Source organism: Homalodisca vitripennis, chromosome 2 (assembly GCF_021130785.1).
Source record: "Homalodisca vitripennis isolate AUS2020 chromosome 2, UT_GWSS_2.1, whole genome shotgun sequence".
Taxonomy (NCBI): Eukaryota; Metazoa; Arthropoda; class Insecta; order Hemiptera; family Cicadellidae; genus Homalodisca; species Homalodisca vitripennis.
Genome location: NC_060208.1, coordinates 149,997,686 through 150,069,774, shown reverse-complemented (window position 1 = coordinate 150,069,774; position 72,089 = coordinate 149,997,686). Strand labels below are relative to the sequence as shown.

At 31.4% G+C, this 72,089-nt stretch overlaps 1 protein-coding gene across 3 annotated transcripts; it reads left to right on the top strand.

Moving 5' to 3' along the window:
* The first annotated feature begins 15,932 nt into the window (after positions 1-15,932).
* LOC124354885 (leucine-rich repeat-containing protein 49-like) lies at positions 15,933-43,119 on the top strand. Of its 3 annotated transcripts, none has more exons than XM_046805657.1 (11): positions 15,935-16,364; positions 18,145-18,317; positions 19,455-19,526; positions 20,370-20,579; positions 20,916-21,194; positions 21,544-21,685; positions 26,086-26,421; positions 33,123-33,438; positions 34,679-35,052; positions 40,060-40,281; positions 40,395-43,119. In XM_046805657.1, exons 1-11 carry the CDS (start codon positions 16,338-16,340, stop codon positions 40,590-40,592), a joined length of 2,349 nt encoding a protein of 782 aa, XP_046661613.1. In that variant the 5' UTR covers positions 15,935-16,337; the 3' UTR covers positions 40,593-43,119. The 3 variants fall into 3 exon arrangements, with proteins under 3 accessions (XP_046661615.1, XP_046661613.1, XP_046661614.1); XM_046805658.1 differs by lacking the exon at positions 15,935-16,364 and adding an exon at positions 16,372-16,459; XM_046805659.1 differs by lacking the exon at positions 40,395-43,119 and having other exon boundaries at positions 15,933-16,364; positions 40,047-40,178.
* The last annotated feature ends 28,970 nt before the right edge of the window (positions 43,120-72,089 follow it).

Here is a 72,089-nt window from a genome sequence, read left to right as displayed (position 1 = left end):
ATGCGTAATGATATTTTACCTACAAACAATAAAAAATATTTTTTTTGTTTTTGTTGGGTTATAGATTTTGTTACATTAGTATATTCTACTTACTAATATACTTCATATCAGTCATTCATTTGGCTAATTAAATTGAATTGTCTCAAATGTACTACTACTAAAATATTAGAGAACTTATAACAAAATACATATATTTAAAAACTTTTACATAGTTTAAAAATATTTAGAATATGCATCATGGCAGTTAAATATTTGTTCGAATAGGAGCTTCTCGTAATCCTGTTGATATTTTCACGATTAAGAGCCAGCCGCCTGTAGTGAAACGACCTTAAACTTTGTCCAATAAAACCAATACTTTTCAACCTCAGTCATTTTAGGATCATATTTATGATCTGTGATATTGAATATGTGTAATTTTAAACATATAATTCATACACATCCAAACACTTTTTAGTTTTGGATACTTTTTGTTTGTTTTTCTTTTAAAGTGTATATTTATTGGGTATTCAAACAATAAAGTCCAGACAACTTTGGACTACTTTTCTAAACAACCGATAAAAATATTTCAAAAACGTTTGAATATGTAGATCCTTTAAACGAGACATCTGTCGTAATTCTATGACCAAAATTAAAGAGTGTAAAGTGTGTAAGGTTTAACAGTGTCCTTATAAGGCTAAAACCAAATGGCCGCCAATACCTACAGCCAGCTCTTAAGTCTTTCACTGCCATCATACAGTAACATGCTGTATGGTGCCATAAGTCTTGAGCCAATTGCCATAAGCTTGCAACTTTTGAGGTTGTTTTATGGTTGCGGTTAGTTTCAAGCGAAAAACTTTTACTTTTAAAAGTTTTGAGATTTTATATTTTGAATATTGATGTACCCTCGCTTGATTATTATCTAATTTGCGAAGAAATGTATTTATAGGGGGAATTCCCATAATTCGCAAAAGTCTGGATTGTTTCCTCATCGAGGTAAATTTGGCTTCTGGTTCCTTGACTACAAATGATCACCACTTGTAGAAAAATGTTCACCATGAATAAGGAACCTTGGCTCGACTTTTCGTTTCAGAGTAAGGGTCGCGGTTCTGGTGCGGTTCAATTTGCGGTCTTTGTCACTGATGACATGCGTGTGGGCAGTTTTTGTAGTTTTGTTGAAGTATAAGTTCACTGAGTGGATAAATATATGATTTATATTAAACATCGTGTAACTAAACAATGTGTTGTCCTTTTAATCTACGTTTACAGTTTACAATGTGATTTACTGTTGTTTACACAGGTTGTTAACATGTAGTTTTAGTACTCCATTCTTTGCTAGTTCTAATTTTTTACTTAAAATGCTACACATAGGAATTGAGTGAAGGATAGGACTTGCACCCATAAATTCACTTCCAAATAAAAAGTTTTTAATTTCGTTGTTTTGCTGTTCTGGGCTTGTTTGATATCTTCCAAACCAAAGTATATTTTAGATTCAGAAAATAACTTTAGTTTCATAACTTATTTATGCATATTGTAACTTATTCCTCCACTGTTCAAAAACAATTTGAGCTTTGGTATAGGGTTTTTGGAGAGCGGTTATTCTAACACTTACTTTTTGACACAAGTTTTTCGAAATTCTGTGTAGCTGTTTCTTTAATTTACCTCGAAATATGATAAACGTTTATTTCACATGTTTCGCTCTGGTAAATATAAACTTAAATTGGATATCCCATTTAGTACATGCTAAAACATCTATACCCATAACAAATCTAGAAATACTGTTTTTAGACGTGGTAACAACAATCATTCTGGCATTATTAAAAACTTTCATTTAGGTTTATTCAAGTATTATTGAAACATCTCACTATTCAAACATAAGTGAGAAACAAATTTTTTTATAGTATTATACATAAGTCGAAAATCAAGTCAATAACATAGTATTTTCTATAATACAACTTAGCTGAAGTAATACAAAAATTTGTATGGTTAAGTAAGAATAGGCTTGTTAGTATGTATAATCAAATTTTAAACAACAACGCAACTTAGGTAAGGTTTTTTATCTCTTGCTTTCTAGAATTCTTCATATAAACTATAAAGTAATATTTTTACTGTGTGAATTTAATATTTTACAGCAGGTTTATAGTAATCTCACAATCTGTTATTCTGTTTTATTATTCAATACATTCTCGCTAAGACTAGGTGGTATTTTATGAACTCTATTTAAACTATAATTTAAAAAATTAAAATCTTTTCTAGGAATGAATAAAATATGAACAATCACCATATGCAATATCCGACACATATTTACTGGATTGCTAAATCATATGACGGGAGTCCACACGGTCAGCACACTGTGGTTTACAGATGATTGGTGTGGTCTATAATTAGAGGTTTAATGCACCTAATGTGTTCACTCTAACGTCTCCAATATTAGCGGGTGGCTAGTTTTCTATCAGCTCCTCTACAGCACAACATAACCAACATGGCAGCCTTCACGGTATGGTATACACTACATGACTACAATATGATATGCAGGAATGGTGATATTTCATTTAGTATGAAATCCATTCCCTTTTGAATAATAATAGCTGCAAATTATATTTTAGCTTCATCCGTTAATAAACGTTTAAATTGTGGATATAAATTATTTTTAAACCATCTAGTTATTTTGAATTTAGATTAGTGATAAAATATTACGTATTATATATGCATTTTATTTGTTTTGCGATATAAGATAACACGGAATTATGATTTGACTCTAAATTACTTAATCTTTTTGAGTTATGTTGTTGTATGAATGTTTCATAATTTTATTGAATAAAATTAAACCGAATCATCACTCTGGTTAATAATTGTTATTGTAAAGGTTGTTTAAACATAACTCCTGTACTTTCAAGTACTGGGTAAACTGTTGCGGTAGCTTATCTTTGATCGTTAGTCATGGCCGTGTAACAAGCTCTAAACAATGCGTTAAAGACGCGGTGTAGAAACAGCTTTTTAATTGCCGCAAACAGTGGTTAATTTACAATAGTGACATCAGTGCCGCTCTTCAAAAGAAAATTACAATTAGGTCCGCCATATAATACAATTTTTCTAATTATGTATAGTACTTATATATTAAAAATAATAATATCCACACAATAATGGTAGAAATCTCTAAATCCAAATGAAACAGACTATTATTAATAATAATAAACTAATAAATGCTAAGTAGTGCGATGAAGTTTCGCATAATTTGTCCAACCAAATTCTCTGATATGCAAAATTCCTCAACACCTGTGTAGAAAAATAGTCACCATAAAAGCTTTCCCCTCAAAAGCTAGAAATAGTAATACATATTTTCATGAACTGCTGCGCTCCAGTAAAATTATATAATTTACTACTTACGATACTGTAGGTAATGCCTGCACGAGTATAGCTATTCTGGAACAGCTGTACATAGCTCTTGCGTCATTCTTAATGTATCTTAATCGAGGTCACTACTGGTGTTCCACAAACAAATAGCAAGTTCAAGTTCACTTTTGAGGCTAACTAAACCCAATTAGAGGAGGCTCTAGAGCCATTGTTTATCCTACTCAACAATAGTACAGGTCTTGTGAATGCATGGATAAACCAAAATTGGGATCGAATTCTGTGGAACATATATCAACAAATATAAAACACCACGTGTCACAACAGGCTTCGCTGATATTGCATGCAAACTTTCAAATGTATGGCTAATTTCATTAGGCTACATGTGTTACTATGTAACGTTTAAAAATGTAATATTATTGTACTTAGTTTGTTTACAAATTTATTTATTCTGTTATTTTCTCGGTTTCCCATAAGACCAATGTAAAATTGTTCGGCAACGTTCAGCTAATCCCGATGGAGTAACATTTAACATCATTAAACTTAAAACTATCGCCATCGCTCAGCCAATAACCGACGGTAGCTCTTCAGTACTTTCAAGTAATTCAAAGACCGACTGAGAACATAAACACACTGCAAAACAGTCAAAGGCCAAAGTAACATTGAGAATACACCTTGAGTTGTAATAACGAAGATAATTAATAATCATAGTATTCTAGCCATGGTGGTTAATGCGGTGGTAATGCAAACGATAAACACAGAACAAGTTTGGCAGAGTGGCAATCAGGTGATAGTTGCCCGTCACGGTGGCGTGATGGCGTCTGGTGTTGTGCCAGGCCGACAACACAGCTACATTATCTTACCAGCTTCAGTCAACACTTAATATTGGCGACGAGGAGGTAAAATCTAACAATATATAGAGTATATAATGTATACCAGTAAAAATATCAAATTATATGTTGAAGATTCATGTATATGATTGATAACTCGTTTACATGACGCATGACGCTCAGCAACGGGTCAATTAGCTTTGCCCAATCTTGGGATAGATATATAACTATCTAATAATATTGAGGCTCTAACTAACTAAAATACCGTTTAATAAAGTCCATATCTGACAATTTTGTATTAAGTTGCATAGCCTACGATTTAACCCTTTTAATTCCTACAAATTGAGTGCATATTTTGCTCTGTGATAAATTGCGTTCATACCGTTTCCAACAGTTTGGCCCTAACAGTTTCACTAAATTGACAGCAGATCACATTTAGAGATTATTGTGTTTAATAGTTTAAGCTTAATAAGCAAATAATTATAGATATACTCGTATCACTTCATCATACTATCTATAGTTCCGTACTGTACAAACTTAATAAAACAATCGGCTAGGAAAAATGGACCAAAAGTTTCTCTAAATATTGCACTCTTGCGACCTATTTCAATGTAAATAAAATAAAATCTATTAAAAGTAAAAATTCTTTTAGTAAATTATTAAAAACGTTAAGAAATCTATGCCACGCTAGCAAATCATATTTCTTTTTAATTAATCCGATCATCCCTGTATCAATTTAACCTCTGGATCAACATAAAACTCTTATAAACACGATCACTTGAGAAAATTTCTCCTAGGTTAGCCCTCTGGTCAACTTAATCCTTCGATCAAAATTGTATTATGCTCCAGTTAAGCTTCTGGTCAGTTCATTCCCTGGATCAATTTAAAGTCTGGGTTAATATAACACCTTGGTACGCACGATCACTTATGAAACGTTCTCCTATATTAGTCCCCTTGTCAACTTAATTCTTCGATCAACATTGTGTTAGCTCGTTGGTCCCCTTGGCTTACTAGTAGATATAACTCCCCCGCCCCCCAAGTCAAGGCAAGTCATCATAAAATTAAGTCCGATTATTAAAATCCTTTATTTTACCTAATGGGACAATCGGTAATCGAGTAGGAACAAAAATACTTTTATTTTTAGTTATTAAAGTACTGATGTTAAATAAAAGGCAGTGATGTTTAGTTCCTCCCTAAATTGATGGTTTTAAACTGAATGACTACATATTACATTTCAAAGTTATTTTATTTATTACTTTAAACTGAATAGGTAAAAAGCTTAAAGCTTAAAATTATTGTATATAGCTTTTAACTTTCTGCTTTTATATGTGTCGTTTTGTAATATTAACTGCTTAAAGAACTATACAGATTCAAGCTATTATAATTATTTTAAGACATTCATATAATATAAGGGTGTACTGAATCAATCAGCTTTGAATTTCACATACAATCTGATATACTTCCATACGTTCCTGAGGTAATAGTACGATATTATTGATAATTATGGTTGATGTCGAGAAACAAATACGTATAAATAAATATTTAAATGTCAATCATGTAGAGTTGGTTTAGTATGAAGCTTGCCTTACCTCCATCATCTGTAAAGTGCGTATGTATAAAGGATAAAAACTTATGGAAAAACTTTACGAATTTTCAGTCAATTTATTATAATCAAATATGTTAGGACAAAATATTTTTTCTGAAATAAATGAAACTAAAATTAACCACATCCTAGGAAATTAGATTCAACACAAACCATACGAGAGTAAAATGGTGCTATAGACCCAGATCGATGCAAATCGTAGCAATATATTTCTCGTGAGAGAAGACATCGATAAGGGGCTTGGTAAAGCGGGTGTCCCACTTTTTGCGCTCGACGGTCCCAGCTTTTGTATCTTCTTGAATTTTGAGCTATTTAAAAATAACCCATTACTGAAAAAAGACGTTTTTAGCACATATAAATTTTGATAAACAACATCATTCATTTGGCTTTACTTTTTAATTACGTTTTTAATTATGGACCTGTTCCTGTAAAAGAAAACTTACATGGTTAATTGGAATGATTAAATTATATTTGAGAATAATATTAAACAATTGATAATACCTACTAACTCAATCAAATAAGGCAAAAAGGGACAAACCTCAGAATGAAATATAATAATCAATATCAGATTCATTATCATCATTATCATTTTCTAAAGTATCAGAATAGAAAGGTTAAGGAATATCAGGTGCATATTCCCTTTATGCATTGCAATTATCTGAAGTTAATCAAGCGTTCAGACATGCTTGTCCATTACACTGCCTACATTTTAAAGAGCATCAAAATCCGGATTTTCTGGATCCGCAATTAGAACCACAACCTTTCTGGCAATTGCAAAATATTGTATCAGCAGTTTTTCTGGTTTATTCCGTAATAATGTTGTTGTTAGTTCCAGGAGTTAATTTTGCAGTTCTCAGCCAAACTCCTAAATCATCTCTCAACCAAACTTGGGTCTGATAGTACAGATGAATGATATGCTGACGATCGGCTGCACTTGAAGGCAGAAGACTTTGATAACTGCACTGCTTTGTTGAGTCTTGTTGATTTGATAAACTGTTTGTATCGAAAAGAGTCCATATCGGGTTCTGATTTTGGAGTATTAAACGTTGCTAAGAAAACACGTTACACCATTTTCTAATCATTTTGTCATTCGGTATATATTCTGTAGAAATATATTTCAGCTCTCTCAATGTAATTTGTTAATTATTATTATTTTCTATGTAAAAAAATCTCTTTCATGGCCTGTGTGATGTTATCATCTGTGTGATGCATTTTATTTGTAGGTATTTGATTTAAAAAATGACAGTAGCAAACTATGATATTTAGCCTCAGCATCCATCAAGTCATGCTTAAAAAGTATACGATTTTTGACTAATTTTTCTAACAAATTACTTATTTCTTCTGCTTCTTCAAAAACGTGATTTTTTACTTAAGAGTACTTACTTGACTGATGATGCGTTTATATTTTTCCTTTTTCTCTTTGACTTCCTTAGCTATTTGACCACAAAACAAGCCAGATGTTTGAAAATCAAATATTTCTTCTCGTTTCTTACGAGGTGGACTAGATGCAGTTGAAGTTTCATCCTCTTCTGCACGTCGCTTCGACGATGCAGTAATTGTATTTTACTTATATACACTTTTAGAAAATCGACAAGCACTGTCACAGAATTCAAAGTATTTAAATCATTTATATGACCGTCATTTCTTTCTATAATTTCAGTTTTAAGTCACGCAGAACACTGATAGAGGCACTTTCTGATGTTAACTTATTAAAACTAAAACACAAATCAGCCATTGCAATTAAAAATATACACTCCAAATCGTATATCTGTCAATGCTAAGATGTTGTTTTTAACTAAATATTTCTAACGGTATACAAATACTAACACAGAGCTACCTAATAGCTCTACCTTAACATTCCCATCATCAGGTGAAATATCTCTCAACCACTATTGGGCTTATACATAAAAGTCCCAAACTCATTCGTCACGGTGTGTAGAAAGTCACATTTCAATGAGTCACAACAATGGAACATCTGATCCAACTTCGCAGTACAGAAACAGCAAACGTCTTACAAGAGATTTGTATTACGAGACATAATATTGAAAGTAATATGAATGAAGTATTTCATTTAGTATTGTATGATTGGTAAAAATAAGTATTTTTTATAGAATATTTAATTTATGATTAATATCTATAAAAATAGTATATAAAATAAAATAATAATAGTAGTAAAAATAATACATAATAAAAGTTTAATAATAATAATAGTATTATAAGTGAACTATTAACTATACAACTCATTTGTATACGGTATTCTATTAGGTGATCTCACGTTATCGTATATGAAGTTGAGCTCTTTACTCTCTATCTCATAAAGGATTGAACGTACATAGAATTACTCGACAAAACGTTGAAGAGAATTTTCCGTTCTAAAATGTTTCTAATCAACTTAAATGCCATTAAAACGCAAGGGAAACGAGATATTTGGAGAAAACTGATGTTCGTGACATTTGACCCTAAATATCTTAAGCCTCGGACATTTGACTATATGAGATTTTTGATCGATTTGACTTTGATAATGATCGTACCTTTCGATGACAGTAATTTGAGAATACCAAATTAAAATGAAGTAGGATAATTAAGATGAAACTATTCTTTTAGTGATGTAATACGTATTTCTAAACTCGTTCAACCAGAGAAACGTCTCTGTTAAGCTTTGAAACTATTTTATTAGTGGATTGAATGTTCCATGAGAAGAAAGTAACATAACATCTCTTCCTCTCCTCCTTTTTTTACTACCCTTTACCACTCTCTATTCTTCTCTGTCACTCTCTCATCTTTATTTCTCCTCTTTCCATATTGTCCGTATTATTAACAACGCTATTACTTCACAACAAATAACTTATATCGAAATAACATCAGATATATATATATATATATATATATATATATATATATATATATAGAGCACCAGACAGACAGAAGAGACGTGTTTCCAGTCGTTATTCAAATACATTTTCAGTTTTGCCTTACCGACGCGATGTTTCTTTTTCTACTGCTTACTTGTAAATAACTTTAATTCGACGAATTATCACTCATGTTGATTATGAGATAAAATTGTTAATTTTTTTCTATACAATTTTAGTAGATTAATAACACTTGCTTCATATGACGGGTTCTCCGATAATTTTTCTAACGAAGTTCACAAACTAAACGATGTCTTCCGTAAACATCTTGTCAAATAAAAATTCTATCATGTTAATTGTACGCATGTTCACTCGACTAAAATTGGATGGAAAAGTACAGTTTCTATCACTAGATAGATATAAACCACAAGACTGAAAACTGTACATTTCCTCGTAAGAATGACCCAATCTGAATTATTCCTGTCGTTGTCACATTTTTAAAAACTGGTGCCTTTAAATATTGTTTTAAGTCAGTAAACTGTACTAATTGTGAGATAAACAGGCAAACTTTCACCCCTCAAATAAGCGGCAGTACGGTTTGAGTCCTTACCTAATATTGATAAAGTTAAAATCAACAATTGGCAAAACTTCAGTCACCGATACGTAATCAGATGTTTCAAAGCGAATGGCAACTTTGTTCTTGCTTGTTAGCCAACTTCTCCATCTTGCGTTTCCTGCGCCTCTAGGTTTTTTGTGGTGGGTATAATCAAATACTGTATTTTATACTTTAGAGATGTCTTTTAACTTATTTTTTTGTCATCATTGTAACTGTATTTTGAAGTTTACTTCTAAAAAAAAGTTATCTGAAAACATATTTTACAACTTATTTCAAATCTATAATATTTTATATTATAGATTTGAAAAAGTATAATATAAAAACCTAAATATGTGCACGCGGAAAGTGTTACTGAGCACAATTTTCCCCCTGCAAGAGTTGTGTATATTGTATTATTACTGCTCTTTTAGTATTTTCTAATAAAAATACTTCTTTCGACTCAGTTGGAAGAAGTAGATTATTTTTGTTACAATATTAATATTCGTTCCTTATAGGATTTACGGTTTTCAAGATATAAAAATTTGTTTTAACAAAAAGCATAAGAAATTGTATATGCATTCTGACATACTTTTCAATATCTCTAGGCCAATAAATAACGGAACTGAGCATTTGTATAAAGTTTGAACGGCGGCTATAAAGGAACAAAATGGCGTACCGAGCTGGGCAACGAACTTAGCTTAGATATTTATTAGATTAGTATCACGTTTGAAATAATTTCTGCATTCCTTACGCCAGTTCGTGGTGGTAGAAAAATCCTAATGGGATTTAAATGTAATAAATGTAATTTCGAGACATAAAAAATGTTAGTGAAACGTTACGTATTTTCGAACATTTTTTATTTTTCTCTAGGTAAATAAAAAGTGTGAATGTTTTTAAAGTTCAAAAGGTTACCTACCATATTGAAACGAAATGGCGTACCAAGCTACCGAACAAACTTAGCCGAGTCATTTATAAGATCAAATTTCCTACAAATTTTAAACTAGTTTGCAAAACTTTCTGAACGTGCTAACACGAGAACAACTTAAATAGGCTGATTTTTTAAAGTAAAATCTACTTAAAGGAGAAATTAAGTAGATAAATATTGCATTGTTTAACTGAAACAGAAGAAAATATGTGAGTAACGCGACAAAAGAGTTATTGCTCTAGAGAGAGATTTATTTTTTACACAGGAGACTTCCTGCCTAATCCATGTTAGGTTGGATAATAACCGAAGAAACTACGTTTATGCCGTTGTGACGATATCATCAGGCCGAGTTGTGTACATACGTCTATGATAACAGTGATAAGAAGAGAGGCACCCAAACAAACCGACTCGTCGGGTACCGTTCCATTCCTTTGTCTCAACAACTGAGTCAACGCGCACAACACAGAGTACAGTGAGTGAGTGAGTGAATGCGAGTTATTGAAATATATTTAACTTTTAATCTGCATACACATTTAATTACATAATGTTTTAAAGTTTTATTTCATTTTTCGTTATGACCATAATTATGGCTTTTAAAAGTAAATTTAGATTCTGCATTCAAACTATCTAAAGCGATAGTTTATGTCGCATAGTTAAAGTAACAATTGTGATTTATCCAATAATATGCTGAAGCAAATTGTTACAGAACCCAAAATAACATTTTCAACTTGCCCGATGTTTAATTAAAACACAATTTGTACACCTTTGCAGTGGAGGAGAGAGTCCTAAGGGTCAGCTAGATCATATAGTAGTGCTGAGACACAACCTTTAGTAACTAATATGAACATTTCTCAGCCCACGAAATCATAGATTATCTGGATAATCATTTCAATTCATATTCCTTTGATTTATAAATATGCATAAGCATGTCCTTTCTATTTTTATTTTAATCCTCCGTATTACAATAATTATGTAGAATATTATATTATTGGCTGAGCTTAGCGAGTCAAGTCACTTAAGATATGAGTAAATCAATTTCTGTCTGTTTATCTGTCTATTTGGCGATTTCCCGAGCATGAATTATCGAACTCTATAGACTTGAACATTTTGCGCGAAGCTTTATTTCTATTCAACATCGACATTCCATTATGGTGCATTTTCATTCTATAGGATATCGATGAGCGTTAGTGAACATAGGCCTTATGAGCAAATGTGATAGCATCCGAAAATCACTGAATAAACCAATTTTTTTGCACATTAGGTACAATCATACGACATTTTGTAGCTTATATATCTTTTTAATTTTTCATGCCACCTTAGGGGACCCCGTTACTTGAGTGGTGTGGTGTGATGTAATCCTACCTAGTTTTTATATGCGAATAAATGTTATTACAATTAGCGAATAAATGTTATTACAATTAGCAACACTTGTATAAAGTTAAAGAATATATGTCTCATTTACATAATTAAATACGTTAAGAAAATATTTAAAACCTCAGTCTTCAAATATGCGGTAAGTTACGTTTTCCTCATTTTTCTTGATAAAACTTTTGATGAATGGCCTTAAACGTTAATAAACTGAGGAATTAATAATATTAATATATAATATTCTATCAGTTACCCACAGCTATCACGTAATTATTGAAAGCATTTATGATGTAATATCATGAAAGCCTAAAATCTGTTTAAACACAAGCAGACATATCAGGTGCATATTATTTCACTATCCATGATTGAGAGATTCAATAGGTAAATACAATTTTGACTGGTTATATTTTCTGTTTTGTTGTATTAATAAATACATACACACTTGCAAATCTCAAAAACCTAATTTTGTCAAAAACTGTGAACTTCGATTAGTTAAGATTATTTTTTTTTACTTTTACCCAGATCAACAAAATATATAATAACAAAAACCAACTTTGATTTGGGGGGGGGGGGGGTGGGGGGGGGGGGGGGTGGGGGGGGGGGGGGGTGGGGGGGGGGGGGGGTGGGGGGGGGGGGGGGTGGGGGGGGGGGGGGGTGGGGATGGCCAGAAAAGTTGGTAAATAGCCCTAAGAGAGAAGTGCGGTTATCTGGAGGGTTTAACAATTCTCAAAAATTTCCTCTACTCAGATTTAATTAAAAATTTAACTTGTTATCGTTCTATTATAATTTTTATGTTGTTTACTTTTTTATTAACAAAATTTTATAACAACAACATAATATTTTTATATTTTTGTTATAAAATAAAAAAGTTGTTCAGTAATTAGCCTATATCAATATTTCTGTTGGTGGATAACTGTTCTAAGCAATAAAAAAAGAATGCATATGTTACTCTCCACACATTTGTTGGGCTAAGAAGTTACATACTTAGCATTATTTCCCAGCATTAGTCACACTAAGTTTGAAAAATCACTTAAAACAAGATAGGACTATACACCGCATGTTGCGTACAAGCTTCATTGAGGTTTCATGCAAAACTTCAAGACTGCAGCTCATTTCATTAAGCTAGGTATGTTATTATAACATATTAAAATTTCATGTGATTGTACTCGGTTTGTTTATAATTGAATTAATGCTGTGATTTTATCTTTGCAATCATGGCTATCCATAAGACGAGTATAAAAAACTTTTTGCTGACACTCAGCCAAATCCCATGGAGTGACATGCATCACCATCAATGTTACTTATATAGAAATGCAATGATAAATGGTAAGCAGCGGGTAGACTTCAATAAATGGCCTACACTCGTTATTCAATTGCTATTGTCGAATGGTTCGACTGCTTTTTATCGTGAAGGGAACAGGATTTTAAAACAGGATTTGCTTTTTATCCAAAGGAATAATTCAATATTACAATTTATTTAACTTAGCATATGATTTCAACTTATTAATTATTGTAATTTAAATGTAAACAATAAACAACAAGAAGTAACTAATATTTTGAGACTTTGGAGATGGCGATGAATATGAGGAAAGTGTGCAAGATATTTCTCACAAGTGACGAGACTTGTTTAAATGGCTTTAACATGTGGGTTTGGCTCCTGGTAACACATGAGGAGAATTCGTTTCTCCATTTCACAAAAGCGGTTACTAATTGACATCAAGCTGGGCAAGTTATAAATATTGTTTGGTTTCTGTGATATCTAAGTCTAAGCCATAGTAGGTTTGTTGTTTTGTAATGTTATTGTTAAATTTATGTTTTTAAAATTGTAGTGTACGAGATTTTTCGGGTAGGGTACGATATGTGGACCTGGTTTTTTATATCGAAATTGGCAAACTATATTACTTAATCATAACCATCGATATAGTCAATCGATACTGATTAATTATTTTGAATTATTAACTTAAATAGTCTATATCAACAGCTGTACACACTTTAAAATAATACACGTAGGGTAATATTTCAATTTTACATAAGTAATTTTAATTATTAAAAATGGCAGTCAATTTTAGAAAACTACACGACATTGCTTTGAAATATGACAAGACATATATAAAATATATTGTTTTTGTGGCTTCAACCTGTTGGACTCGTACCAAAAACCCCATTATGTAAAATTTGTGGAAACGAAACACCATTTTATTTTAATTTAAAACATATGATTGTTATTGAGGACTATAGATACTTCTATATTGATTGATAGTCTAGGATTTGAGATGCGAATATTAGGTATCGAAGACTACATTCTTCGATATAAAACACCGGGACCGCTTATCGTACCCTACCCGATTTTTCTTGTTACAGTAATTTAATACAAATTATTGTGTACGAATTTGACATGTTGAAGTTGGATAATATATTGAATTGTTCAACAATAGCATTTGAACAATAACATTCGAATAACGAGTGTAGGCTGCTTTTTAAAGTCTCTCCTAAGGAGCTAATTAAAGTTTATTTAAATTAATATAAGGATCACCACAGTTATAAGAATAAAAAGATACAAAATATTAATGTTGTGGGTTTATCTAATTGTATTAGCTTCTAGTTTTCTATTAAAGAATAATGTAGGGCTTACTTCCAGCTATAACTATTACATTACTCATTTAGCTCACATCACTCAGCTTACCTTCCTTGATGCAGTCAAAGTTCCATCAACATCAAATAAACATATAATTTTCTTAGATAGTGCCATGCTATTGGAATTTTTAGACTTAGGTTGCAAAAATGATAAATTTAATCCTCTATTTAAAGGAGTAATTGGATTAAAATGTCATCTGAGTACTAAAGTACACGTATTCGTAAGTGTTTTAGAAGTATATGAACCAAGCATCAGCAGACTCCTTTTGTGTACGCGTTGATAAAAGAGACTAGAGAGGCTACTTGTTTTGTTATTGTACAATTTGACAGTTGGCTTTTCTGACGACACAAACAGACAGCTTTACTGAGCAGACATGTGATTAACTTTTTCATAGAGAAAGGAATAATAGAAGTGGATTCAGCTGATTCGTGCTGCAACAAAAACATTTCAATGGATTTTGCTCTACCATCTTAGTTATGTACTATTTCATAGTATTGTTAACAGCAAAAAATATATCAAAACAACAAATGACTATCACAATTTATATATTGTTACATGACTTTTTATCTAGTTTTGTCAAGTATATTGTTATTTTATAAAATATTATTAATGTTAGTTTCATAATAACACGACCATATTTATGTTTTGGTTGGTATTACTCGTAGTATAAATTTTGAAAAGGTCTAAGAGAACAGGTGGCTTATTTGGCATATAAGTCCTGAAAATTGGGAGTGCCGATGGCCGAGCGGTCTAAGTCGTTGGACTTTGGGTCTGAGTTAGATAACGCAGGTTCAAATCCTGTCTGTGACCATTGCACTTTTTATCAGTACCATTGACCTTGTACTGTATCGACTCTCCCCCTTATTCTGTTTGATAAGATCCTCGCACAGGCCAGTGGCCCATGAGGGCGGACAGAATAAGGCTTGAAAGGGGATCGGCCTCTCCTTAAAAAAAAAAATTTCAATATTCTCTACAATGCTTAGGAATAAAACAAATATTAGGAAGCATGAGTTCGTTTAGGGTTAACTTTTTAAATTGTGTTATATTTACGTCAAACTAAATATTTGCATTATATTAGCTGTGTTACTGATAAGGATATGTATATAATATGTATATATATATATATATATATATATATATATATATATATATATATATATATATATATATATATATATATATATATATATATATATATATATATATATATATATATATATAATATATATATATCTCATATTCTTATTATATGTAAGTTATGAGGATTTGTCGGAGTATAAACTGCAACTGCGCTATTTAGGGTGTTATTTACTTCGTTTTTATCAGTGATGGTTGGAGAGTGATTTTGAGAAAATGCATCCTCGAAGACGTCAGCAAACACTTCACATTTTTCTGAGTCGCTTTGCCGTAGAATATTCCGATCTTGTTGTTATGGTGGGATAATGGAAGGTGTCCTTATGATTCGTTCAGTGGCTTACCACATACAACTGTACCCTGAATGTATTACGAGGTTGATAATTATTTATTAAAAATAAGAAAAACAAGTTCTAGATTTACTTTCCTTACTATTAGCTTTTATTAAGTGCTCTAACCAAGAAAAATAATAGATTCCAACTTTAAGATTCCTCGTCATAGCCTAAGATAGTTTAAGTGCTACTGAAATCGTCTGTAAAGTAAATTGTAAAGCTACTTTTTAAAAAATATGGTGGACAAAAAGGTAAACATAGCCCACCCGTCATCTGTTTGTCAGCTGTGTTTTGTCAATAACATCAGATGTCGCAAGCTCATTAGCTCAATAGTAACTGTCAGAATGACCAACCATCTAAACCACAATGTTCCATCATTCAAGTAAAATTATTTTAAACTTCATAAATCCTAATAATTTAGTTATGGTTTATTCGTTTTGAGTTTATAACATTTAAACCATAACAAAAAGTAGGACCAGAGGTCAAAATAGTGTTTTATAATGATTTTATTTATAAACATAACAATTATTTTTTGAATAATTCAACTTATGAGCAATAACTAAATGTGGATTGTTATCTGATACTACATTGACAAAATCGGGCGGTTAGTGGCAACTATATATATATATTGACCAATAACTACAGAATGCACTACGATCGGTTTTCATTTATTGTACTTTAAAGTATTTTATCAGATATGCTAAATGAGTTATTTTTCAATTAATAGGGAAGTCAGCCAATGCCAATTAGCAGTGGGGGAACTCATGTAAGTATGACATGCCACTTAATATGTTAACATGTACTTTATGTTTCATTTAACTGTTTGTCTACAAAAACACTACTATGAATTGTGTAACACAGGTAATTTAAACATGAGAGAAATACATATTTTATTATGTGATTTTTGTCTGAATATAATTATATAAGGTATATATGTTGTAATAAATAATCATATCATGTCCTATAAATTCATCAAAATGCTCCAGGATAAAAATGACAAAATTAGATTATTAAGAATTGTGGATAATTAGATGTTTATAGACTAGAGGGTTATTTGACCACAAATTAGACTTTTTGGCTAATAAAAAATTCAAGTACATTACACATCCAAGAAAATTCTATAGACCCATGTATAATTTAAAGTGGTAAATTATGGAACATAATGTACTACAAAAGTGGACAGTGGCATGTATTCCTACAACTTAAGTTTTCATTCAGTTAATCGTAAACACATAAAAATAATCCAAAAATATCCCCAGAAACAAAAACATGTCTAAGGATCTATCTATGGGTAGGGTACGATAAGCGGACCCGGTTTTTTATATAGAAGAATGAATCATCGATACCTAATATTCGCATCTCAAATCCTACACTATCAATCGATATAAAAGTATCTATAGTCCTCAATAACAATCATATGTTCTAAATTAAAATATGAATTTAATATTTACAGTGATAAAAGAAATTATTATAACCAAAATTAGGAAAACTGAAGACGACCATTTTTGCTCCTCTCACAGTTACAGTTGTTTCTTTCCCACAAATTTCACATAATGGGTTTTTCGTTACGAGTCCAACATGTTGAAGTCACAAAAAAACATGTCTTATCATCTTTCAAAGCAATGTCGTTTAGTTTTTCTAAAATTGACTGTCATTTTTAATAATAAAATGTTACTTATAAATAATTGAAATATTACATTACGAGTATTATTTGAAAGTGTATACAGCTGTTGATGTAGATTATTTAAGTTAATGGTTCAAAATAATTAATCAGTATCGATTGATTATATCGATGGTTATGATTAAGTAATATAATTTGCTAATTTCGATATAAAAAACTGGGTCCGCTTATCGTACCCTACCCCTATCTATAACAAACAAATTTAAAATTTAGGGGGAAATGTAGGTACTTTAAAGGTGAAAGTAATGCCTATTATTACAAATGTTATTTAGTCTACTTTTAATTTATTATATTGTTCAGTAATAATTTTTCAAGGCTTGTAATTGTAATTTGTAAGGTATACAAATCCATGTAGGAATAACTTTTAATAATACAGTTCAAGGTATTTGAAGGGAAGGGAGAGTGAATGTATGGAGTCATCAATTTCATTTTTATTTGACTAAGCATAGCTTTGTAATAAATCTTTTAAAAATATCTTTAATAGTACATAGATTGACCCTTTTAGAATTAAAAATTTAAAAGAAGCCATAAGGGTAATAGCTATTACTCTCATTATTCTGGAAAGTTGTACACAGCTGATGTTTTTAAGACTAAGTTACTCTGTTTGCTCCACAAGTTTATCTTGTTAACTGTTGCAATGTTATTCCTAGTCTGTAATGTATTTGCTGTTCGTTGGAAATCAAGGTCTTGTTGAAAGTGAGCAATCTGTGTAGAGTGTGATCTCTTTAAGTATTGTGGATGCTCATTGTATTTGAGTTAGTAAAATAAAATAACTTGTAAAGATTGACAATTCAAATTAATAATTAAATGTTTAACATTTTTAAATACAGTTTTTGTTTAAAAAATAGTGGTCTCTGATTTTCAGGAAAAAAGTAGTAATTTCAGTCACATTAACAAACCTGCAGTGAACACAGAAGGAAATGCAGTATCCAAACCAAATTCGAAAAAACTTCTCACGGTAGCCCCCTCTGTGTTGCCATTGTTGCCTGCTGTACCCAGACCTCCCAAACTTCACCAGCGATCAAACACTACATTCAGGTAACATATAATAGTTCAGTTTTTGCAAACCAACAATGTGTTCTAACAACTACGAGAATGTTGTAATTGCAAGATTTTAAGATAGGGAAACACCTAGAGTAATAGCTGAAGGATATGTTTTTGGACATAAAAGGTAAAGGGGGATTATATTGGCTTGGAAATATGGAGTACTAATGGAAAACAATTATCAGAAAGGACCATTTAAGAAGATTTAGTCTTTGAACGACACGCTTTTCAAAATTATATGTTCTAAAAAATAGAAAAGAAACTTATGGGATTTATATATTTAAACTAACTTCATACAATTTTTTATTTATAGAATTCCCAGGAAAATTATGAGCCTAATGATGCTTAGTTTACATGAGTAAGTTGTCTGAACCTCAGGTGACTATTGAACTATACAGTAAATGAATGAGCTTATTCACCTCCTTCAGATTTTTATCTGAGACTGAAAGGGTTAACATTCTATATTTTAGATAGTCAAGTTTTGATACATCAAAACATAAAAAAAATGTAAGCAATTTTATATGAATTTGTACTTTTGAATTTTTCTTCTTTATATATTCCTGTTAAATAGTAGTTTATATTTATTTATCAGCTTTTTATTTTAAAGATATATATATATATATATATATATATATATATATCATTTTTTGTTGGTATATGGAACAAAAATTATGTATGAGACCCAACCCACTTCTAAAGATTGTAGGCTTTCATCTGCGTGCTTACTTATTCGTATATATATATATATATATATATATATATATATATATATATATATATATATATATATATATATATATATCATTTGTTGGTATGTGGAACAATTATTCGTACAAAAAGGGTTTCTTTCATTAAAAATCTCCTCATCCTTATGGATAGCAAAGTGGTTATTTCCACTCAAAACTAAAATTTAATACAATTCTTAAGTCTTACATAATATGTAAAAATGTTTCATTAGCATAGAAGAAACTTCATTATAATGTTCTACTTTCACATCTTTCTTGAAAGATTAATCAAAAGCAATATTTAAATAAAAGTAACTGTTGAGAATATAAGTTAATTGTATTAAATTAAAATGTTCTCATAACTTCATTTACCAGAAATTATTGTTGTAATTGATACTGTTGACAGTGGTGGGGTCTGTGGTGTTCCTGGAGAGGCAGAAATCAAAGAAAACAACAAAGATAGGATCACGTTAGACAGGTAAGATAAAGGATAATTTACTTTGCTACCAAGGTGACATCCATTTTACCATACTTCTAACTCTCATTATGTCAAAATTAAACCTGTTTAAAAAGTCTATTAAAAAAATGTTCAGCAGTTGGAGTTTTACTTTGGATGCCTATTCTAGACAAATATAGGTAAGTTGGAAACTATTTTGTAAACAGATGAATCATTGTGAAATCCTTCCTCAATTGGGTTACAAAGAGATTCTAATGAAAGTGAAAAAGCATATAAAGTGATTGAATTAGCACAATAAGTTCAATCATCACAGGACTTAAGCTTGTGCTTGTAAGAGATTTCAGTGTTAAAGTCACATTTATCATTCATTACTGTCATTATAGTTTAACTGATTGTAAGTTGTATGATAATAGTTTTATTTTTAATAACTGTAAGTAATGATGTCAATAAAGATAACGATATGTGTAATTTGAGCATAGCACTTATGTCACTAGGACTTCAAAGTGGAATGGTTTGGAATACCTTCTTACATATTGTAACAGTTTTTATGAATTATGGGGTTTGTTTTGTAAAAATTCTGCGTGTCAGGAACTTAGAAAACATCAGAAAAGATTTTCTACTGTACATAATTGTATATCTTAAAACTGTCACAACAATTTTCTGTATTCAATTAATAAAATAGGGAATTTATGTTAAAACCTGAGACACAAGAAAAGGAACAGTTTACGGAAGTTTCAAGTTGCTTGAATTCTTAATAGGAATAATGTGTGTCCAAAACTTTGAGATTTATTTGTATAGAGTATACTCTTTTATTAGTATTTTTCTATAGAATAGCTGAAGTTGATTAAAGGTTTAATGCCACAGGAGAGGTCTAACATCACTCCCTGTACTGGCAGCTGATGCCCAGGTGAAGTTATTGTCTCTGCAACACAATCTCATCACTCGGCTGGACAACATCTCTACCATTGGATTGTCCAAGCTGGTGTTCCTAGACGTGTACGATAACCAACTGGACCGCATTGCAGGCCTTGACACGCTGGCCACCTTACGTGTCCTGCTTATGGGCAAGAACAGGTGAGACAGTATACGCAAGTTATCCTCAACGGTTTAATAGAATTTTAGCAGGATGATGTGTACTGAACAGACCTGTATGTCTATAAGTTTATCTTTAAACGTTTTAAATTTAAATAAGAAGATCATCCATGAAGAAAATAATGAAGAAAATACATCAATGGCCATAGCATATAAACGTTCTCCGTGGAGAAATACATACAAACTTTCATAATGGTTGGTGAAATAGTTTCTGAGTCTATCAGTGTCATATGTACAAATATCCACTTTTTAGATTTTATATTTTAATTTAGCTTTCATGAATAGCATGTTTATCTTATTTAATAGCCATTGTTCCAGAATACGGCGAATGGAGGGACTGAAAAATCTGGTGAAGCTAGAGGTACTGGATCTGCATGGGAACCAAATCAGTCAGGTGGGAGGTCTGGCAAATCTCTGTGAGCTCAAAGTGCTAAACCTTGCGGGGAACCAGATCCGGACAATCGGTCCCTCGGACCTGCAGGGACTGGGCGCTCTGCAGGAGCTCAATCTACGACGCAACCGTCTCAAGCGGCTGATGTGCTTTGGCGACACGCCTCAGCTACAGAAACTGTTCCTCAGCAACAATGAAATTCAGACGTAAGCCAATAATATTTGTCTATTGTTATTATAAGCACAATTGGCACTTAAAAAATATTCATAGAAGATAAAACAGTTAAAAAGTATCCTACTTGGTAAATATCATGAGGAAAACTGTGACATTGTTAGTAATAGAAACACTTGAATTAGCACAATAAGTTCAAATCATCACAGGACTTAAGCTTGTGCTTGTAAGAGATTTCAGTGTTAAAGTCACATTTATCATTCATTACTGTCATTATACTATTCTTATTTAGAGCAGCATCATTTTACTCATAGATAACCACAAACAGTGGTTGATACTGCTTTTACAATTGATTATTGATTAAAAATGTTTCTCTAACTGCAGTATAGAAGACATGAGCAGCGTAGTGAAGGCAAGTCAGGTGCGGGAGGTCAGTGTAGATGGAAACCCCATTGCTCTGGTTGGAGATTGTGTCTCATTCCTGGTCTCGTACCTTCCCAATCTGGAACTGCTCAGTCAAGTTCAAGTAAGTCACACTTTCTTAAAGTAATCACTAATTCCATAAGAGTTATAGAACACCCCAACAAGTGAAAATTATAATTTTTGTTCTTATAATTAAATTAATCAATACAATTTTTATTAATTTTGCATAATTGTACATAAAATGGCGTTAATAAAGTTGTAAAAATCAAAACCAAAAGTATAGTTTACTGGAACACTGTATAAGTTTATATAATTTGTCTTATATAATTGTGTACATAAAAAACACACAAACACAAATTTTGTCTTTATTGTGTAAAGTTTAAAAAAATTAATTTGATTATATTTACCCTAATGATATAAAACAAATAAATATCAAATGAGTAAGGTTAAATACAAAATAGATAATCTTTCAAGTAATTTTAAAATGTTGTTTGATGTTTTAAGATTTGGCAATCTATTGTAAAATTTTGATCCAGTAAATTTAATGTTGGCTTATATTTAAACATATTTGAAGTCTTGGCTTATCAAGTAACACATCTCCTCTCCTCCTTGTGCTTTAACTATGGTTCTCACAATGAAAAGTGTATTGTAACTTATTTTTAGCTAACATAACTGTTTCATATAATTATATAAAGACCCAAAACAATAAAAATTTTTAACTTTTGTAAATAGGTTTTTACTGAGGCCATATTCAATCCAACCATAATCCTTATTGTTTTTTTTATATTTTTTAAAATCTGAATATTGTTAAGATTTTACTTTGATGTAGATCAATAAAAGCATATACCAAATATAATATTAGATAGAATATGGACAAAATAAATAGGTTTAAGGGTTACCAAATTAGTGATTGACTTTAAGCCATCTCAGGGCATAAATTCCACAAACATTTTTTAGAAGTTTCTTACATGGAGTTTCCAATTTAAATTTTGGTCTATAGTTATTATTCCTAAAATGTTGTGATTTCTATATTATTCTCAGATTATTGCATATGACATATATGTTTGGATATAATACATCTGTTTTGAGCAGTGTGGAAATACAGGGTGTCCCATGAAGAAACGGAGAAACTGTCAGGACTTGCTCTTACAGTGAAAATAACGAAAAAAAGTTCATATACACATAGGTCCAGAAACGCTTAGTTAGCGAGCTATACAAGGTGAAAGATTTCGCCCAGATTTCAGTGCCACCGTTAAAAGGGAGCCCTATTAAATTATTTTGGGCGTTACCCAGGACGTAAAATTTAATGTATATTATGCAAATTGAACTGAAAAATTGATTAAAATTGGTACCAGACCTCTAGCTGCAGTAATTTTTAATATATCTGAAGAAATACGCAAAATTTGGTGTCCAAAAACAAGTTTTATTTAGGTTTCAAGTAGATTAACTTTGTTAAACGTGTAACAAACACGTAAAATAATTCGTCAACAAAAACTTGTAAAGAATTAATTTCTTAAAATAATGATGTAAAATAAGCCAGTAAAAAATTGAGCCAGATTTCACATTAATGTTTGGTGTGCCGTTATTGATGACAAAATTCTAGGACCATTCGTTTTTGAAGGAAACCTTACAGGAAATATGTACGAACAATTTCTGAAAAAATGATTTACCGGCTCTTTAGGAAGATATCCCTTTACAAAAAAGATTAAAAATGATTTTCCAACACAATGGTGCAACTCCTCATTTTTCTTTAGTAGCTAGAAATCATTTGAATGCTAATTTCTTGAACTGGATTGGGCGTGGTGGACCAATCAAACTGGCCACCATGATCGCCTGACTTATCGCCTCTTGACTACTTCTTATGGGGACATATCAAAGCTATGGTGTATATACGTAAAGTTGATACCAAGGAAGAATTACTCGTTAGAATTCACAACGCATTGACAGTATAAGAAACAATCCAGACATAATTCGCAGAGCCACCACAAATATTTTACATCGAGCAGAGTGCTGTCTGCATTGTGAAGGAGGGAATTTCGAACAGTTACTAAACTAAGGTTAGTTATTTTGTTAGCATTTATTTTTTGCAATAGTAAGTGAAAATAAAAGTTTATAAAAACATGTACGTTCAGCAAGAAAAAAAGTGGTAAACCGATTTTGTCTATTCTTCGTACGTTATTTATTTAATTAAAAATTGATTTTCTTAACGTTTACGTACAATTTTTACTGGCTTATTTTACATCATTATTTTAAGAAATTAATTCTTTACAAGTTTTGTTGACGAATTTTACGTGTTTGTTACACGTTTAACAAAGTTAATCTACTTGAAACCTAAATAAAACTTGTTTTTGGACACCAAATTTTGCGTATTTCTTCAGATATATTAAAAATTACTGCAGCTAGAGGTCTGGTACCAATTTTATTCAATTTTTCAGTTCAATTTGCATAATATACATTAAATTTTACGTCCTGGGTAACGCCCAAAATAATTTAATAGGGTTCCCTTTTAACGGTGGCACTGAAATCTGGGCGAAATCTTTCACCCTGTATAGCTCGCTAACTAAGCGTTTCTGGACCTATGTGTATATGAACTTTTTTCGTTATTTTCACCGTAAGAACAAGTCCTGACAGTTTCTCCGTTTCTTCATGGGACACCCTTTATAATATGTCTTTAAAAACTTCAAAAGAAGATTGTGAACAAAAAATTATTATTTAAATTTTAAAGGGCAGTTGAAGCTAAAGTTTCAATTTTACCATTTCAATTTTAATTTCCTGCAACTGTAGACATAATGAGGAATTATCAAACACATTAGGTATTCCTTTCAGTTAACACAAGAACAAAATTGGCCAAAAAATAGACCCTTGTGGATAACCAAATTGTACTGAAAGGAGAGGTGATTGTACATTGGCTCTGAAGTTATTTTTCTTTGTAAATTACCTCCAAAAACTGAAATTTATTTCTAAGATAAGACTTAATCTGCTTCATTTCATGTCCTTTTACAAAACTAAAAAAATATCTTTAACAATAATAATTAGATTACAGTATACCAAATATATTATTACTATATCAGTTTCGTTAAAAATGTATTATTTTTTGTAATTTATAAAATATTAGGGACATTTGTTAAAATGCCATAAAGCTTTTAAGCTATGACTTAAAAAACTATTAAATAGTACCAACAATTTCTCACAACCTATTAAGAAAAGATATTTTTGGGCTAATTGATTAAATGCTTTTAATACAGAGGCGGAGTTAGGGCTATCAAGTCCTCTCTACCACTCAACCTCACATTGTATACAGTAAATTTACGATAGTTGGATATGGTAAATGTTTTACTTATATTTTAAATAAAAAAAATTGCTTAACCTACACAAAATTAAATGAACTTAAAGTAAAAATCTATATTGAAATGAATTCAAAACTTAAAATACAAATATATATATATATATATATATATATATATATATATATATATATATTGTAATAAAAACAAGAAAAATTCAAATGAAGAACAAGAAGGAAACACTCTAACACACCGACTGACCACATGACCACAACAAGCAGTATCACCAGTCACCCCTGTAGGCAGCAGCTAGCTCCTGACCCCGCTCCGAAGCGTGCACGGTCCTCAATACATCTAATATCATCAGGGAGAGCATTCCAAAGACGACCAGCCTGAATAGCAAAGGACCTATTAAAAATTGTTAATCAATGTATTAAGATTAAAAAATATGGGGGTTTGGAAAAACTTTTTTATGTACTGCGTATTGTTCTATTGTTGTAAATAATAATATTTAAAAAATCATTTGAATATCTGTATTAGTTTTGAAAGTAAAATTTTTTCATAAACCATTACAACTTTGTTAAAAACTGTTCAGTCTTTTAGAAATGGAAAATCTTAAAAGGTTTAAACCTATTGGAGTTAGGCACAGTTTATTCAGTGGTGAAGCTCATAATGTGCCACCGGAGAAGCAAACAAAAAGAAAGATCAGTTTGAGCTGTGTGTGATAAAAGAATGAACGTTTGATTGAGCGAAGGTTAGATTTGTTTATGAATAATTAGTTAGAACTTAAGATTCTGTAAACTATGATACTTTGTGCATAAAAATTATTTTGTGTGTATGTGTGGGTGCGCGCACACGTGCATGTGTGTGTACGTGCGTGTATGTAGAAAAGATTTGATGAGCACATGTAAATTGGAAGTTAAAAGAGATAATACAAGCTGCTAGCTAAGTAGACTAAAACTTAATTTCAGCTGTGCAATATTTAGAAATTATATAAAATGATCTACTAAGTAGAAAATTTTTAAACCTTTTAGCTCTTTTGTATTGTAACTCCCAATAGTAATTATCTTTTATACATTTTCTTTTTAAATTTGAGATAATCTAAATGAATTGTGGTTTCAGTTAATCTCAATTATAGATTTATTACTAGCAATGTAATTTAAAAGGTACTAGCAATATAGTCACTTCTTGGTATGTACTGTATTTAGTTTGCTGTTAGGTATCGGAGCAAGTACGCAAAGCGGCAATGGCATGGAGAGTCAACAAGGAACAGACATGTGCAGCATTCTCCAACCTGAGTGCGGGAATAACTGAGGAAGAGGAGAGCAAACGAGAAGAGGTAATCTACAATGCCCGAACAAACTGGGAGTTGCTACGTTCACAGACCACCAAAAGCCTGCTGGGTCGGCATAGTTCGTCGCTCAGAGACCTGAGAAGTGAGGAGATGGTACCACCTAGTGACACTCTACCCCTATCAGCCCGTGCGGTCCACTTGCCAGAGAGGGCTCAGGCAAAGCGTACCACTTACTCGCAAAAGAGGACAACCTCGCAGCAAGTGAGTAGAGGTTTGGCAATTTTTAAAACATGGTACCTTATACCAAAATTGTGAATTTATTTTATATTAACAAATAGTAAACTGGTAAGTTAAGTGAGAAACAGTTCATAGGGAAGTTTCTTAGATGTAATTTTTAGGGTTGCTATATTATAATTATTCGACCTATTTAATTTCTAATCAAACAATTAGACCAATGGCAGCCGAATTCCTTCCCAATAATTAAAAGTCAAACGATTCTCCATTTTCTCTTAATAATTTTTTTTTTCAAGTATTGTTTATTTATCATGAAAAATTCATGAATGGTATTCTACAATATTATATTTCATATCATGCTCTAATGATAATATCTATTAAGTTTTATTGAAAAATATAAGTAATCATAGCACCTAATTTTGACCTTTACTTCAGATTTATATATTTAGAATTTACAGTCTGGAAGGTATAATAAATGTTTGTATTAATGTTAATTTGTTTCATTCAGTATTCAGTGTGTTAATGGTATTTAGGATAGAGTTTAACATTTTGTTAGATTTTCATGAGTTGATGGTTGATATTGATGCAGGGTTGTATAAGTGTAAGTTTTTGTCCAATACATAGTGTTATGGACAGTAGTTATTAAAACAAGCACTATAAAATTGGAAAATATCATTTCTAAACTCGCTTCCAAGACGGTGAATATTATGACACATCTAATACTAAAAGTAATATACTATTAAATGACAGGCCAGTTAAAAATCCCATTACTAACTAAAATACCATCTTAAAAGTAGTTCACAAAAAGAGAAGATTTACCACGCACACATAGCTCAGTACACATGGCAATAAGTTCATGATACACGACAACTTGGCACTTTATGGACACCACAAACCACACCTCACGTTCCAGACAAATTAACACGTTCGTGCCTGCCACTCAGGTATCTGAGCCAGTACGCAAAGCTGCCATGGTTTGGAAGGCGACAAACAAAACAAATGTTGTCAAAAGAGAAGAGGTGATTTCCAACGCACGGTTAAAGTGGGAGCTGATGAAGTGCCATGTTGCCAAATCACATCTGAGCTCGTCCCTGAGAGATCTACACTACGAGGAGGTTGTTCCTCTTAGTGAGGCTCTGCCACTGTCTGGGAAAGCGGTTCAGTTGCCCCAGAAAGCAGAGGTGAAACGGAAAGTTTATTTGAAAAGGAGAGCCCTGTCCCAGCAGGTGTGTATGAGCTCGCATAGATGGGATTGTCACTAGGCTTGGTGCAACATCAATCATCCTCACCAGACTATCATCACTATCATTATCTTTGTCATCATTCGCTAAGCGGGGACTGGCATGTTGATAGCGATTTAGAAACTTGACTTTTTCCATATGAAAACAAGTAAGTGAAATGTATTGGCTAATTGCAATAATCTAATGTTGACATAGTTTGAGGAAAGTTTGCATGTTCGTTTTTAGTGAACTCACTATTGCAAGTTTTGATCTCTTTAAATAATAATTTTCCTGCATATTAATGTAGTGTTTATTAAAATGTTATAGGTTACATTGAAATATACCGAAATTAATTGAATCTTAAATTCTGTATTAATGGAAGATAACATTCACTGTAAAATCACATTATTTCACAATTCTATATTTATGCAATGCTGCAGTCGTTTTATACACAGTTATGTATAGTTAGGTGCATTTTAAACCATTTAGGAATATAATTTCAATAATATCAAAACAATCAATCGGTTATAAGCTATATGAGATTTATTAGGCACAGACTAATTAGTTCCTCCATTCCTAACTTACCCCAACACTACTCTCAACTGTACTTAATTTGAGCTGCTCTTCTCTACTCTACTTTTATCCAAACTTGTATTTTTCCCCTGAAAAATGAACACAAAGTAATTAAACCTTACTGATATCTCAAATATATCTCAATGATGATTTAAATTTATAGCCTACTAATTATGTATTGTTATACAGGGTAAAAAAGTCCTGCACTTGATAATTCCCAAACGATTACAGGTAAAGCAATAAAACTTGGTACATCATTACTGCACCTATAAATGAACTTTTTGAAGTAACTACCATATTTTTGTTATGTCAGGGGAATGGCCTGCAAGAAGTCAGAATTAAAACTTAAATTAGATCATAGGTCAAGTGGTACATAAAATTAAATTTCTTTATCAGTAAAGTACAATGCTGCATATCCAGCCTCAAAGGGTCCACTCTTCAAAAAACTATGCTGATTTATAGTTTGAAACATTTACAATGTAGGTTCTATTCTGTTTAATATTCTTGTCTTGTCTCAAGTTGTGAAAGTTAAATTTAGTAAATGAATACTGGACTTATGAAATAGTTGTTAAGGTATTTTTAAGACTATTTGTATTGTATTACCAGTATTAAATTGCAGAATTAACTGAACATTTATTCTACTGCAAAATGTGCATTTCTTGTATGGTAAAGTGTTGGTAGTAAAATTTCATTTTAAAAACTATTATTTCGTTGTAGTTGCCTTATTGTACATAATTTTATTCAGTATTAAGTTTTAAACAGGTTTCTCTGTAAAAATTTATGTTTTTATTACCTATTTAACGTATTAATTGTACATTAAACACAAAAAATAGTTTATCAAATGCTCTTTTTTGTGTTTTACATAGTACGTCTTAACCCTTTTAGTGCCGCGAGTCACGCTCCGTGACGACAGGTATCGGTGCGAAAAATGCCGTCGTCACGGAGCGTGACGATTAGTATTTGATTTATTTTAGTACTCTGATATTGTAATAACTGGCTAATATCGATGCAGATGTCTTCCTAAGATAACCAAGTATTCGGATCGATCGATGTTTGATGTTCAATATCGATTTTATATCGATCTATTCATTGTATACATAGTCGCCTGAGACGCTCACATTTTGTATGCGTAAAGTGTGAACAAGGATTGCATCCAGAGTGTATCCCTACCCATCAGTGCAAAAATTAATGAAATTAGCTTTGTGTAAATAGTTATTTAGTGTAAACAACATTATGTATAATATGCAATTTTCAAGAAACTTGAACTCACTAAAGCTGTATTGACAATTATACATAAGGTATGTTACAACAATACTTTTATTATTTATAATTATTATTTTATTATTTACAATAATTACTATGGTTACAAAATAGGTTTAGGTAATCAAATAAGCATTTAGTATATACTATTACATTGTTTTTACTGTTTCTTATAGTGGGTACAATGGTTTGCATTACTGTCCTGATTAGACCTTAGATTTGCGTTTGGTACGTGTTGTAAGGTATTTTTGTTTTCCAAAAAAAAAATTTTTTTTGTTGCTTGAACATGTAATATATTATGTAGGCCTACTGATTTTGTTCAGTTTTAGATGTACTTTGCAAATCTATTAATTGTTTTATTAATAGTTTTATTAATTAATTGTTTTATTAAATCTATTAATAATCATTTTTGGACTCAAAGTCAAAATTTTTTTTATTTTTGTTGTTGTTTAAGATTATAAATATTTAGTACAAGTTTTTTTACAATAACTAACAAACGCAGTTATGCAACATTTATCATAGAACACAACAAAAAAAATTCTATGAGTCTATCACAAAAAATGGATTTTTTAATAATTTTTTAACCAAACACTTACATTTTTGCTCAGATTGGCCTGGTACTTTACAGCCAGGAAGGCGTTCAAGGTCGCGACACTAAAAGGGTTAAACAATAAAAGAGATACAGTTAAACTTTATTCAATTTATTACATCAAAAAGCATTACAAAAAATTCATTCTTCTCTAAATCGCTCTTCCCAAACTCCCAGCAAATGATCATTTAACCTCAGGTATTAAATTGTGGGTGAAATATTTTGATGGCTGTTGCTCAGTAACAAAGCATTTCAGAAACTATGTTTATATGAATTTTTTTCATTGTTTTTTGTAGTACAATAAGCTCAGAAAGTGCTGATAACATTACCCTAATCACCCTGTATAATAACACAACACATAATAACACATGAAGGTGTTAAAATATTATAGTTTTTAATTAATTTAATTAGTTAATTATTAATGAATGTAACTTTTAAAATTCGTATATTAATGTCTAACTTGAACTTGTCTGATAAAGTTGAAAATACATGGGACCAAATTGTAGAACAATTAATTACTATTAAACTTATTTGTCACACGGGATTGTGTTTATTGTAACTTTAAGATGACTAAAATATCAATAGTAATTATGTTTTAACTTCTTTAATTAATAAGTGTATTAACAAATTTTTCAGGATTTATAAATGATCTAAACATTTAATTACTAAGTATTTATAGATTATTGTTAAACAGGCATTATTACAAATTTATACCATGAATAAATAGAACACAACTCAACAAACAAAGTTATAAATGAGAAATATATAAAAGTACGGTATTCTATGTATTTCTGTTATAAATTTGTAAGAATTTCAAGTCTTTAGCTCATTTCATTCTTCAGATGTTCTGAAGACAGACAATCAAGCAAGAAAGATATTTTTACATTCTCTGGCAAATAAAAGAGAAATCATGCCAGACTACTGAGTGATAGCCTTCAATAACACTCAGTCAAATCCCATGGATAGACATGCACCATCATAAAACTTCTTGTTGCACCAACTTGCACTCATTATTGTCTATATAGAAATCAATTTTCATTCAAAAATTAAAGTTTAGATATGAAATGTATCTTGAGATACGTTATGGATAGTTAGGCTGTACGTGTTACCATGCCACATGTTAAAATGTCATATGATTGTACAAAGTTTGCTTACAAATTTATTTATTTTGTGATTTTTCCCATTGCCATCATACACAATACCCATAAGACGAATATACAGATTTTAATTAATCCTCAGCCAAATTCTATGGAGTGACATGGACCATCATCAAACTCAATGTTGCCTATATAGAAATAAAGCCTTTTGTAAAAGTTCAAGTCTATACGTCAGTTTTCGAAATTTTTTGTGGACAGTTAGACATACAAAAATGAGATTATTGCAGTGTAATATTCCAATTATTCAAGGGCAGTTGTTCACTAAAGCTCAGGTAATAATTCTTTTTATTTGCACTAAATGAAGGTCAATTAAAAGATATTCGAGTTCCATTTTTACAGCTGTTGTCTGAGTAAATTATACAGGACATGTGCTGGGAGACTATAGAGCACGAGGAATAAAGTCTTACCTCTGCAGTGCTGCAGTTTTGATCACCAGTTGGACTGCAGCTTTCAGTTAGACTGATGTTAGCCAATGAACCAATAATCTTTTTGATTACCAGTTTCCTGTTGATATTTTGTTGTAATGTTCCTCACCCTTCAACCATCCTATATCCAATGTGCAATGACTAAAGTATCGTAAATAATAATCCTTAATAATTAGTATAGATATATTACCTGTTTTGATAAAAACTTGGTCCTAGAATCATTTAAAAAAGGTGAGAAACAAAAATAATTACTTTACCGAATCAGTTAAAAAAAATTAAATATTGTAGAATTAATTCATGTTTACATTTATTAATTTAGTTTAAATTTAAAATCACAGCTTTTCACTCAGTATTGGCTTTTTTATTCCTAAAAAGTGGAAAAATTTCATATTTAGCTGTTGGGTTACACACACATTTTGTAACATTTAATTCTGTTATAATGTTTTTCTAGCCAAGGAACGTCTAATGCATGTTCAAGTAGTTTCGTTGTCACCAAACTTTTTAGAAATTTTCGTCAGTTAATTAAGTGGTTATTAACACTCTGACACCAAGGCAATATCTGTGGACATCAAGAATTACACTTCCTGTTTTGTAAAATCATTGCTTGGGATCCAGAGGGTTATATTTATTCAGAGCTTGCTTATCTTTTAAACTCCACAGTTTTCACATTATTGAGTAATTTATTATTGTTATGCACCTGCTTTGAAAATTCTCAATTTGTGTAATCTACTCTATATTTTTGAAAAGATTTCCTAGAAATGTAAATGTTGTCCTTTCTGCAGAGATTTTCTTCCATAGTTAAAATATTTCAAACTACATGTATTGCACATTTTGGTGTTATAAATGTACTGAATTCTCAAATAAAATGGACTTTCGTGCTCATACTGCATGCAAAATTCTAGGTACTATTTAAATTCATTCTATTTTTAAGTGAGAAATTCTTGGAATATTTAAACTAAGCTGGAAAACTGGTTGGGTTGTAAAAAAGTTGTGATTGTAAAAATTCAATATTCCTGTTTTATATAATATTGCAATGTCTATAAAATAACCTGAATAGATCTAAATGAAAGGTTTTTAGCAATTTCTAATCTTGATCATACATAATAATATAATATGATATGATCTCAGGTTGAGAGATCAAAATTGTCCCAAGTGGTAAATCAATCATATACTTCAAAACTTAGGGGTTCTTGTTATTCAGTACTGAAATGGGTAGTAAGTTATATTCACGTAGCAATAGAAAAACAGAATATTGGTTTATCAGTGATCTTATCGCAGAAAATTTCAGGTGTATTTTTAGATATTCTTTAAGAAACTCATAACATAATTTCAGTGGTTTCTTCATAATTAAACTATCAATTAATTTAACTACTCAAGAAGCATATCTTTAGAGTGAATGTTGCTCTGTTCTCACTCATCAGCTGAAATAAATCATATTGAAATTAAATAATTGCTAGAAAAACTCATTTGCTTCATGCAGTCTAATAGACCCAAATATCTGAAGGTGCAAGAAGTTGAGAGTCTTCCGGTGACCCAGACAGAAAGTGTAGAATTTTTCCGCTTGCCACCGATCCTAGCACCGCTGCTACAGAAGGGCGAGGAGGCAGGTGAGAGTGTGTCCAGTGTGGAGCCAGTAGCTGACAGCTCACTCAGTTCGCTACCTGATGAGAGCACTAGCGAGAGTGATGGTGGAAAAGCCGGCAGCAAGCGTGGATCACGAAGCAGCAGTGTGTCTCAACGCAAACAGATATTGACTCAGCGGACAACCACAAGACCAAAGCCCAAACCACCTCCTAACCCGGGAAAAGTGAGGGAACAAGGTAAATAATATTAATTTCAATAATATAAATGTGTTATTTGTAAGACTAACAGCAAAACACTATTATTCAATTTTAGTAACAAGTTTTGTTCAAAGTCAAAGTCAAAATATCTTTATTACATCATCGTCAAGATGAGAATGGTGTCACAGAGAATTCACAATACACAATAATACATAATAAAAGCTAATTTAGGCTACTAACAGTTTTGTAATTCAATTACATACTTTTTATAAGATACTCTGAAGCACTTTCAGTGCAGTATTTGTTTTCCAAAACATTGAATTGGTGTACCACATATTATTACTTACGGATTTTTAAAAGATATTCTCTTGAAATGTTTGCAATCTGTTTAAAAAAGCTGGACTGTTGTTAGATTACAATTGAAATAAATACTACCAACCACAAATATCAGGAATTTAAAAAAGAAACATATACTCTAAGCTAATAATCACAAGTTAGTAGTTAACATCAGAAGACAGTTAAACCTGTACAAAAATTGGAGAGATGTATGACAATCATTAATATAAATGCAAGTAATCATTTACAGCAAGAAGAAGACAACTTGTACTCAAAAACTGATACAACCCCTGATTAATCTTATGACAATTACAAGTTAGTAGTTAACGACAGGGGACAGACAAAACATTTTTGCAGTTAACAGCAATACAAAACCTTAATTGGAATGTACAGTTATTACAAATGCAACTAATCACTTGACAGCAGATAACAGGAAAACCTGTACTCGAAAACTGAGGTTTCACCCTACAAATTAAGTCCTCTACATAAACTATAAAAACTAAAAAAAATAAAAAATTTCCATCAATCAAGCATGAGAAGGTGCAATTTCATCAAGTAATGCTTACCTCCCAAGTTTTAAAATTATTTGTAAAAGCCAATACTGTATACTTAATATTCTCTAAAGCTAAAATCTATCCAAATTTTTCAACCTCATGGTGTAATTCTGCTGAAATTTTCAACAGATATTTATTGTAAAATTATTTTAGTTGCTTCTTAAATTCATTTATTTTTCAACATTTTGAAATATTTTGGAAATCTTTACTGACTTTTCTTTTTATAAAATCTTTTCTCCGATTTTAACTAATATTAAAAAAAGAATTAGATGAATTGGTATAGTTTTTTTGTCTAGTTTTTCTCGAGATTATCACTTAGTAACACATTTTACGATTTGTCTTATTTATAAGATTAGTGGACTTTAGCCTGTATTTATGTGTATTTTTAGGAGGAGATTATTTAGTTGAGATCAGCGGAAGGTACCTGAATGTCTACGGTCAGGGAGCTTTGCGGTTCATTGACCGTCCATGGAACCCAGTTAAGGCAGAGGATGTGATCAATGTGCGATTCAACTATGTCAACTTCAACAGTCTCTGCTGTGTCCTGGGCCGGCTGAAGCATAGATTTCCCAACGCAGAACACTTCTCGTTTCGAGAGACCAACATCCACTGCCTTGGCCAGCTGAATGCTCTGGCAGACATCCAGGGGCTTACCTCGTTGACGATACACACAGAGGGCAATCCCATCTGTTCTAAGGAATGGCGTAGCTACGCTATCTACAGGCTCTCGCATTGGGGCCTACGCAACATCAATGATGAGGAGGTTGGTGGCTCCAATCCATTCTAAGGTCTATATTACACATGATAAAATTAGAATTTATAAAAATTTAAATTAATGATAGAGGAAGAAATAAGGAACTCTCAAGTACTAGACTTCTTACTGCTGTTTGTAATGCTCAACTGTAGCTTCGTTTAGTTCAGTAACTAGCAATTTCTATTCATATCTTATAAATGTATCCTTTCCAACTTCTTTACAAGATGGCTGTGTGAAGCTGTGTGAAAAGTAATTTTTTTCATTAAATAATAAATTAATTACTCATTTTTTCCAGAATATAAGACCCTCTCCATTAAGCCACTTATTGTAAAGTAAATTAATTTTTATACACCGATGTCATACAATTTAGCCACAGATTTTGATCCCTTACCTTTTAAATCATGAGTGAACTGTATTAGCAGCCTGTGTAGACAAAACTCTCCATCACATAATATGAAACTATTTGCGATTACGGTTAGAAAAAGTTTGTTAACTTTCTTGATTTAAAAAAATGTTCTTATTTTTATCTTTTATGAAGACTGCATTATTTATCATTTTAAGTGTAATAATTGGTCTTTGCACTCTGAAAAATACTACTGTTGTCTAAGTGCACTCTTATTTATAAAGTTTTAACATGAACTATCCATAAATAATTAACAATAATTTCCTATATAACTATTGACTTGTAGAATCATTTACTATTTCAAGCCATTTATTCACAAAATAAATTAAATTTACTAACTATTAATTTATTAGCATAACATATTTGGCAATCCTACTTAATAATAGCGTTACTTTTATGAAAGGTTTAGCAGAACAAAAGTAGCATAACTTTCCAACAACACTATCAAACAGAAAAATCAGTCCATTAGGGTACATAATGTTTTTCCGTGCAACATCAAGCATTTGACAAAAATATGGACAACTTTCCAATATCTTCTCATATGCATGTTTTGTCTTTATAACTGACTCAACGTCACAAATATCCAAATCTCTTGTTTGTGTTTGTTCATAATTTCTTGTTTCACATAAAATGATGTGTATCATGCTTCCCTGAAGTTATATGAAAAATTTCAAGTTTATAACTCATTTCATTCTTGAGATGTCCTGTGTACAGACAATCACACAGAAAATAAATTTTTACAATTCCCCAGAAGTAAAAAAAATTGTGCCAGCCTAATGAGTGATAGGTCTCAATGATGCTGAGCCAAATCCCATGGACATGCACCACATTATAATTTGTTGTTTTCTATATAGCATGCAGAATTTAAAGTCCACAGATGAAATCTCTCTTAAGATATCTAGCCACATGATAACTTTAGCTTTTTATTTATTAAATTGCGTTTCATAGTAGTGTTTAAATAATAAAAGTCTACATAGTCACCAGGTTAGTTACTTTTTAACTAAGGTTTTTGATTTAAGGAGACATTGTTGATATTGGGTAACAACTGTATGCATCCATATAAGTACCATGCCAGCATTTTCAAAAATTTATGAACGTGATATGTCAGACCAATTACTTGATTACCTTAAAAAAAATCAGTTGCTAGACTCTTTTCAACATGGCTTCAGAAAAGGCAACTCAGTCAAAACAACAGTATTGGAATTCATAGAATCAGTAATAGATTCCATTGATAATTCAAAAAAAGCTCTTGGGATATTTTTTGATCTTAGCAAGGCATTTGACAGCATTTGACATGAAATACTGCTAAAACATTTTCATAATTTGGGAGTACAAAATTTTGCGTATAATTGGTTTGAATCCTATCTGCTAAATAGGAAACAATGTGTTCAAATTACACATTTAAATAAAAAGAACTTCAAAAATACACATAATTCAATAGTCAAGACTGCTAAATTTGGTGTGCCTCAGGGCTCAATATTGGTCCAATTATTTTCATCTGTTACCTTAAAGGTGTGTACCGATTGTATTAAATTGTAATTCTGGGGTAACTGGATTACCGGTGGAAGGAGTAGGCCCAGAAGAATGATAAGGACTGGACTGTACAAAAGAGGCTGCTATCAGTGAGGCGCGCATCGCATATGGCAGTGTTTGGTAACGAAATTGAGAGGTGGGTTGAGGTAGACCCGTCTCAGTTGATCGGAAGTTATAGTAACGAGTAGACTTTAAAAGTGCTTAGAGTTAATCTTGAATAATTTTGGGGAAAGAAATATTGTAAAAATTAAATTTAATGGGAATTTAGGAACTTGTCCTTTTGATCTGTGCAATATAAAACTTGTTGGTGCAGTGAGCACATGTATATAAAATTTCATGTAAAAATACTAAAAGAGTTTTGTGGTTGTTACAGATGCTTTCAGCAATATTTTAATTATCTAACAGTGAAGAATTTTTATAATAAAAAATTCTAACACTGAAAAGAAGTAATATTTAAAGTAAAGTAAAAAAAAAAATTAATAACAAAATAAAATTGAATTTTGAAGATAAATTAAAGTGAAGAATTGCCAGATCAGATTAGAGTGTAAAAGTTTTGAATTTTGAAAATTGAATAAATACAAGCTGTAAGAACTTTGTACATTTTGGAGTAACGAATACATTACAAGTTTGAATTTAAAAGTTATCAAGAAGTTTTTATTTTAATTTTAAATCCAAAGTTTTATTTTAGTTTGAACTTTGTTTATTTTAGAAGATTTTCGTTTTCCTTTCTTTGAACCTTCACAAACATTTAAATTTCAAAGCTAACCCCTCATGTGCCAGTAAAACGGTACAGGTGTACCACAACTAGATGGAAACAGTCAAGTGGTTTTCTATGCAGATGATACAAATTTAAACATATCGGCCAGCTCCAAAGAAGAAATTGAAATTCTATCTAGTTTAAATATTTCTACCATGAATAGTTACTTTAAAAGAGCAATTAACCCAAATAAAACTAATTTTATCACTTTCTCTACTCAACAAGGAAAATCATATAACCCAATAATAAAATTAGATGACCAAACCATATCACAGGTCAGTAGCTCAAAATTTTTAGGTTTGGTAATAGACCAACACCTAAGTTGGACAAATCTTGTAACAATGATATTGCCAAGAATATCATCTGGTTTGTATGCCCTTCGCAAAATGTCGATATGCAGCTCAGTAACACTGAAAATAATTTATTTTGCAAACATACATTCAATAATTTCATTTGGCATAAACCTTTAAACCTTTAAAGTGTGCATTTTGTTAACTGTTGAAATTTAAGAAAATAAAATTCTTTATTCTTTCTTTATTCTTTATGGTGGGACTGAAAATAAAAATATGGACTCTATTTTAAAAACAGACCATAAGAATCATTTTAAGATTGGGCCATAGTTATTAAGTTAAACAGCATTTTTCTACAATAGGAATACTAACTGTGTATAGTCTTTACGTTTTTGAAACTGTTGTAAGCATAAAAGAAACATTTCATAACCATTTAAAACTAGGACACCATCATCAATATTCAACAAGAAACAAAAACAAGTTGTGCTTAGAAAAACATAATTTACAATTTTATTGTAAAAAACCCTCATAGATAGGTGCAAAATTTTATAATAAACTGCCCTCTGGTATTCAATCAGAGCCACATTTAAATAAATTTAAAGTCCTTCTGAAGCAGTATTTAATAAAAAGAGGCCTCTAAAGCTTGGAAGAGTTTTTGAACCGTGGATAATACTTAATTAACTTTCTTTAACTTAATTAGTCACATTTAATATAGTTATATTAGCAAAAAATAACCAACTGTAATATTTTGATACACTTAACATAAGACAATATTAACTAAATAAAAAGCTAAGTAACAAATTAAAAAATGTATTATCTACAGTTAATACATTATTACCATAGATTGAGACTACTTTTATATTAGATAACTGACACTATATCTTGTATTATTCTATAAATCTGTACATTACGTGACACAATAATTTTGACAATATTCTATGTACTATACCTGTACTGTTCTATGAATAAAGAAGTTTTGAATTTGAATTAAGTTTCATGTGTACCTATGTATGTATGTATGCGGTATGTATGTATTTGTATAAGTGTGTGTGTGTGTGTGCATGTGCATGTGTGTGTGTGTATGTACGTGAGTGTGTGTATTATTTATTTATAATAAATAATGTATTATTTATTTAGGCATTTTGTTATGAACAGAAAGTATCTTGTTTTTGTATGTTATACTTGATTATTGTAAATAGTTTTATTTTTGGTAAATACAAAAAGGTCTTGGATTTTGTGTTGTTTTGTTTTTGAGCTATTTAATTAGTTCAGTTTGTAGATTAGTACATTGACATGTATAAGGTTTGGCAATTATTATGTTGGAACCCCTAGAAAAGGTAATTAGTAGCCTTAGGGGCCCTATTAGTTTTCTTTTGGGGTCAGCCTGGATCTTAGAATAAGTATAATTTTACTATTTCATTGTTTTAAGAATTAAACATGTTAAATATGAATCATGTTTGTTTTGTAAAGTACGACTTCACGAGGAGAATAAAGATATTTATTTATTTATTTTCTAAGGGTGGTATAGATATATGGCTTACTATTATTACTTACTTAGTAATACTAACATAATTCATTACATGTTAATGCTCACTTGCCACAGCATCGTGCACCTACTGCTAAACTTCGACCTGCCCTTACTATCACTTACTTGAGGTTATTTATTTGTACATTATTCTAAAGCTGAAAACATTGAAACGTCTTCAACTTCTATTCAAACACTTCTCCTCTAAAACCACCAATTAAAATGTTACATAGCAAAATTTCTAAATTTTAATGGTAAAACACCAATATTTAGACTATGGTAGTTTATTGCAAATAACACACAAGTTTTATTGTAACTAAAGGAGGGTGGGGAAAGGCTGAAGAGGAAAACCAGAGTCTTCTGTAAAAATACTTGTCTAATAGTGGTCTAACAGCTTTGAAAGTTCAACTTGTTGCGAATTATTTCCAACATGAATTCTTTATAATTGGATTATGAAAAAAACAATTTATAACTGCTGAAAGTTTAAGGTTGCAGAGATAATTTGCAGATCAGTGTGGAGGACATGACTGCAGCTACAGAAGAGTTCCGAGGACTGAGTGAGCTGGTGCTGTGGTCATTGCCGGACAGTCTACTGCAACCTCTACTGAGCCGATTGAGACTAGAGACATCACAGCAAAGTGCTCGTCACTGGTTGTGGAATGCGGACCCGGCTCTGCGCACCGTTGTAGCCAAGGAGGCGCTGCAGTGGCGCAGAGCTAATCTTTCACAGGTATCTTTCCTAATCCTCTTGGGCAACACTCATTACTCTAGTGTTTTCTGAAAATTGTTAGTTTTTTGTATTCAAGATGTTCTGAAAACAAGTATCAATACAACTGTTTCCAGGAGGACATGCTATGGAGACACAAAGGCAAGGCGTACTTGGGGACTTTACTAGACCAGACATGCTCCGCTGTCATCAAGCTACGTATGTTAGACGAGCAGTGGTCCACGATTCTACGAGAGTTAGTACGAGACACACTAGTTGACTATTCCACCCTAGACGCTTACATGAAACAGTGTATGAACAATCTCAAGTTGTAGTCTCAGTCATGGTCTTACTGCCATTTGAAAATATGTTACCTCAGTTTTATTTTGAAGTAAAATATGTGTATATTAGTTAATTTTGTGCTGTTAGGACCTTATCAGTCCTTATAAATAAAACTAAAAAGGGGAAATAGTGGTAAGTGTTCAGTGCAAATAACTTAAGTTTCTTAATTAATATTATGACCAGGTGAAGTGTTGTTATTGGAGGATCTGTATTGAATATAAATTATAAACAATTATTGTTACTAGATAATTGTATTTTTAATCATTCATGAACATTGAGGCACTAAAATCAAAGTTTCTGAAATGAAAATATTTGCGGACTTGAGATGATTCTTATTTATGATGAAGTTTTAAACTTTATCCCCATGTTAAAAGCGGAACCTAGATTGTGTGACCAACACCTAACTAGCATTCCCTTTTAAATATACACAACCATCCTTTTGAACAAAAACTATATATTTCTGTGGGAATAAAACGTTTATCCAATAATTACATAAACTTATTCAATGTAGAGTCTGATAAGGTAATAAAATGAGGTTAAACCGATCATTCTGTCAATTTACATCTTAAGGCAAAAAGCAAATACAATGAAAACATCACATTATTCAAAAAGATGGTTTTCGTATTATTGTTAAAAAAACTATGTCAGTTATTGTTCCAAGGAAGCATGAAAACATACTAAATGCATTTTAAAATATTCTGCATTGTGGAATTTATTCAATCCGCTATTTCTTTGATTCATTTGTATACAATAATCTACTATTTCATTACTGAATAGTAATGACTAGTATTATTAATTATATTCTATGTAGCGTCAGTGTTAGAATCAAGATAATTTGTGTTAATTTTTCAATACCACGACATATAATTTTGTCACTGAAACATTTTAAAAACTAAAGAAATTAGTCATAATTTAACAAAAATACTACAGTTACGTGTTGTTTATGAAGGATGGGTTATAATATTGAAGTACATTGTCTACTTTAAATAGCCTTTGCCACATAGTTACCAATTCTTTATATAAGTACACAGATATTACATATTTTACATTAATTGTTGTTGATCTCTACCACTGACATGTAATGTTGTACTGTAATATAAGAGTATTAAATCTTCTATTAATTACATGTTCACCAAGCACAATCAATTTAAATAAATAGTTATTATCTAAAAAGTTTAATTTCATTTAAAAGGGTAAAACTATTGGAAGATACAAATTTGTACTAATGTGGTAGACTAAATAAATAGTTAGTAAGGATGCTAAATAATTCAAGAAAGTGCAACTTCAAAAAGTTTTTTGCACCTTCAGTTTTGGCCATAGAATTATGGGAGATGTCTCATTTTAAAGATAGTGTGAATTTGAATGCTTTTCAGATTTTATAAAGATGTTTTTATTGATTATTTAGAGGAGCAATCGTAACATTTTCTTTATTTAACTTTTTAGTTACTAAAGAGAAAACTCAGGAGCATTTGGGTTCAAATTAATTATATTTAAAAAATAAGACATCTCACATGATTCTTCAAGTAAAATTAAGAGTGTGAAATGTTTGTGGTCTTACAAGTTGTTCTTCTGAGGCAAAACTAAGTTTTACTGCAGCTGTCTCTTACATTGGGGGAAGGCAATGGATTTAACTAACTGGAAATGTTGAATCACTTCTCTTATCTGTTTAGACTGGTACTTACTAAAATGTGGTAGTTCTCCTTCCAGAGTGGCATGGGTGAAACTGAGTTTATGCCATACATAATCCTCCCATGGTTTCTAATCTGTGGCATCAGAACAGGGAGTTTCCGATCCTAATACATGTCCTTTTGTTGTGGAAGGAGCGCATAAGAACTTTTTGGTTAACTCAACAGATATTTACAGCTTCTGACCCACAGAATATAAAGATTCCCCTCCTCATGATAGTATTTCAGCTCAAAATTGTCCAATCTGACAAAACCTTCTACGTGATCTATATGCCTCAATTTATAGTTTCAGTTTGAAATAACATAAAGTAAAACTTGAAATAAAGTTGATTTCAGTTATGTTTATGTTACTGTTGTGCCTCTTAATGCAACACCAAACATAATAAAATTATTCATTTCTTATATAAATAGGGAAAGTACAGAATTGATGGCAGGTAAATCCAGTTTTTAAATTCTAATTACTATACAGAAGGATTTCTAGTGTAATTTTATGATTTATTAAATAAATATTAAGATGAATTTATAGTCATATATTAACTATTCATATTACTATGATATCTTAGATTGAAAGTTTAAGAACTGTGTTATTATAAATGTTATTGTATCTATATTAAGCAAGTAAAACGTAACTATTACTGACATATTACGTAGGTAATATCAGTACCACTAAAATAGTGTACAGTATTCAACATTAAGTAACATGGTAAACTAGTGGACCAGTACTTTAAGAATTCCTATTTAAACTTCTACTAAAGTGCCATTTTCATGATTGAATTGTTACTATTGGTACAGAGAGCTCACAACTGCCTATTTAATAAATTATTATTAAATTGAACTGCCTTTGGCGTGTTTATTGTTTGTACCATTATCCTGTTTAAACACATTTGTAAGTATGTTTAATTTTTTGTGGAGACCAACAAACCTTTATAGAGTTTGAGAAATATATCTGATTTAAAATTAGAAGTTGTCATTAACTTGACTTATGTTGTTCACAGGGCTTTTGACTACCTAGGAAATGATAAACTTCAAAACCTAGCTAGCAGATTAATGAATATGACTTGGAAAATGTTAGACAACTACTTAAAAAAACCACAGCCAATTATTTTTTTACATAAAAATATCACTGAATATATCAGTAAGTATGTAAAAGCATAGTAAATCTAAATTTTAAGTTGCCAGTAGATGAGTTTCTCAAGGCTAACTTTTATGGCTAGTGTAATTGAATTATGATTTATGCTATCAAGGACTTGTTTGAAATAGTAATTCCAAGGCAGAAAAATACAAAGATGGATTAAAAATCTTAAAATTGTATTGTCATGTACATTGAAATTGTATTGTCCACTGCTGCACTATTTTGACTCTATTTTTGATTTGAGGTGAGTAATGTTGTCATTTTGGAATCCTCATATATAATGATTGACTAAGAGCCAAATTATGAGTACAGTATATCTTACTAGGCAATACTTTTCAAGATTGATATTTCATTATATTATTATCAGTTGTAGAATGTACATGTAAGCTTTTTATATTTTGTGTTAAATTCATGATTACTGTTGTGAACATTTCTAAATTATACATCAGTGATGATGTATTAATGTACCAATGACATTACAATTGTGGAGTATCTGGCCGAGCGGTGTAAGACATTGAACGTTATATTTGAGTTTGAGGTAGCATAGATTCATATTTTGTCTGTAATCGTTGCACTTTTTTATCAGTATCATCAACTTTGTACAGTGTCGACCCTTCTCTTTAATCTGTTTCGTAAGATTTCGTACAGACCAGTGGCCCATGAGGACGGACAGAATAAAGCTTAAAAGGGGATCGGCCTCTCCTTTGTATATAAATAAAATTGATCAGTTGAGTGCACCAAACTGTTTTAAGCAAAAACAATCTAAATCCACTTACTAAACATTATTGACCTCCATGAAAATCAAATCCATAACATCACGGTTAGAGAGCTGCAGGATTACCCCTATGCTGCGGTTCAGATAAGTTAGACAATGTCACATAATTGCAGCTGTCATTGCTTAATTCATTCATTTCTGGTTACCGAAGATCTTGCAAAATCAAGTACCATGAACAAAATAAAACATGAAGAAACCCATTAAGATGCTCAAACTTTCAGGACACTTGGATACTGATGACTTTGTGTCAATAAAGGAAACAGGAGTGGGGTGATGGCTTTCTTAAAATCTATATGAATTTTCCTTTTGGAGGATAATTTCTTCATTTTTTACATGGTAGTCTTAATGGCTAATTATTAAATATTTATTTTAATATTAATCATATAAAAGATTGACTTGTTGATTAGCTCAAAACTAACAATGATTAATTATTTCAAGTCAATACTAAAGTAAATTCATTGCTGGTGGTTACCATTCATAATCTTTATAAAAATAATAAACTTACTATAAAATTATCATATACTGACTAATTTTTCTCACTCTCTGTTGATTTTTGAATAATTTTGGCACTTAGAACTAGCTCAATGATTGTTCAAGTAATTTTTTCCACCAAAAATGCTGTGTGTTCACATTTTCAAAATATATACAGATAGGGTCACTAAAAATGTCTGGTATACAGTGTAATCTATTGACTGTGCTCTCATCATGATCTAGTAACTATTCATAACAATACTACAAATACAGAGCTTTGAGTTATTAAGTATGGGAGATTCAAGATGTTTGAGAATGGAATTTACTCGAGCAATATTTCTAGGTTCCTGATCACTGGTCTATTAATCACACATACTAAGGATTAGATGAGGATAAAGATAGGACTGCAGAAGACATCATTCTAAATATCTGTAGCTGATCAAGTGCATTTATCAAAATGTCAGCATATGCAAAAAAACTGTTTAAAAAAGGGGACCGTGTAGTCCCTATACTGCACATGTTAAAAATGTAATGTTTAGGTACACTTAGAACAAGAACTACTTGGTGTACACATGTAAAAATTTGTACATTGCTTATTTGTATCTTTCTGAATAATGTTTACTTATCCATAAGTAAATATAACGTTAAAACAACAAAATTACATAAAAATAAAAAAAAACCACTAAAATTTTCAATTTTTTGCTTATAAATATTTATTTTAAATTTTTTTCTGACAGTTTTAACAATTTAATTATAGTTAGCATTGTAGGACACACAGATATACATAACATAAAAAAAATTCAGGCTGATAACCAAAGAGGTTAATGAAAAAAGTGTACCTGAGTGTCAGGAAAAGTGATTTTCCAGTAAGTGCCAAAAACTGCAAACTTGTCCTTTTGTTACACTAAAAGAGTCCAGCACCATACACAACAGTTTTTTCTTCTTCCATATCTTCCCTTTTTCTTTTGGCACTTCGTTTTAGTTTTCTTTTATTTTTAAAGCATTCTAAGGCTGCTTTGTTGTCATTTAAAACCCTATTTTGATCAATTTGGTCTAGGCCGACTACACAATTTTCTCCAGCATTACCACATAGTTTCTGAATAACTTGCACCTTACCCAGAGCACCACAGTTAAATGCAATTATGGCATCTAACACTCCAACTTTTAATGTTTTTATTCCAACAAAGTTGTTTTTGGGAATTCTCGTCCAGATGACGTTATTAAATGACTCGTTTGGATTTTGTGTGCGGCCATAAAGACATTTTTGAAGTAAATTTGTATTTGAAAGGTCCTTAAAAATATGTTTTATTTCTAGCATAATAGGCTCAGGCACTGCATTTTTATGGGTATATTTATCACATGAAAACAGGCACTTTTGGTATTTGCACAATGACAATTCACCCTTTGGGCAAAGTTCGTACTAGGGAGAGTTGTCAGTCGAAAGCAGATGAAAATATATCGCCCACACCGCCTTTCTCATTTTATCAACATTTTCAAGGTTGTCTCGGATTGCTTTACCGTAATATGTTTGAATACTGTCAATAAATGCATCAGTAAGCCTACCACGTCCTGAAATAGGTTTCCCATCATTTAACTTTTGGCCTCGTAGTTTGGTTTTCAATCTACGTAAACGACAACCCATCCTTTTTTGGACGTGTCCAGTACACTCCAACTTACTGATTTGGATACTATCGCCATATGGCTTGGCCTGCTCAACAGATGAAAAAGCAGAGCTGTCACCACCACCTAGATATATATATATATATATATATATATATATATATATATATATATATATATATATATATATATATATTGTTCTGACACGATGGCTAAGTGAGATTTGAGAGGTAAGGAAAATCTATGTCAGTAGGGCATTCTTTAAATATTTTTTCAAATTGTACATACACATTAAATATCAAAGTATTATATATCAAAATGCTCAGAAATATATGTAGAATCTAAAAAATATAAAAAAATTTCATTAAAAAAATTTTTTTTGACTACAAGGTTCCCTTACTACTTATGCCAATACAAACTAGAGTAGATCTTTTTTGTTGGTTAAAAATTAATCACTGAGCATTATTATAGTTGTTTTTATGTTATTTACTATACTAAAAAAGATATTTAACATTGAAATATGAAGGCAGCCATGTTTGCAACAATGTAAAGTGGTCGTTTTTGTCACCAAAACTGTTGCTGGTTTTGCTGGTATCTAAGTCAGTAATCAAATATCAGTTACAATATATATCAGGGCTAGTAATACACTAATGTATTCCAGGTAAGGAACCAACAAGTAAAAATATGAATTTAATAATACAAAACTTCATATATTAAAAAAAACTTACAACAAAAGTGTCTTAAGATATCCGTTAAATTGACCAGAAGTTTCTGAGTGGAAAAACATAAACACAAAATCGTAACTATTTTTAATAGCTAGCAATTATTTAATTAACTCTTAATAGCTGAGTATTACAATTTTGGTCAAGAGACTTTGGCTTCTTGGTTAAAACTAACTTTTTAACTTGTGAAATCTTAAAATGTAGCTTTTTGGGTCTTTAACACAAGTTTTAGCTTCTGACTTCAGTCTCGGTTGGTCCAGTCTTTTTCTAGAAGTTTTACTGTTTCTTGCTTACTAAACTGTGAATAATGTGTAAACATATGATAGTTTTTATTAATAATTTATTCACCACACCATTCCAGTTTTAACCATCACCTATCTTTAAATAAATCATTAATAATAAAAAACTAATGTGATGAAGTGCTCATTAAGATATTTCAAATAATGCAGAATTTGACTTAAATATGAATGTTTGAAATTTGCCTCCAACATCCACTTATACACATGAATGGTGGTTATTTTAACACGTAACTATACATTGTAGCTATACAGACATAATTGTCCACAAAGTAATCACACAGAACACGGTCTTTTGACTACATTACCAGGGCTGTGATGGATTAAACTAGCTAATATATCAACTGTTTAACTGTAACAACCTGTTGTAGCCATACGGATATAGTTGTCCGTGCAGTACTTACACAATAAATGCTCTTCTAACTATATTAATCAGAGCTTTGATGGGTTAACTAGCTAGTATATCAATTGTTTAACCGTAACAGTCTGTTGTAGCCATACGGATATAGTTGTCTGTGCAATACCTACAGAGAACATACTCTTCTGACTGTAATAATCAGGGCTGTGATCTATTAAACTAGCTATTATATCAACTGTTTGACCATAACAGCCTAGTGTAGCCAGTTTCCATAACAGCAGAGATTTGAATTTTTGAAAATTATGACAACCCTTAAACCATAAGGTACTTTTTATAATGCGTGGCACACTGAAATTTTGTACCTGCAGACATACAGCAATTTTACATTTTATATATTTCTCCCATTGATATATGTTGCACTGAGTTAAGCTACAAATCTTCAATGTAAACTAAGGGTCATTACCATCTGACAAACAAAGCAATTAAAAGACAGCTTGATGGCGCTATTGCCAGGCCCCCAGCATTTTGTGGATGTCGCAGTTAATGGGTTTTGGAGGCGGCATCCAGACTGTCGTCATTGTGCCAAGCCTGGCAACTCTGATTCTTTACTAGCCGTTTAAGTTTTGTAGAGCAGTATATTCGTATTGGTTCAGTAATAGTACATGTTTTATTACAATACGCTTTCTACATTTCTGCTTCAGCAAACTAAATATTATACACAAACTGTTTTATGTACATTTATTTAGGTATTGGATTCTAACAAACTTTAAAGTATGCTTACAGAATGAATAATTTTTGGATCAGTGTAATATGCACAGATCCTCCCTCATGGAAACAAATACGTTAAAAAAGAACGAATAATTAATAAAAATTTAAGACCGTTTAAATATAAACTACTATTTTGTGTCAATAATAAAAGTATTCAGGAAATCTGTTCTTAATATACAAGTAATTAAGTAAATTGAATATTCGATAAATGTGTACCTATATTTATGTATGAAATGTTAAAATGATAGTACCTTACATTTTGTATACTAACAAAAATTAAAAACTACACAATCTCCTCCATCCAGGAAGCAATAACACAACATAACATTTTATTTCTAGGTTAGGGAAAGAAATCTATTTAATAAATACATGTTGACTTATAAATTTTGTTGTTTTAGAAAACCTAGTAATTTGCAAGAAGCCTGTTATAGATGTCTGCTTCAGTTGGTTCAAATTGAAAATACACAAATTAATAAATTGATATTTATCATATCTTTATAATATTTATAAATATGGTTAAGTACTTACTTCTGAATTTGTTTGAATACTAAATATTTTTATGAGAAATGCGGTTGCTAAATATAATATAATTACGATAATCATAGGTTATTAAAAAAAATTACTCTGAATAATTTAGATGGTTTGCAAGAACTGTTTCTTGATGTAAGGAGAGTTTGCGTTTAATTACATGAAAGGGAATGTAATAAATCTAAGGGCTGGAGAGGGGTTAAGGGTTCAGTACACACCAATATCTAGAGTTCAGATCTGCTATATAACATTTCGTATCGCGATTGTATTTGGCTGGTTAGATGTAGTTACTTTATGGAGTTATCGTTTTGAAATTTGAATGAAATATGCTACAATTATGTGTTGATGAAGTTCGGTTTGAATTCATCTGTAGAAATCTCGAGGCAATCATGAAATGTACCTCTCTTCAAAATAAGTAGAGGAGCTGGTGAAAGTTACGACTAGTCTTGATTAAGGAACGTTTACAGAAGATTATTTTGGCAACGTATTAAGAACTGAAAATAATAGTTAAATAAGTTTGTATGTACCCCTTATCATCCAAGACAACGATATTTCTTGTTATTTGACAACTTGACAATTGAGTTCTAACTTCAAAATCATTCCTTTAGAGAAGATCCTTAAGTCTCTGTTTAGGTCTCATTGAATGCACTTATACAAGTACTGCAATATAAAAGTAGTATTTGCAAAATAGCCTGGTGTAAAGCAACAACCTCAAGGGCGTTAAGGTCAGGACAAATCAATCTTCCACCACAATATGAGATGTGCTGTGTCAGACGTATCGCTATAACTGAAAGTCCATCGTATCTGAGAGAAAAATATCCTCTAATTCCTTATTCTGTAATGACCAAATGGACTACAGGGTTCAGGTTAGACTGAAATGGGCTACGCTTTGAAATCTTTTTTCTCACAGACTTAATGACGGGCATTAAGCTACAACAGCCAAGGGTAAACGATTTTTGTAAATTGGTAAGTAAGATTCTTCCAACCTCATCGTAAATTTATTGTGGGTTACTTTTGTATCGACGTATAGCCTAGTTTAATCTGTTTAAAATTTATGTATTTCATTTATTTAAATATGAGATATTTACATGTCATACAATAAACTATACATTAATTGGAGAAATCCCTTTATAAGTTTTAACCTTCTACATACATTCCATGTGGACCGCCCTAACGTTATTTAAATAATTTCCCCTAACATTGAAATGATATAACTTAAATGACAAAAAACTGAGGGCGGACATTATATTTGTTATAACTTATAGCTTGTACACACTCCAATAAAGCACCAAAGTTAGGAACAAACTAAATGATACCTCAATATAATTAATCTTTTATCGATATTGGAGCCTGGAGGTATCGCGCTGGTATGTACTGGAGGCAGGAAATAAAAAGAACAGTGTATAATGAAACTTTGAATTTGTGCCACCCACACCAAGTAAATAAAACTGACAAAAAACAAAATTGCAACTTTTGGTTCAATGACAGTAGGAAGTTAGGTGTCCCTAGTTATTTGGCTAGTACTTTGCAACATCTCCACACCGATGTTGACTGTAAATATTTTGGACTGTAAAAATTAAATATTTTTTATTTTCAGTACTTCATATAAGTGGAGGTTGTTAGTTTTCTTTTCATCCTCTACATGTTTGAAACCACAGATCCCATAAAATAACAGGACTTTTTGGATATTTGCCATAGTTCAGCGATACAAGAAATTGAAATTAGTACAATGTGCGAGTTGTACCACAAAGCGTCTGAGTTTCTGTTAAACTTTGCCATACAGAATATTGTTTATTTTGACAATTTAAACATAATCCAGGATTTGGCAAATTGGTTTAGTGGGAGTTTTGTAGTTTTTATTAATTAGTTAAATTAAATTCAACTGAATAACTTTACTACTGTACCAACCTTCAAAGACTTCGTATGATGGTCTTGTACAGATCCATATTAGTAAAGTTCCATACTTTGATATGATTACAAATATTGCACTTTTGTTTAAATAAATATATTTGAAACTTTATTTCAAATACCTTATTTCAACCTACATTTCAAATTAAAATGTATTCACTAATACTTTTTATAGTACAATCGTAAGAAGCTAAGGCAATCATATACTACTAATGCGTTGTTAGCTAAGAAGTTTTGAGAAGCTCTTGGTATTTGAGAATTTTACTCTAAAGCATTAAAACTTCTATAATCCAAACAAATAAGGGAAGACAAAATGTGGTCAGTCATAGTTTTGGGTTAAAGCATTTAAAACGTACACTTTAATGAAACGTCATAAGGGTCATGTAATGTAACATTTCATGTATGTCATCCTAACCTTTTTGGTTTCTGTTATACTAGTATTTTAACTTATTATTAGAATACAATTTTGTTGAAGCCTACTCTACAAAATTGTATGTAGTTTAAGAGATAATATTCACAATTATTATTTTGCCATTTAGTCTTTGAATTTAGTGTTGTTAGATTGTACGACAGACTGATATGCATAGGATATAAATTTAAAAAATATAACTGATCTTTTATTACCCATCTTATAGTTTCAAAATCTATATTAGAGCTTATTTAATTCGTTGGCTCATTTTACTTTATTGCTTGGTTTGTATGTACTGTAACTATTAAGACAACTCCGGAGAGTATGTTTTTGGATGGTTTATATCTTCCAGCTGAACCTACACTATGTACAGCAAAGTGGAAGTTTAACTCATATCTCAGAAATCCTATGGATGACCATGAGTGGCACATCCGCTAACCACAAATGTTGAGATATTGGGGTGGAAGGGTGAATCGATGGGTATAGTCTACTACAGAGGCTGATTGTTGGAATGGCTGGAACTCCCCGGCCTTCTTTGACTGGAGACGCTGGAACAGAACCGGCCCTTAACCCCAAGCTTAACCATCCTGTCACTCCTGAAGCAAGCTCAAAGGTCCTTTTAGGACTTATTGCAATCATATATTTTTATTATTTCAATTTGTCGTAACCATAATTACTAAAGTCTGCAGCCAGCCATTGATTCTTCTAAAGTGGCACAACAAACTTCCCCCGAGTACAGGAAGATTTTGCTAATTAATTGTAAAACCTTATGTTATTTTCATTAAAATTTAAGGCTGTAGATCAAGAAAAGGAAAGAATTGTAATTCTTGTCGTTCTCATAAACTCCAAGCAGGTTTTTTCTTAACATGTAAGCAATGCGATTAAAAAAGAAAAAAAAACGATTCTTTGTTTGAAAGTTATTTTTGACGATGGAAGGATTGTGAAGGAAACAGGATTTTTCCGGACATTTGCCATCGTTCAGTGAAACAAGAAAACAGTAACACTACGTTTGTAATTATGTATTAGGTTAGTTCTTTACCTGAAGAAGAGATCAGATTGCAGATCTCGAAACGTAGTGTTACTGTTTTCTTGTTTCACTGAACGATGGCAAATGTCCGGAAAAATCCTGTTTCCTTCTAGAAACGATTATCGATTTTTCAATAAAACATCTGTGACGTGCTTTATAGATCTTGGTCCAAAATCGAAGCTATGACCCTCCAATACAAGCTAATAAATTCTAAACAGCTTGTTTTCCAGCATATCAACCTAGAAGTTATTCTTGTAATAAAAAAATGAAGAATAGTTCTTTCTATTTAATTCCACCCGTTAATATTTATCAATTTATTAAAAATAATTGCTGTCAAGTATACCATTACTGTGAATTTAACAAGCAAGTTTTTGAATTTGATTTATCCAAGTTTAGGAAAATAAATATAAATAGTACAGCTAATTTTATTTCTTGTTTATTTCAAACATAATTTTTACAATACAAAGTCAAAAATCAACCCCCCACCACCCCTCAATCTTATGTCATATACAAGATTGAGACGACTCACAGACAGATAATTTTGAAGCATATCCAGGAAATCAAGTCTCTCAGTAGAAGTACGTTACTGTGAATTTAGATACTGCAGATTTCAGCACTTCTCGTAGAGGTAAGTGCGGACGTACTTTTGTTGATATAGTGGATGTTCTTCACTGGAGATTTCAGCACTTCTCGAAGAGGTAAGTGCGGACGTACTTTTGTTGATACAGTGGATGATCTTCGCTGCAGATTTCAGCACTTCTCGTAGAGGTAAGTGCGGACGTACTTTTGTTGATACAGTGGATGTTCTTCGCTGGAGATTTCAGCACTTCTCGTAGAGGTAAGTGCGGTCGTACTTTTGTTGATAAAGTGGACGTTCTTCGCTGGAGATTTCAGCACCTCTCGTAGAGGTAAGTGCGGACGTACTTTTGTTGATATAGTTGATGTTCTTCGCTGGAGATTTCAGCACTTCTCGTAGAGGTAAGTGCGGACGTACTTTTGTTGATATAGTGGGTGATCTTCGCTGCAGATTTCAGCACTTCTCGTAGAGGTAAGTGCGGACGTACTTTTGTTGATACAGTTGATGATCTTCGCTGGAGATTTCAGCACTTCTCGTAGAGGTAAGTGCGGACGTACTTTTGTTGATATAGTGGGTGATCTTCGCTGCAGATTTCAGCACTTCTCGTAGAGGTAAGTGCGGACGTACTTTCGATGATACAGTTGATGATCTTCGCTGCAAATTTCAGCACTTCTCGTAGAGGTAAGTGCGGACGTACTTTTGTTGATATAGTGGGTGATCTTCGCTGCAGATTTCAGCACTTCTCGTAAAGGTAAGTGCGGACGAACTTTTGTTGATACAGTGGATGTTCTTCGCTGGAGATTTCAGCACTTCTCGTAGAGGTAAGTGCGGACGTACTTTTGTTGATATAGTGAACGTTCTTTGCTGGAGATTTCAGCACTTCTCTTAGAGGTAAGTGCGGACTTAGTTTTGTTGATATATTGGACGTTCTTCGCTGGAGATTTCAACACTTCCTGAAAATGAAGATGTGTGGACGTAATGTGTTTACACTTTGAATGTTCGTTACTGCAGATTTAAGGAATTTTCATTTGTTATAAGCACGGGTGGTTTTTTCTAATTTAAGTTGAAAGGGGGACAGAACCTTAAATGGTGTTTATAGACTTAATTTTGAATTTAGAATGAACTTTTAAATGTATTTTACTATGGTAACAACATTTTTTAATTGTTGAAAATTTTAGTGTAGAAATTAATGTTCTCTGGCCCATTTTTTTAGCACCAATCGCCAAGAATGTTTTATCATTTTATATATATCCTGCAAGGAAGTAGATAAACAGTCGTAAAACATTAACTATAATAATTAATATAAAATCTGATACAATATTCAAAACATTCTATATGTAACAGATATAACTCAAATGCGATGGTTTAAATAGAACAATAAATTAATATAAAATTATAAGAATAGAAAACACTGTGTTCTGTCTTTGTGGATAAACTATATTTACAAAATTCGTTCAAAATTTCCCCCAATGTATGTGTGTGTGCCGAAACGAACTTAATCGAGACATTTATAAGATCAATGTTTGTACCAATTTTTAAGGTTTTTTGTATCGTTTCCACAAGCTACGTTTTATCATAACAGTGGTGGATTTTGGATGTGGGGTCCATGTCAGTGAAGTTATGTGGACTGTACCTGTGTGGGGAGACCGCGGCTCAAGGCACACTTTGTTGTAGACACGACTATAACCAAGTGGCTTAAGTTAGCTTTCTAAATCCATCTCTACCAGGTGACTAAAGCTTATGACTAAGTTGACTAAGGTGGCCACAGACCCAGTATTTTACACAGTCTAGCCAGTTAGTTCGTCTGCTAACCAACACGTATTTGACACGATTGCTTTCATAAAATTCTGAGAGTTGCATACCATCATCTAACTGTAGCTTGAATATAAACATAAAACCCGTTATAACAAAGATAAAACAACGTCAAAACCTTGTGAAAGCCTTACCAACCAATCGGACAAAGTAGCCTCACTACACGTGTTTCTCTGCCACACGTTAAACTGTCAACGGGGTGTGTTCAAGTTTTTAAAAGTGGGTTAATTCTACGATTTTATCGTTTTCAAAATGATTGTCTATGGGACCATTTTTTATAAGACCAATGTAAAAATGTTAATAACGCTCAGCCATGTCCCATGGAGTAAAATGTACCATAATCAAATAATGTTGCTTATGTAGAAATGAAGATTCATGCAAATTTCAAGTCTATAAGTCGCTCTCAAGATATCGAGCGGACAGGTGGATAAACAGAATGACAGACATGACATTTCTCGAGCCCCTCAAGTAATAAACTCCGCTAACGTTCAGCCAATTACTTAAAGCTACTTATTGTATCAATCACAAAGAATGTGAAATACTTGTTATTAATTTACAAATTACGCATTTCTGTTTGTATGGTATGAGTGCAATATTTTATGTACATAATGTTATATTTATTATTAATGTTATTAACCTATAGTTCTTTTTTCAAATTTGAAATCAAGATTCGCAGTTCATATAATAAAATGTAGTACAGAGAACAGCTTGACGACGGACGTGAGTCAGGGTAGTAACAACATAAAGAATGTCTCTCTTATTTACAGAGTCTAAGCTCTTTGTATGATAATGCGCTCCGGCGGAGATGTGTCAAACTAATTCAACAGTGAAATCCCTCCGGTCTTCCATTTCCACAAGTCTGACATGGAACTTGAAAGTTGGACTATAATACGAATGGTTCAGTGTTGTATTGAAGTATACGAAACTAGGGTAAATTTTAAACTAAGCGTGTGGATATCTGCATAAAAATATAAATATTAAGTTTTATTTTTATATCAGGTTTTTAATACCATAGCCAAATACCAAATAATGATGTGAAGACAGATGTAGAGGCCACTCCTTATCTGAAATCGTCTGATAAAATAAAGAAATCTTCTGATAAGGGCATATTTTTTGTATGCTAATATCTTTAGTATTAAGTCACATTGTACACTCATGATTTTTCATTTTAAAAGCAGTAGCTATGTTTTAGGAGTGATTATTTATGACTTACATCCATCTCATTCCATCCATACGGTCTTAACGTCAAATCGTTACATTAGGAAGAAATAATATATGTCCTAAAAGAATTAGCTGGTTATTATATCTAGCTTTTAACATTATAAATTTTATGATAGCTGGATTTTGATTTATAGTTATTACAAGGAAAGAATATTACTATCATATAATATGATTAGCGAAAGTAAATGCGATATGGTAATTAGTTCATGCTGAAAACTACTTAGGTGATAGAAAAATGTCTTCTTGTGCTTTATTACGTTACCTGGAGGACATCCAAATTTGTAAACACAAAGTAATGGGTTTATAAGTGTGAGTCAGGAACCAATATGCATCTAGTCGTTCAAATGGAAAATACGTCACATCTGCGGTCTAAAATTGCATGGCAGGTACGCACCCGAGTCATGTTGACTTTGACTCCAGTCGAGTAGTGCTTTATGAGTACGCACAAAACCAAACCATCATCATAAATACCACCTGGTCCTTCGTCACCTTCGTGATGCAATGTGGTGCAAACACTTGGAAGTTCCACCATTAAAATAAACTCGCTCAGTTTTCTCTTCTGATTCAGACTTTCCTCTCAAAATACAACTAGTTTATCGTTCTACAGGCTCCCTGCTCTTTGACATTGATTCCTGTGACTTTGGTTTGGACTTGAACTTTTGTAAAACTGTAATGTTTAAAGGCTGTTCTGTGTTATTAAACATAATTTGTAATATATTAATAGTATAACTACATTGTGACTTTCTATAATTTCATAATATAATACACATTACTTTTACATCTAACATTATTTGTTAATTTTTTTGTGAATAACGAATTTAGGTATCAATTTATTTAAATTTTCAAGAATTTGTTGATTCTACTTGTTTAGTTGTGTAATAAAATTGGATTTTTTATTTAAACATTTTATTACTGGTTTCCGAATGGTAGCCATTTGAAAAATATTTATATTTAATAATAATTTACAAATAAAAAAAGTAGTGGGAGTTATAAAACGCTGTTTTTCACACAAACATATTCATAAATTTATGAGCATTGGGCGATACAAACGAAGCTTATACAAACACCGCGATATATAAATAAAATTACTAACGAATTAATCAAATTAATGCAACTAATAATTTATAAAATTATATAGCATTACTTAAAAATACGTTTAAAATATCTAAATCACAAATTAATATTCGAATAATACTAGCAAATGTTAAAACAACGTCTAAAATTATATAGCATTACTTAAAAATACGTTTAAAATATCTAAATCACAAATTAATATTCGAATAATACTAGCAAATGTTAAAAGAACGTCTAAAATTATATAGCATTACTTAAAAATACGTTTAAAATATCTAAATCACAAATTAATATTCGAATAATACTAGCAAATGTTAAAAGAACGTCTAAAATTATTGTGCATGATAAAAACACGTTTTTTAAAATATACATACACACATATAGGTGGATTACTAGGCAATATAAGAATATTGCTGTAAACGTAGGATAGTGCTGTTTTGAATATAGAAAATAATTTGTTGGATTTTAGTTTAGTCCTTTCTAGAAACACTTTAGAAATATGAAATACCTAGGATCGTATATTTATTTGAACACGTTATCCACGATGGATTAAATAACGCAGATAACCGAGTTGGGAGCGAGACAAACGACTCATTGGCCGAGACCAGTGACGTCTGACCGGCCACGGCCCACCACTCTGGGGAAATCATCAACATTGTAACTAAGTTGAAACTGAGACCAAACTTGAGATATGGCTGTCAAGTCCGTGTGATGATTGATATCACACACCTCACACAATGCATATTAATTAAAAGTAAATATGCAAGCCAACGTATATGAGACACTTTTATATCTTATTAAATATTATTATACTCAGAATAAGCCATCTAGTTGCAAATAACATATTGCCTATTGCCTAAAATAGCAGTGGTTTAAGAGATTCGTTGACTATTATTTAAACCAGGCTTAAAGCAAGTCATTATTTTTTTTAATTATTACAGGCTGTTAGTTTTTAACACATTGCTATTTTCCTAATTCAACTACTCAACTCCGTGATGACCATCATGAATGTACTTTTAAGCTTCAAAGAAGGTTAAATGAATGAGTTTGATATATTTATTAATTTTACAAACATGATCGTTTTCTAACACTGCATTCACACATCGACATTAACGATGTCGGATTTAAGAATATATAAGGTTGTCAATATATTGTAATTGATTCAACTCACATTATGATACTGATCAATATATCGGACACTCCGATATGGTTTATTAACTGTATTTAGTGATAATGATCGCAATACTTTACAGGTAGAAGTGAGTTAAAGATGGTTTAGTAATATTCGTTTAATGGTTGTTAATTTATTAATGACTATAGGAATACCCGCATTCAATTATGTAATAAGTATTATTAGTTATTTGTAAAGTGTATGTCTTTTAAATAATTAAAGGACGAATTACAACAAAGTTTCAGATTTTTTCTGTATAACTCATACAAAATCGTGAAACTAAACAGTTTTTGATGTATATTAATAATATATTTGAAATAAGACACTTCCAATAATTCTACGACTAAAAATAACGGCGTCAAACTGCATGATGTGTAACATTGTTTTTATGTGGACAAACTCAAGGTGATTTCATGTTACTACCGGCTCGGTAGTGAACAGCGTCTTTTGATTCTGCTACTAAAATGTCCTTTAGGACTCAATTTGTATACGTTCGGGTACATGTATTTTGTTAATGAATTCAGGTTTTAAAAAATCGCAAAGGTTTTTCGGATCATTTACAGTGCTGTCCTAAACTCCCGTAACCTTTCGTATCTTCTGTCTAAAATAGTCGTGAGAATTTGCCAGCTATTAGGTCACTGTTAAGATGTAGTCTCATATATGCGCAAAGATATTTATTCGGTTAAAGGTAGGATTGCTTAACACAGGCTGTAACTTCATTAGCACGGCTTGCTTGGAGTAATGCAGTCGGTTGTAGAGTAGAATCAAGGTCAAGGTGATCAAGTTTGGTAAATCTTCACTGATACAGCAAAATACAAAAACAATATTGTTTAAAGTATATTTAAATGCAAAGAGAATTATTACATCAACACAAAGAGGAAATGTTGTAATGACCATTAATTTTGTAACTATATCCCGTTAATGTTATTTGTGGAAATTTTCAGCTCTCTAGTTAGTAAATGGCGAGATATTACGAGGAGTGGTGGGCAAGTTTTTTCAACAAATTAAAGCAGGCAACATGGATAACATCAACTTAGTTTTTAGTATTTAACATACTTGCGGGTAAAATTGTCCAACATCTTTTCTTAGTACGCATCTAGGGCCTATAAAGATTTTGTGCCAGGCTTCATGGTTCAAGCCCTTATAGTTAAAAAGAAATTTTGATCAGTCAGTCAATAGTATTTCGTTGAAGACTTGGGGCAATGGGAAATAAATTTAAAACTATTTATTTATTTCTTTTTTACTTTTTGGACAACGCCTTTTTAAACCAAACGTTTTATTATCTGGCGATTCAAGAAATAAATATTTACATTATCTATAGCGTATACTGGAGTTTTATCAGGTATATTGCTACTTCCGGGTAAATTCTCAAACATTGATTTGATAAGTAAGAAAACAAAAAATAAAAATATTTGTTTAAAACGTATAAGGGGAGCAGGTCGATGAAAAATTAAAAAAAATTAGAAACATTTTTTATTGCATTTTTTAATAGTTTAAAGTGTGTATTTTAAAAATATGTAAGTATTAATGCTCAAATACATTTATAAATTACCAAAAAAAAATCACAAACAAAAGATGTTCACTAGTTTTTTTGCAGCAGTTCGTAAGATGTTGGCTGACACAATCATATATATCATGTGTGTTAGTTATAAGTATGTTATGGCTTTGCTCTGTTGGTCAACCTGGTACTGACAACACTGGGAATACAGATGACAGAAAGAATATTGCTTTATTTGTTTTTGATATGCTTAGGAGGTTATGTTATATGTGTTTGTGTCGGATAATTGTGTTTTACTAAAAGTGTTGCACTTTATTCATAGTTAGTGGTAGATTAGGAGTGTGTATTGTTTCTTGAAGTGTTTTTACAACTTCTTATAACCATGCCAAGAGCAAAGGTTAAGTTACAAAAAAACTAAATCTAAACGTGGAGTTTAGAGGAAACAAGTACCGTAAGTTGGACTCTAAATCTAGGCCTACCCAAAACAGATTCTGCTAGCCCTAGCCCTAGGCCTACTACTAATGCAAACATTAGCTCTGCTTCTAAAAAAAACTGTCCTTTGATAAATATGGACAATTATGAAGGAACTGGAATGGGTAGTGTTATTTTGGATCTTAGTTTATTTAGTGAGCAATTAAAAAAATTTGTAAAATGTTAAATTCTGCGATAGCGAAGACTGCATAGAACTTTGTACTACGGATAAGAAAAGATTTGGATTGGCTGTGAATATTGAACTGAAATGTTGTGTTTGTTTGGAATCAACTAATTTTTACAACTCTAAAAAAAATGAGAATGGACAATATGAGGTAAACTTGAAATTTATTTACGGCATGAGAACGATCGGAAAAGGTATCAGTGCAGGTAACATTCTGTGTTCATTATTAGACTTACCTTTACCACCTCAAAAAATAGGACCTTGTAGTAACTTAATATATCAGGCTGTTGAAAAATTGTGCTAGTGAAAAGTCATGAAGCAGGCAATTGAGGAAGCTGTGTCTGTAAATGAGTGTGAAGAAACGTCAAAAAGAGATTTGGACGGTTTGTTTAGATGGGTCTTGGCAAAGGAGGGGACACAAGTCACTGAATGGGGTTGTCAGCGTAACATCATTAGATACTGGCTGATTGGATGTTTCCATAATGTCCAAATACTGTCAAATCTGCACTGTACATGAAAATAAAAAAAAAATAGTACCTGATCATATATGTTCCAAAAACTACGAAGGGTCAAGTGGCGGCATGGAAGTTGCGGGTGCCTAGATGTTTTCCGAAAGTCCAGAGATCGAAATGTACGGTATGTACGATACTTAGGAGATGGTGACAGCAATGGTTTTAAAAAGGTGGTTGACGATAAAGCCATATGGAGATGAAGTAGAAGTAAGAAAACTGGGAATGCGTCAATCATGTCAAGAAGAGGAATGGGGAGCAGACTAAGGGAAAAAATATGAAGGAAAAACGGTTGGGAAAAACAAAAACTAAAAGATAATAGAGCAATAGGGGGCAAGAATAGGCATAACAAATAATGACATAGACAAGCTGCATGAATATTATGGCCTAGCTATAAAAAAGAGGTGGATCAGATCTTCAACAAAATGGTTAAAAAATGTGTGGGCAACTTATTTCCACAAAATATCGAATGATGACACTCCGCAACATGGCCTATGTCCAAAGGGGCCGGAGTCGTGGTGGCGGTTATAATAAAGCCGAAGCCCTACATCAGACTTGCAGCCATAAGTCACACAATTTGCCATATGAAGTGATGGTACAGATCAAACAAATTTATAGAGATTTAGCCAATCCGGATCTTCTAAAAAAAAATGCCTTGACCAAAAGACTCAAAACCAGAACGAAAGTTTTCAACAATGCCGTTGGTCTGGTCTAAAGGTGCCTAAAAATGTTTTTGTAAGGCTAAACACTCTAAAACTTGGCATATATGATGCAGTATTAACTTTTAATAATGGATTCACCAGCAAATTGCGGAAGTGTATAACAAGCTAGGAATTAAACTGAGCGAGAAGTCTGTTGCCGCATTGTGAAATTTTGATACAATACGATTGAAAAAAGGCAGAAAAAATCTGCTTTAGACATGACCAAGGAGGCTAGAGTTGCTAGGAGGAAAAGAAAACTTGCATTAGAAGAGGAAAATGAAGACCCAGATGACCCTGAGTACGGAGCTGGGATGTTTTAGCAGCAAAAGGTTTAGTTTAGCAGTCATTTTTGCCTTTATCGGAACATTTCCCGGAAACTTGGTTTTTTTCATATAAAGGTACATGTATCTCAAAAACTATAAATGCTAGAGAATTGAAATTTGGTATGCATATAGAACAGTGCAATTCCAAATGGTGTTGCATCTTGTATCATTCTATCTAAAAAAATACAAATGAGAAAAAAAAAATTTTTGGTATAAAAAAATAATTTTTTTTACACACAATATTTAAAAATTCTAAAAAAATTTTTTTTTAAAGATTTCTTTTTACTAAAGTTGCAAGAGATGTTTATAAAGGAGTACTCTTTGCCTACAAAAAAATTTGAAGGTTGTAACTTACTTAGTTTTGACAATACATGTACCTAAAGTTTGTAAATTTAACATGCGCGGGATAGGAACGACCCGCTCCCCTATAAATTGAAAAAGAACTTATACACCTTTTGCTTTTTTATAGAAGTCAATGATTTTATACACGGAACTACGAGAATAACTCGTTTTTAAAATAAAAAATATGCTTCTAAGTTACTTCGTTACAGATATATGTGACATAAAGTTTACATGGTCGATAAATGACAGCTAGACTCCCTTAAGTATGCAAGTGGTTGGTCAGTACTGTAATGCAGATATCAAAGACAAAATTATTATCTAAATTTGATTATAAATTTAAAGACTGTTATAAAAGTTACATAAGTTGTCTTTTGATAGAAATGGTCTTCTCAGACCCGTATATATATTAGGTATATATTATACATATTATATATATATATATATATATATATATATATATATATATATATTATATATATATATATATGTTAGGTCTTATTAGTATTTATTGTTGACTGAGCGATAGAAAACGCCATCACTCGAGGGGAGGGAAAATATTTTTGTATCTGTCTGTCTACACACGCGATACCTTAAGAACGAACTGGCCTACAGAATTGAAGTTTAACATGAAGCTTCTTATCTATATAGGTAACATCGAGATCAATGATTGTGCATGTCACTTCACGGGATTTGGCTTAGCGTTAGCGGACATCTTTGCATTGGTCTTATGAATAAACATGATTGTAACGAAAACATCGCAGTGTAATAATTTTGATAACAAACTGAGTACAATCATGTGAGAGTTTAACATGTGATAAAGTAACACATTTAGCCTAACTACTTTCCTTAAAGTTGCTCTAGAAAGATTCGACCTGTATATTTACATTATGCATGAAACATCATTTCTATATGGACAAGAATGAGTTCGATGAGAGCTGTAAACATATCTTTTCTGTATGATTTTATGTCTTCCCACAGGATATCTCGAGAAAGAGATGAGCTATAGACTTAAATGTTGCTTGTTGCAAATGTTGAACTTCAGCGAAGACTTTGTTACGCGACATATTGTCGACCGTACCCTTAGCTTGTTCAAATTATAGTACTGAGGAAGTTAACGCTAAGCATTTCTACTGAAAAATATAGGAATTTAATTTTATAGAACGCCATTAACTTTATGGAAAATTTTCAAATAAAAAGATTCTGCTTGAGAAAGAACAAAGTTGCTTCGTTTTGAACGTTGTAGAAACGTATATTTTGTATAGTTTAAAGTCAAACTTACACTAATAAAAGCACTAGAGTTACAAGTTCGGTAAATAGCTCTAGGTAAAACGCTATGTTTATTGAACATCTATGTCAAATACAAAGATATCACATCGTGGGCACAATATTTTTCTATTGGACCTTATGTTTATTTAATATTCCAGTAAAATCTAGATGAGTAACAGTTAAAACAAATGTAAAAATAATTCAAGGATGGAAGGCATCAAATAAGCTGTTATGTCCGTTGGTAATGCCCTCTTTATTTTATTTTAGTAATTATTTTATTTTTTTATTTTAGTAAGTATCTTCCGAAGTATGCTTCTGTTACGAACACACGAACTAACCGAGTTTGTTCAGATTGCCACACAGGTGTAAATTTACATAAAGTGTTTGTGGATGCTCGGGTAGGCTAGGTTAGAAAATTTATTTTTTAACAACATAATGTGTTAATGGTTATAAAGATAATGCATACAAGATAAAAATACAACTTCAAGAGTGCTTGTAAATCAATTTCGAATACTTTTGACATAGTAAAATGTTTCGTGTTTTCCTTAAAGGGTGGGAGCGCCCGTTCTAAAATATTAAAAATTGTAACCTTCCTTTTGCGGCCATTCTTGTCTTCGACGTGTTTAACTCTAATGTTTCAATCGAGCACGTTTGAAAAGTAAGTAATCAATTCAATACCCTCCAAAAAATTTAAATATTGTTGCTTCATACACATTCAGCATTTCGATCACTAAAAAAACCAAATAAGCTTCTAAAACACTCAGGAGAAGGTTTTTTCCCAGTAGATGAATTAATTATTAATCAATTCATGGTTATGCAGCATGCGCAGATTTTAATATTCCATGTATAACAACTTACAATGACTTGCATATTTATGTTTTATATTATTTCCCATTGGTTAAGAACTGGACGACACATTTAGTTTTGAATAAATAATTAGTTTTACTTGTTTCAAGTTTTGAATATGATGTACCTTAGTTCATTTTCGATAGTTTATATCTATTCACCAAGAGCATCAAAAACTCAATTTATCTCAGAGCACTAAAACAAGCATACCAATTGGTTTTAAAGAGCAAAATTCTACATGAACTGGTTAATTGGCCAAAAAGTAGAAATTTTAAAACAACATCTGGAAGAAACATTTATTTCATGTCATCCATACTTACTATTTATTGACTTTTTATTTCTATTATATTCTTTTCTATTTTATACACTTTATGTACCTGAAGACGGGTTTCAACCAAATTTAGTGTCAATGTTTTGAAAAAGTTGTATTTCTACAATTGTTTATTAAAAGTCATATATACTCGTGTATATATATATATATATATATATATATATATATATATATATATATATAATAGTTATATTATGTATATATATATTTATTTGTATTTATTTTTATGTATATATGTATCCTCATATGTATTTATACATATAAATTCATATGTATGTATATTTGTGTGGACATTTTGTGATAATCACTGGAGTGCAAGGGTGTAATCCAGGAGCCAAGAAACAATTTTTATTGAATAAACACATAACCTAGCGTTCTTTGAAATCGGTAGAGAGGAATATGTCTTAAGAGAGAAACTGAAAGAAACAACCTGCGCTAGTTTTGGAGGGAGTCGAAATTGGGAAAGTATCGATAGGATTAAAGGATAACAAACCTGTTAAACAATTGAAACAAAGTGTCAGGCACTTGTGTAGTAGCTATTTCACGTCTCTGCCTATGAGATAAAGATACCCGTTTATAGATCTTAATTTCGTTGGATAGTGCTGATATAACTACTGTTTAGGTGTCAGTTATTTTTAAGTATCGACCTAAATAAATATCATCTGAGAAAATTATCGTTTAACATTTTAAACCCTTTTGATTCAACTATTTCAACCCTTACCAAAAATATCACGGTTGACGATCGATTTATTTCTTAGAGGAAATTCCTCTATTAATGTAATTAATACCTAGGTTGTATGTTTATACAATGCTAATTGATTCTCGGCCTAGAACTATTGTACTAGCAATAAGGCAATGAAAAAATCGACACTTTAGATAACTCACTAATCCATAAAGGTGTGATTTTGAATATCAGACAATTGAAATAAAGAGATTTTGGTAAGTAATACAAGATACACTTATTCTTAGAGCATATTAAATATTAATAAATAATTAATATTATTAATTAATGAAGTGTTAATATCAAACAATTAATTCCAAGTATCAAATTGTTTTAATGTGTTCTCAAAATGACACTTTATAAAGTTAAACAGCCTTTCAAATAGCTTTGCGAAGTTCGTACAATTTAAATTTTTTGAGCAGACAAGTTGTATTATAACTTAGCATTTTATTAATGTTATTTGCACATGTCAAGGATTTTTTTAGGTTTAATTTAGAAGTTAAGTCAATTAGTTTTATGATGTGACAACAAGTCAAACAAGTCAAAATTATTAATTAACTTTGTATTTAATCTGTATAATTTGATACAGGTTATAAATCATGATGATAATTATAATCTTGAATTCAATAAACGCTTGGTCACAAAGACCCCGTGTTAACAGTTTCTCCAGTTATCTGAAAAGATCTGAGAAAGATCTTTTAAAGCCTAAGCTCTATACACTGGAGACTTAGAAAATGTCAATTCACCGTGCGGATTTCACTCGGTGGCGAATTTATTTTTCACAACTGGGAGATGAGTAATCTAGACTTATCTAGTTCAAACTAGGGGCGACGGCGAGTTTAGGCGTACAGGTATATGAGTTGGTGTGTTAATATCTGAATTTATATTACAGTACGTATGTTTAATGAATGAAAGTAATGGGTTTAAGCTTGTGGTAAAATATACTTTATATGTAGTCATTATAACATGTATATTATAAGTTCAATGTTGTAACCTTAAAACTTTTGACCTGAGTTTTAACTCTAATTGGATGATCTGTTATAGAAAACACCAAGAACCTGAAATGGCATGAAATAGCGCGAGGAAACACTCTAGCAGTTCTTTATTTGGGGTTAATTTTTAACGATAGAAGAATGATTGTGAAGGAAACAGGATGTCCGGTCATTTGCCATCGTTCAGTGATAAAAAAATCAGTAACTGTAAGTGTCGAGACTAATTAGTGTTGTGTTTTGTTTTTATTCAGTGCATGTTTTATAGTTAACGTGTATGAACTTGACCCACAACATAGTTGTGATTCCTGATTTATGCGTGTCACAACACTGTTATGATTTGGATATTTTAGCCTAGATTGCAGTTATGTGGTAGTTAAGTTATTCACCTGAAGAAGATGTCAGATTGCAGACCTCGAAACGTAGTGTTACTGAATGATGGCAAATTTCCGAAATATTCCTGTTTCCTTTACTTTCATTAGATACCCAGTTATGTCCTGCTTATAACGATTATATAATTGAAATATTTAATGCTACTCTTCAACTCATCTGTTTGTTGACAAAAGGTAAAAGTTTACATTATTTTTGTTATATTGAAAAGTAATCCATTGTATAAACATTGCAAAAACGCGATTTTTACATACATAAAAAAATATAGATTTAGTTACCAAAGTCAATTAATAACTTTGAGTTTTCCAGTCACACAATAAACACTTGGGTTTCTAAATTAAACCTAAACAACATGCGCAAACAACATTAATAAAATAATAAGTGATAATACAAGTTGTCTACATTAAGAATTGATATTGTTCGAGATTTGCAAAGCTAGATCAAAGACAATTTAACTTCATGAAGAGTAATTACGAGAGGATATTAAACAATTTAGATACTTGAAACCAATTGTTTACTATGAACAATTAATTAATTAATTGTTTTAATGATATTCCAAATGCTCTAAGTTTGGATAATTGCAGTTACAGAGTATTTCTCTTAATAACATTACAGTTACATTCTACTTTGATTATAGGCTTGGTCCCGAATCAGTCAAAGCAGTCCGTACCGAAATAGCCCAATAGTTGGATATCGCTTCTGATCCTTCTCTACAGCCCGCACTCAAAACAGTTGCCAGTTATACACGTAATAAACATTAGTAATCAATCTCTTTATCTGTTGCAATAAATAGACATTATCAGTGCTTACCGTAATTACGTACGTTTATTTCATTAATATATTTTGCGGGCATGTACATCAATCAAACTGTGCTAGTATTCAGGAACGATATGGTAACACTGGTTCGAATGTGACGGGGCTATTTCGTTGCGATTTGAAAGCTAATTTGTTGGACCGACCATTATTATTATTGTAATAATAATAGTAAAGGCTACATTCAATATCAATTATATTTTAGTATATACCTGTATATACATAATAATAATAATAATAATAATAATACATAAATTACACCGTTACAAAAGAGTATGAAATCTATTATTAGTTTTATATATTAAAATGATGATGGAATCTTGGAATTCTTACTAAAGTTAATACCAGGACCAGAAAAACAGAATTTGCTTGTAAGTAATAGTAGTTCATAGGTCTGACCAGTGGTATTTAAAGATTATCCAATATATTAATACTCGGATATTAAACAAGTTAGGTATTGAATTCTACATTGGCTATGATACTGTATTATAATGTGAAATTGGAATGGATCACTAGCCTGTAAGTGCTGAACTGTAACTCCACATAGTGTACTTATGTAATATAAACATTGGTTCAGCATCAATATTTGTAAAATATTAGTTTGATTATCATGTGAAATTGGAATTGGATTACTAGAGTAGGTGTTGAACTGTAACTCTACAGAGTGTACTGATGTAATCTAAACATTGGCTCAGCATCAATATTTGTAAAACATTTAGTTTGATTATCATGTGAGATTAGAATTGGATTGACTCTACAGAGTACTAGAGTAGGTTGTTGAGTAAACTGTAACTCTACAGAGTGTACTGATGTAATCTAAACATTGGCTCAGCATCAATATTTGTAAAACATTTAGTCTGATTATCATGTGAGATTAGAATTGGATTACTAGAGTAGGTGTTGAACTGTAACTCTACAGAGTGTACTGATGTAATCTAAACATTGGCTCAGCATCAATATTTGTAAAACATTTAGTTTGATTATCATGTGAGATTAGAATTGGATTACTAGAGTAGGTGTTGAACTGTAACTCTACAGAGTGTACTGATGTAATCTAAACATTGGCTCAGCATCAATATTTGTAAAACATTTAGTCTGATTATCATGTGAGATTAGAATTGGATTACTAGAGTAGGTGTTGAACTGTAACTCTACAGAGTGTACTGATGTAATCTAAACATTGGCTCAGCATCAATATTTGTAAAACATTTAGTTTAATTATCATGTGAAATTGAGATTGGAACAGTACAGTAAGTGTTGTTCCGTAACTCTACAGAGTTCACTGATGTAATCTAAACATTGGCTCAGCATCAATATTTGTAAAATATTTAGTTTAATTATCATGTGAAATTGGAATTGGATCACTAGAGTAAGTGTTGAACCGTAACTCCACAGAGTGTACTGTTGTAATCTAAACATCGGTTCAGCAGCAATATTTGTAAAAATTTAGTTTGTCATTTATTTTCCATCGTCATCAATAAGAGTAGCCACTTAATAGTGGCCAATCAGCATTCAGCTGTAAATATGTTGCTAACTTTTCAAAAATATATAGTTTTTTCCGGGAAGTATAAAAAGTTATTTAGATCCACGAGGAATTGTAGGGATTTAAAGTATTATTTATGAGTATCTAGTAATCGGCCCCTTAGAAAAATGGCTGTATATTAAAATATGAAATGTTTACAGTATATTAAAAAATGACTAAAGGTAATAATAGGCTTGTATTGATAAAATATAATTTCCATAAATACTTTTTAGTTAAACACATCCTAGATACTTAAATGGTATGTTATTTAAAATGAAAATCCCTTAAGTAATGTAATTAATCATACTGTGAACTCATATTATTATCTTATTCCATATTCTTGAAATATGATTACAAAATTGCCTGAACTTCCTTCTGCAAATGCTTGTAATATATCAGGGTATGAAAACAGTTTCTTCAGACACTGTAAAATTACAAACAACTTAAATAAACTCCGGTTGTACCACTTTGAGAAGCTAAACCAAACATTATTTGGAATAAATACATTTCATAATCATGTTTAAAATTTGTTTCCAAAGCAAAATGAAATGTAATATCACTGTTTAGTAGTCTATTAAAACTGCTTCAGTACAAAAAATATTGCTACTGTGATAATTTATCATAGCGAGTGTTTGCTGGCAGAAACTCTAAAATAAAACGCGTAAATTCAACGCAAACTGCTATCATTTCTAAGACATAAACACAAAATATGACTTTCAATAGCAACTGCTACAAGGAAAATCTAAAATTGTTGGCCTACATCCAAACAAAGCTGGAAGGGGCCAAGTGCTCTGCGAGTTACCTTAAATCTCGTTAATGGGATGTTTATCTTTTACTTTCTCTCTGAGATACTCTCGGTTTAAATAATGTGAGCTAACACAAAGAACACCCTTCCGCTGTTTGTTACAAGTAACATTGTAATCAGAGTGTGGAATAGTCTATCTCTGTATTGTAACCTTATGCCTTATTCCTGAACAGAATAACTAAAAACACTATTATGATGACATAGTTACAAAGACTTAATCGAACAAAACTAATTAATTACTTGACTTGTCCAATTTATTATGAATGGTTGATTACAATAAAGCAAAACATATAGTTATGAGAGGTTTTATGCTTTAAGATAATTTGTTACATACCTTATCTTTAGTAAATGAATAAATAAATGAAAATGCCTATATTTTCCAGCTTTTCAGAATAACTGTCGTCAATATGTAATAATTTAAAATAGCAATGACACTACTATATCAGTTTTATAACTTATTACATAATAATAATATTAAAGATGTTAAAAAATTGGTAATAAATATAACATACAATAACGTAAATGAAACATAACAAACGTTAACAAAAAAGTCTTTACTAACCATCCGTCAAAGTAGAATTTAACCCACCACCAACAAAATATTTGAGTTTACTTTTAAAAGTAAGGCATATTGTGTTTTAATGTTGTTGAGAATATCGTCGTACATAATTAGGCCAAATTAATTAAAACCTCGCGGACCTATATATAGCCTCAATCTTGGAAATCAGAACCGACGGTCTTAGCGAGTGCTGCGTTGTTTTAATATACCTCACCCCGGCAGACAAGTTCTTGAGTCAAATATGCCGACTTTCCCTGCGTCAGAAAACGATTGATAAGACAACAGGTTTACACCCAGCAAACGGCTGCAACACTCCTGCTACTTTGCGATATTGTGACCGTCATCTTGTCTTGAGGTTATAGACAAACATTACTGTAAAGCAAAATTATGTATCATCAGTATTGTTGGCATGTAATGTCCAGAGATGTTGTTGTCGTATGCAGATTAACAGTAATAAAGTACCGTGAGTTTAACAGCGCAATCTGTACATGCTTCTAAGCCTTCCCAGAGTCTGTTGGGTTCCTCAAGGCACATGCTCACAAAGTTACAGATCACGGTCAAGTTTGATTCCAACCGTCTTGATAATGCATTGACGTGTTTCAGTGGACTTATAACGTCAGTTGGGGATATATGTATATATATATATATAAAACATATATATATATAAATAAATAAATAAATATATATAAAACATATATATATAAATAAATAAATAAATATATATATATATATATATATATATATATATATATATATATATATATATATATATATATATATATATATATATATAGACATGAAGCTTGTTGAATAGAATACTTTTAACCATAGGATAGGTTAAACATATATATTGTATATTTTATATATATATTCTCAATTTGTTAATCTACTCACTTTTTCACCTAAATAATTGTAAAATAACTATGAAAATATGTCAGATCTGTTAAACACATTTATTTTAGATGCAAAAACTATAATTAAATTGCAACGAATCAAAACTTATTTAATCAGTACTTTCCCAGATGGAAATCGTGCGGCATTTACTTTTTTTTAATAAAACAAAAATATAATCTCTTGACAATACACCATCTCCGTAGGCCTGCTGAGGTTTAGCAAGAGTTTCAAGCCTGAAGCAAAACCTGATGGCACACAGTTGCTTGAAATTTAGAACACATTACAAAAACTGTTTTTGTATATAGTTTAATATACTATAACAATAATTTTATTTAGACACTTTTGCTTGATTTTGTTTTTTTTTTCACATTTTGTGTACATAGGTGTAAATATTTGTCAATAAACGCTTTATGGGTTTTATGTTAAATATTTTAAGTACCTTAACAGTGGGGAAACTGAAATTTTTAAAAAGTAAAAAGTACTGAACTTATCAGCCATAATGAATGATTGAATGTAGGCTAATTCATCATTTTAATATATTGTTTGTATTTTGTAACTTGTCAGAATATTTGTGGAGTAAATAATTTTTCATCATGTCAAATTCTATGGATTTATGAGACGTCATTGCTAATTGAATTGAACAGTGTTTTGTCCTTGAGCATGAGCTCTCATTAGCTCCTGAAAAACGCTAGAATATTGGTTAAAAATATTCTATTCAACAACCTTCATGTCTATTGTAGTTACCAAGAAGCACAGCGCAGTTGTACGGATT

What these genes read in the sequence shown, in the direction of transcription:
- LOC124354885 (XM_046805657.1), top strand. Translation starts at nt 16,338, where the DNA reads ATGCCAATTAGCAGTGGGGGAACTCAT. An exon ending in CTGCTTATGGGCAAGAACAG is followed by an intron (nt 20,580 to 20,915) that starts GTGAGACAGTAT and finishes CCATTGTTCCAG; the next exon opens with AATACGGCGAATGGAGGGAC. An exon ending in AGCAACAATGAAATTCAGAC is followed by an intron (nt 21,195 to 21,543) that starts GTAAGCCAATAA and finishes CTCTAACTGCAG; the next exon opens with TATAGAAGACATGAGCAGCG.